General features: G+C 40.2%; 6 protein-coding genes across 8 annotated transcripts in view; 3 read left to right on the top strand and 3 right to left on the bottom strand.

Moving 5' to 3' along the window:
* The window catches only part of rimkla (ribosomal modification protein rimK-like family member A), a 17,543-nt gene extending 17,511 nt beyond the window's left edge, over positions 1 to 32 (top strand). The window contains exon 5 of the mRNA XM_073470667.1: positions 1 to 32. This exon is cut by the window's left edge and continues 2,791 nt beyond it. The gene's annotated coding sequence lies outside the window, so the exon portion shown is untranslated.
* Positions 33 to 1,789: 1,757 nt separating this feature from the next.
* Positions 1,790 to 7,554, bottom strand: zmynd12 (zinc finger, MYND-type containing 12). The gene is made up of 8 exons (XM_073469419.1): positions 7,415 to 7,554; positions 5,705 to 5,834; positions 4,974 to 5,145; positions 4,694 to 4,863; positions 4,392 to 4,514; positions 4,197 to 4,290; positions 3,414 to 3,559; positions 1,790 to 1,921 (listed from the first exon to the last, which is right to left on the bottom strand). Exons 1-8 carry the CDS (start codon positions 7,552 to 7,554, stop codon positions 1,790 to 1,792), a joined length of 1,107 nt encoding a protein of 368 aa, XP_073325520.1.
* Positions 7,555 to 8,658: 1,104 nt separating this feature from the next.
* LOC141000081 (epithelial membrane protein 3-like) lies at positions 8,659 to 11,995 on the bottom strand. The gene is made up of 5 exons (XM_073470708.1): positions 11,922 to 11,995; positions 10,879 to 10,966; positions 10,679 to 10,781; positions 10,451 to 10,591; positions 8,659 to 9,401 (listed from the first exon to the last, which is right to left on the bottom strand). Exons 2-5 carry the CDS (start codon positions 10,954 to 10,956, stop codon positions 9,226 to 9,228), a joined length of 498 nt encoding a protein of 165 aa, XP_073326809.1. The 5' UTR covers positions 10,957 to 10,966; positions 11,922 to 11,995; the 3' UTR covers positions 8,659 to 9,225.
* Positions 11,996 to 15,156: 3,161 nt separating this feature from the next.
* On the top strand, positions 15,157 to 28,598 carry ccdc30 (coiled-coil domain containing 30). The gene is made up of 26 exons (XM_073470783.1): positions 15,157 to 15,228; positions 15,480 to 15,600; positions 15,832 to 16,022; positions 16,868 to 16,948; positions 17,113 to 17,190; positions 17,655 to 17,811; positions 18,231 to 18,302; positions 19,144 to 19,259; positions 19,347 to 19,453; positions 19,551 to 19,743; positions 19,973 to 20,071; positions 20,524 to 20,652; positions 20,740 to 20,877; positions 21,173 to 21,351; positions 21,524 to 21,791; positions 22,101 to 22,223; positions 23,152 to 23,322; positions 23,544 to 23,753; positions 24,240 to 24,397; positions 24,514 to 24,679; positions 25,319 to 25,440; positions 25,524 to 25,665; positions 25,777 to 25,913; positions 26,464 to 26,581; positions 26,838 to 26,902; positions 26,992 to 28,598. Exons 1-26 carry the CDS (start codon positions 15,220 to 15,222, stop codon positions 27,197 to 27,199), a joined length of 3,558 nt encoding a protein of 1,185 aa, XP_073326884.1. The 5' UTR covers positions 15,157 to 15,219; the 3' UTR covers positions 27,200 to 28,598.
* A 19-nt stretch (positions 28,599 to 28,617) lies between these two features.
* Positions 28,618 to 39,815, bottom strand: znf362b (zinc finger protein 362b). Of its 3 annotated transcripts, none has more exons than XM_073470784.1 (9): positions 39,751 to 39,815; positions 37,120 to 37,183; positions 36,589 to 36,838; positions 36,363 to 36,467; positions 34,390 to 34,747; positions 33,540 to 33,764; positions 32,882 to 32,960; positions 32,632 to 32,790; positions 28,618 to 30,843 (listed from the first exon to the last, which is right to left on the bottom strand). In XM_073470784.1, exons 2-9 carry the CDS (start codon positions 37,180 to 37,182, stop codon positions 30,727 to 30,729), a joined length of 1,356 nt encoding a protein of 451 aa, XP_073326885.1. In that variant the 5' UTR covers position 37,183; positions 39,751 to 39,815; the 3' UTR covers positions 28,618 to 30,726. The 3 variants fall into 3 exon arrangements, with proteins under 3 accessions (XP_073326885.1, XP_073326888.1, XP_073326887.1); XM_073470787.1 differs by having other exon boundaries at positions 34,390 to 34,708; XM_073470786.1 differs by having other exon boundaries at positions 36,589 to 36,811.
* A 4,947-nt stretch (positions 39,816 to 44,762) lies between these two features.
* Positions 44,763 to 55,359, top strand: LOC140999415 (tumor necrosis factor receptor superfamily member 1A). Its single transcript, XM_073469785.1, has 9 exons — positions 44,763 to 44,771; positions 44,880 to 44,973; positions 46,388 to 46,525; positions 46,665 to 46,695; positions 47,340 to 47,512; positions 47,780 to 47,932; positions 48,646 to 48,683; positions 48,963 to 49,071; positions 53,258 to 55,359. Exons 1-9 carry the CDS (start codon positions 44,763 to 44,765, stop codon positions 53,560 to 53,562), a joined length of 1,050 nt encoding a protein of 349 aa, XP_073325886.1. The 3' UTR covers positions 53,563 to 55,359.
* Positions 55,360 to 61,626: the final 6,267 nt, after the last annotated feature.

Genomic DNA, 61,626 nt, shown 5'->3' with positions numbered 1-61,626 from the left:
GTGAAACCGCTGTGAAGCTTGATTTTATTTCCCTTTCTTGTGGGCCGAAGTTACTGTCTGGAATCCGAGGGGCCTGCTCGAGGGTGCCAAACCTAAACCCACCAGACAACAGGAAAGGCAGCTTTTGTTTAAAGTCTGCTGTCAAGTGATCACAGTGGCTCCACTGAGAGGACAACAACATTTACACTGCTGTGATGTTGTCCGGTATCTATATAATGAAAGTATCCGACAAACAAACTGTGAAATCCGCTGATGTCCGCTCTCCTGACATGCAAGGGCCGGTGGGCTTCATCATTAACAAGTCACATCCCAGTCCCAACTATCTCTAGTTGTCGTTGTCCCCTTTTTGTCTTTGTATTGAAGCCTGTGTCATTCTACATTGTGTACATCAGTGTAAATCAAAGATCACATATCCTTTCAAGACATCAAAAAGCCAGCCATAAGAAAGAGTGAAATGTTCATTTCTCTCTTACAGCCCGTTATTTAAATCTGTATTTTATACATATGCAGACAGCGCACATCTAGCCATTGAAGGTTAATTTAACTGTGCCCTAACAACTCTGAAAATGCCTTCTCATTGTCTGGTTTCCTTTGGGAGAACTGATTTGAGTCAAGGTTCCAGTTCAGGTGGGTTTAATTTAGCTTGGTCTTTATAGATCAAAACAGATAAAAGGTATGGGAGCTACTGAAAGAAATGGATACAACATGCTAGTGACGCAAGGAAGGAAGAAAGATGTGTGTGTAAATCATGAAATGATGGAAAGTGTATTGGTCCGTGTGGTGCTCGGCAGGCCTGGAACAAACATGTAGGGACCTCTGGACTAGTCACTGTGTACACAACAGAGCACAAGGTTACTATTTAAATCCAAACTGCTGCTAATGTATATTTGGCTCAAAAATTTAAAAAAGGGAATATACGGAAATCCAAGTGTTTCCATGTTTTGCTGCCTCTCAACACATGAAAATGAATCTGAATGCCAAAAAACAAACTCTTTGTTGTACAGTATAATTCAGTACTAATAACACTAGTAGTGAGATGATTTTAAAAGTGATTCTTTGTTTTGATATAATGAATAAATGTTTCAGAATTGTATATAATATGTAGGATTTCACTGCAACCGTCGGGTTCATTTTATGTCGATGTGTTTTAAAACGAGCCTGAGGTTTGCATAAAGGTTTACAACATACTGGATCTGCAGGAGGAAAATGCAATGTTTATGCTTCAGTGGAATAATGCAGCTCTCTGTTGATGATGCATAGACATTAGAAATCTTTAATTCTATCTGCGTATGGTGGATTGATGAAGAGGTTCTGGACTGCTAGAAATGAAATAAGCAGAAACATTGCATAAAATGAAAAAAAGGTTTTTAGCAAAAGCCCTCACCATGATTCTGTTCTGTATCATTATGACAGTGTTCCAAACTGAATCCCCAAATCATGTAATTCACAAATGTGCAAAATGATGTAAATATATATCCCTCTCTTTTTTTTAGATTAAAATAAAGATGAGTCATTATTCAAAACAATGAAAATGTATCCTTCTTCTTTTACTGCTTTTATTAAACATTTCCATATTAACATTTGTTTTATGTGCTCAGAGTACAGATGTCACTTTACGGTCCCCAGTATTTTGTCATTATCTGGTTATATCAGTTCACAACATCTCTAAACGACATCATAAACTGCACCCGTAAAAATTTTATTTGTTCCCAGTTCAGTGGTTTCTACACTGACACCGGGTGAACCAATCAGCGGTCCTGATGGAGCAGGTCTGGAACAGGTAAGGCGACTAGTCCGAACCGGGATGTGGTTCTGTCTGCAGACTCTGCACCAGCTGCAGCAGGCCCTGGATGGGCTCTGTCAGGTCATGGTTTGGTATCAGCTGGCTGGCCTGCAGGGCCGTGCTGCAAAATCCCAGTGCCTGGCACACAAACACAAACGGAAACAAACACAGCAGCTGCAGCTGTTAGACTCTCCCAAGAGAGTAAAGCTGACTTATATAATAATATCAGTGAAAATTGGACTGCAACCTGGTCAGCTTAGCTTAACCCACTTTACCCTTCCGACCACCTGATCTGCTAGGCTGTAATGATTGTCCTTTATCATTTAGAATTGAGGGGAAATAAGCACAAAACCGTGAATGCTAACCCAGTGATGGAAACATGCTAAACTCAATGTGGATTTCATTGAAGTTTGCAGTGGCGTCCATGGAATTCCTTCGGTTTCTTTGGATTTGTACACAGCTGGGAATGTGCCGTGTATGTGTGTTACTCAAGCGTTTTGGTGTGTTATCTACCCACAGCTATCTGCAGTGATTACAAGGCGGATACACTAAGCTGTGGGCCTTTTGGTCGATCCATGCAACAACACCTTGAATCACAGACTAAAAAAAGTGAAGTAATTTAACCACAATTCCCTCAAAGTAACCTCCTAATGATAACAACTGTACATACTTAAAATTATGTACTTCGCAAAATACAGCTGTGGCACTGCAACCCACAATAGATCCATGACGTGGACAAGAACATGGGCAACTTCAACCATAACAAGAGGAAGTGGTCATCAAAACTCCACGTATATTTTTTTTCTAATACTTTGCAGTTCAATAAATATAAGAGAAAAGAGACAGTTGGTCTGAACAGTAGGCTTGTGGTTGGGTGGCACAGTGTGAGTAAATCATCCTTCAACCAGAGCGAGCTGACCCACACACACGCCCATGTCAGGCAGCCTCCACCCAGCAGAAAGAATCCCTCTAACTTAGAGGACACAGAGCTTCTTTCAGAACTGACCCTACACACATATGTCCATGTGGAAGAGGGCAAACAAAAACTCAGTTTCACTGTGGAGATCAAAGTACTCTTCAATCATCTGGAACAGCTTTCAGGCTAGTTAAATTAGGCAGACTTCTGACGTCTGATGCAGCTGTTGGTTAAGTTGTCTTTCATCCAGAAACCAGTATTGTGAAATGTATTTGTGTGACTGTTTGGCTCTTGTTATGTGTTTACTGTTTGCTAGGATGAGGCCATGCGTGGTTAGCCAGAAGATCTCATCAAACCCACTGAACTTAGACCCTGACAAGGTGTTGAGTCTGCGGTAGTCATCTCTCTGGTGCATGACTTCCTGTACAGTCAGTGGAACAGACAAATTCACTACATCATTACTGTCTCATCCCCTCAGCTGGCTTGACATACTGTAGAGATCTGCTCATCCGACCTCCAGTGGTATTAAAGAGAGACTGGAAACTGGAAGTCAGACAGCCGAGACGGTCGCGTGAACTCCAGCTAATTCAAACCTCATCTTTGCGGCTTTTCCAATTAGAGATAATCCCGTGTTGAGACGGCCTTCTAAAGGGGGTAATGGGGAAATGTGTCACTGTGTCGAACTGAACCTTTAATGCCTGGTGGTCACCTCACCTTGAGATAGTCTCCTCCCAGGAAACACAGCATGGCCAGGCAGTGGGCCACCAGTGCAATCTGAGCGGAGTCTTTTCCTGAACGATTCTGCTCAAACTCCAACATGGTTCTTAACATCTCATCCACTTCGACTTGCTGTGCTTTGTCTGATTGAAAGTCATGGATAGAGACAAATGTGCAAATGTCATTTAGCTTTAACGGTATATTACCATGGGCATAAATACACTTAAAAATTGAAGAAAACAAAACAAAACACAGTACTTATGCATTTGATATAGACCAACACAAAACAGATCTTCTGTCTAGTTGGTGTAAGCTTCCTTCCCTTCCACACCCACTTCCGGTAAACATCCCAGAAAGCCTGGAGAAATTGCATTGCGGCTAACAGGCTTAGCATCATATGTAGGCCAGCAGCTGCGATAGGGGATAGTGGTGCGGATGTTGCACAGCCAGAGATGTGTCAGCACTGGTCTCTAGTCAGCCCTAAGCATGGTCGTGTAAATCTGGGCTTTAGCCTTCGGATTGCACAGCAATGCAGCCCAGCTAAATATAGTAGTGTTGACCTTATTCCTTCAGTGATACAACAACGGATCCCTCTACTGTTTAGCGGGAAGAGCAAATGATGGATCTGTGATGTCATTGTCTGATTCTGCACTGTTTGAATAGTATGGTAGAATTGGATAGTTGGATGAAGCCTAAATGTATGGATTTATATTGTTTATTGTGGTTTATACGGTTCTATATTACACTTAAACTGTGCATATTTAATGTAATAACACATACCATAAGAGGGCTCAAACAACATGTCAGGATTCTGCATATTTTGTATGTGGGTCTCAAGGAGTTTGGTCAGATGATAGTGCCAAGTACGTGCCACCTACGAATGAGCAACAGAGGATATACCATGAAATGCATAAACCAAAATAGAATTGGTCAAATTCTCATAACATTATCTGATCTCATCTTTTTTATTTTTACCTCAGAGTACAAGGAACAAGCAACGGGCATCTTCCCCTGTTTGGCAAACACATCAGCCATGAGATAGTAGCCACCACAGGTGACAGTGCTATCCAGACCATACTCCTCGCTGGCAAAGTATATCTACAAAAACATCAGAGAAAAGGTATACTCAATCCATACTTAAAAAATATACTTAATTATACTTAAAAATATTTAAGTGTAAAGTGCAGAAACAGAGTCATGGCTTTCCTCATAATAACAATAAAGATACTTCATGTACTGGCACCATTTCTGGTGCGTGTACTAATAATGACACACACATCATTTGCAAAGTTAAGCAAAGCTGCCTCCAGGTTTCCAGTTGCCGTGTGGAGGCGGCCCAGACTCCTGTGCAGCCGGTGGTGGACTGCGTGACCACATTCTGGGCTCTTCAACACCACCCACTCTGCTTGGGATAGGAGCTCTGCCACCATGGTTAGATTACCCAAACCTGGAAAACACAAGTGCAAATACACACACTTAAACAGTGGTACATTAAACATCTAGGAAAGAGAAAGGGGACGATTTGGGCTGAGAAACCATTTTTTACTCCTTGCTCACCCATGTTGGCCTCAGCCAACAGCAGGTAGGCAGGGACCAGATGGACAGTACGAGGACCGTGGATGTCTATGGAGCAGCGCAGGCAAAACTGGGCGGCAGGCAGAGCCTCCTGGTGTTTCCCCTCAGACAGCTTGCTCTGAGCCACAAGCCTGCAAATCTCAATCAGCTCTGCCTAGGTGAGAAACCAAACCCATTGAACAAGTCAGACTGCTTTTACCCTATATTAATTCATCAAACTCCTCTTCCAGTGATATTGCATAACAATTCAGAGGAATAAACCCCTCTTATTTATTGACAATACTCAGTCATAGCCTCTGTATCACTGGAGTAACATCCATGTAAAGAAATACCTTCTCTCTACTTCTTCTGAAACATCAGACCAGTTGTTCCTCTTCCTCCATCTATTCTTAAAGTGCTTCGTTTTTAGACATTGCATCAACCACTTTATTGTGTGCTCCAGGTTTGGATTTGGCAACTTAAGTCGTGTGAAATTAGGATAGCTAAATCCAAAAACCTGCAAGCGAAACACTAGACCATTTGAAAAGACATGATATATAGATAACTGAGAAGAAAATTCAAAACCTTTCACAGCCTAGAGATCTGGTTTATGTAAAATTCATGTTCATCTTTGCATTGCCTTGACAGTGAGAGATGTAAACTATACTCAAAGTCAAAACAAGACGTCGAAACTGTGCTCCCGTGTGGTCCTAATGCATCACACACATCCTCACCTTTTTGAGCTGCATTTCAATGCGACCCACCTCCTGGAGACTAGAGAGTGTTGGGGTGCGTATGGAAACAAGCAACGGACAGATTCTCTCGTGGATCCCCACCCAGTCAGCCTGCTGGTGCTCTGCATGACTGAGGAATAAAAAAAAAGGGATTGTTATATTGCTAAACTGACTCCCTATCTCAGTTTCCTCTCACCCTTCGGCCACCTTAGATCCACAGATTCCTCATGACTTTGTGTGAAACTTCCTGTTTTCATGCATATGAGATCTCCCCTCTGGCTACAATGTGGCTGATTTTGGCTCAGGAATCAGGCTGTTGATCAAAAACTTTTTTCCCTGCTCTGATCTGCAACTCATACTGTAAGTGTAGAGCTGCAGCAGCTCTGTAGAAATGTGTTAAAAGTGTGAATCAGACTGACTTCAAATTGTGAAACGTTTCTTCACAGCATATCAGCTGTTTTGAACCAAGAGCTAACATTTCTAAAGCAGAGCTCCTATCCCATTTAGAAAATATCATCTGAGTGCACAGAGGGCATACTAAATTGTATGCCATTACATAACTGGACTGTAATTTAGTTCCTCTGGCTCTCCTATCCTGCACACTTCTGTGGAAACTGTCTTCGTTTTTCCTTGCGTTATTTTTTTTCTACTGAGGAGCATGTGTCTTCCCTCCAGCATACTTGTGCTTCTTGAGACAGAAGCAGCGAGCAGGCAGTGATCTGGCCACGTCGCATCAGTAGCACTGACATAGCTTGTATGTGTATGTGTGTGTGTATAATAGACACACACAAATCATGGGGTCTTGTCAGGACACTGGGCCACTGCACATTCTTGTCTCTGCAGAGCTTTCTTTACGTAATGCTCCTCAATCTGCCTGATAATAAGCAGTAAGTGATATGGCTCATTATACCTTCAACAAACCACTCCACCCTTAATGTGACAGATTTATAGGGCTTGTTTCCAGACAAAGAAACCTGTTCCAAAGTCATTTAAATTATGTTGCTGTGATAAATAACAAAAGCTATCTCAACTCTGAACTGCAAACATGTTTAATCTACTGTATCTGCTTCTCTTTCCCCTCTATCCTTTCTTCTGGGGTATAGTTGAATGACATGTAGGCTGCAATTCTTCATCTAATTCAAGAAATGTGCTTGACTTGTGTTTCATTTTGCAGGCTGAGAGGGAAGCAAGCACAATAAGCTCCCTTTAAGAGACTGGTTTTAGTGGCTCATCCCTGTAAATCCCTGCAGGGAGGGATGTCACCACATGCTCCTCTTCACTCCCCATACTGTGCCAAGGAGGATTTCACCCAGCAGCACCATCTTATGATCTGTTACTGAATCTTTGTAATGTCCAACAACGCCAGGGGGTAATGTTGGCTCACATAAAAAGCTGATGTTGGCCTGCTAAAATGCTCAAACCGACAAAAAGCACAAAAGTCACATGAACAAAAATAATCGTTGTGGTAATTTCATTTCCAGCTGTTCCTTTCCCCCCCAAACGACACGGTCACATGAGCGCTCCTCATGCCGACGTGTTCTGTGATTTATTGCTGTGAAAAAATGTCAAACACTGCCACCTACCGTCCAAACTGTGCACGTGGTTTGAGTGGGTACACACACAATAAACACAAGACTACCATGTGGCATTAGGAGAGTGTGCTTTCAAGAATAATTAAATAGCTAACAAGTGAAGCTAACTCAGTCTTACCAGTAAAAGGTGACCCGACACTCGGTGCACTGCAGGTGGGCTTCTCTCTGACAAAGTTCACACAACTTTCCCGATCCTTTGGGAAAGGCAAGAGGAACTACCTTGGATGTTGTGCCCAGAACTCGAGGTTTAGCCTCCATTATAACAAGAAAGTCCGTTTGGGATGGGTAAACACACGACAATAAGGTAGTTTTTCCAACGTAGAATTTGCTAATGAAGCTAACAGGCGCTGATGAGAAACTATAAGTTTACAGTCACTATGGCAACGACCTCAGTAGTTCAACTTCCTGCTGGTAAAGCACGACACGACCGTACTGAAGGCTTAAAGCACATAAATACTACTACTACTACTACTACTACTGCTGCTGCTTCTACTACTACTGCCACTACTACTGTTACTGCTAATAAAGTACTACTACCTCTACAACTACTACTACTGCTACTACCACTAATAATAATAATAAAATACTACTTCTACTACTACTACTGCTGCTACTAATAAAGTACTACTACTTCTACAATTACTGCTGCTGTGACTATTCTACTGCTACTACTACTACTAATAATAAAATACTACTACTACTACTTCTACAGCTACTTCTACAACTACTACTACTACTGCTACTACTACTAATAATAATAGAAAAGTACTGGTACTACTAAAACTGCTAGTACTACTGCTACTGCTACTACCACTACTACTACTAATAAAATACTACTTCTACTACTACTACTACTGCTGCTACTAATAAAGTACTACTACTTCTACAACTACTGCTGCTGCTACTACTACTTCTACTAATAATAATAATAAAGTACTGCTACTACTACTTCTACAACCACTACGACTGCTACTACTGCTACTACTACTGCTGCTACTCCTACTACTACTACTACTACTACTACTGCTACTACTAATAATAATAATAGAAAAGTACTGGTACTACTAAAACTGCTAGTACTACTGCTACTGCTACTACCACTACTACTACTAATAAAATACTACTTCTACTACTACTACTACTGCTGCTACTAATAAAGTACTACTACTTCTACAACTACTGCTGCTGCTGCTACTACTTCTACTACAACTAATAATAAAGTACTGCTACTACTACTTCTACAACCACTACGACTGCTACTACTGCTACTACTACTGCTGCTGCTACTACTACTACTACTAATAATAATAATAATAATTATAATTATAATAAAGACAAACTTATTTGGTTTCAAATGTGACATTTATTATCAAAAATGACAAACAAAATCTATGATAGCAATAATGGACTTGCCAACAATGCACGCATTTTGTTTCTTTGTGTGATATTTGTGAAAAGCAGCTACTACATATATTTGCTGATATCAGCTTTAGGTACAAAAATATACATATTTCCAGTTTGCTCTCGGGAAAATTAACAGCAATTCAAATACCTCATAAGGCCTACAGAACGAATAAAAAAAATACATAACACTGCTTTGGTATTTTCCATCCATGGTCAACACAGGTCACTACTGGACAACAATCTTATAGAAGACATGTCCTAAAACAGAAGGTGAGCATTATATATTGAATCGGTATTGAGGATTCATTGGTTGCTGCAGAGCTAGCCCATTATTTTTTGGTAATTCTTCCACTAACCATGTATCCACCATTCAAAAACACAATCACATTATCTGAAGCAAAGCAAATGTAACTCTGAGACTCAAGCAAAAATCTTTTTGTAATGACTGATTAACAAAACGTCAAATCACTTTATTACTTTTTTTTTTTTTCAATTCTGCTATTGACATTGTTTTCCTTTTTCTGGTCACTCTTTCTTACGCAAGTGGATGTATATGATCCCACTGCACAGCAACAAGGGGACACAGACCCAGGCCAGGATGAAGCAGTAGCCAAAGTGTCCTGAAGTCAGCTCTCTGGAGTCCTGGAGGATTTCCTTATTGTGTAAGGTGTAGATGAGAGCTGCAGAGAAGGCGGTCAGCCCTGCAAAAAAAGAAAAAAACAACATTTGTTTGTTTTAGGAAACTGAGATAGGGAGTCAGTTTAGCAATATAACAATCCCTTTCCAGTGTTTGTAACCCGGTACATTTATCTGACAGCTTTAATTACTAGTTACTTTTCAGATTCCAATTTTCAGTAACTTCCTTTCCAGTGAAAAACATGTATTTTCAATGTGTTGATTTTGAATGTTGATGATAACCTGAAGGAGTAGGCGTTCCTTTGTGGATTGAGGAAATTCTCCTACTTCTCAAGCTAAAGAACCTATTTAAAAAACCCTCTTAGATCAGCTTGAAAATAGCATTGTCGCAATGCTGAAAACAGGCTGTTTTTCAAGTTGACTTTTTAGAGACACATGGTTCTGACAGGATAGTGATGCTACAGACATTTGGTGAAGCTGCCAAAATATATAAAATAGTTAAAATGAGCTGAACCTTAAAAACAAAAACGCTGTAAAATTCATCAGAAACATCAGTGCAGCAGTAATATTAATCCAGAAAGATCCGATATAATAGTAAAACACAAACAGGGATAATTTATCTGCAGAGTCAGTACTTAGATTTTGCTGATTATACTAAGATACTTTTTAAGAAGGGTTTTAAATGCAGGTCTTTTACTTATAGTGGAGTTTTTCCCAGTGTGGTATTAGTACTTTAAATAAAAGATCTGAATAGCAACCCACTGCAAATATGTACCAAGTTAGCCATTACTAAGAGTTAACTAAATGTTTAGCAATTGAACTCAATGATTATTAGAAGTGTGTATAACAGTATGTTTTGGTGGCTTGCATTACCAAGTTATATTACAGTATAAATGATCAGGGTACAGAAATGTATCAAGTATCAGGTTCTACAAATTCTTGTACTTGAAAAGTAGAATTCTCTAGTTCTGCTGTATCTAAAACACAGCGGGCCCAGTTTCTAAACAAGTAGCTTGTTTGCAACCATGGACGTTTGACATGTGGGTTCTAAGAGCAAGCGTCACCCTTTTCAAATGGTCTCATCGCGCAGCACATTGTTTCACTCCACTGTTACCTGCAAAGATCTGACACAGCCCAGTGAAGTAGAAGAGTCCGCCCTTGGACATGGTGAACAGTTGACCCAGGAACACCAAGAATGAGACGGAGGAGAAGACCACCGAGAGAACCATCAGGACCTGCACTGCCTGGAGCCACTCTGAGGAAGGATAACATTCCCACATACATCTAAACACCAGCCTTAGTTATTTTTGTGGATGTAAACCAGAATATAATAGTTGCTTACCAGTCTCTTTGGAGGATGCGCACAACCAGCTTCCTGTGAAGTTGTCAAACCTACAGTTGTACCACAGGTCTGAGTTCTCCAGGCCTTCCCACTCCCACCAGGACTTTAAAGAGAGATTAGACATGATGCACACAGCTGGATATGTTGAATTTATGAAATAATAGTTTAGAACAAACATTGTGTCTAAATCCGACTACTACCTTCTCCATGGTCGCAATGAACAGCATTGCCAGTGTGATGAGATGCAGCAGGGTCACAAACATGAGCAGGTACGCCATTTTCAACTCCCTGCCCAAAACAAACAACACAATTTTTAATTTAGGCTTCCCGTATCCAACGTTGCAGCTACTAAGGAAATAGTGTGTGACCAACTTAACAAGCTGGTTGGTTCCACAGTAAAATTCAGCGTTGGGAATGTTCCTGCTTTTCCCTGAAACATAAAGTGGAAAATCTGAGTGTCTGAACAGAGTATACTCTGTGTTGCGTAAGACTTCAAAACAGAGAGGAATGAGTTATTTCTAAAGCTTCTCTTAGACTGGCCTGTGCGTTGCCATCAGAGGCTACAACAAACCTGTTGAGAACCTGGGCGGGCCGACTGAAATCTAAATGAGCCCAAAATATTTACCCAATTAACCTGTCTGCCCTTCTGAATGGCTGTTTTTTTTTCCAGGGTAAACAGTCTGCAGTTCAACTTGGGTTTGGATATCATTAAAGCTGCTCTCCTTGTAACTTAAGAGGAAATTAAAGTCTGAGGAGAAGCCTGTGATTTGACAGAGCTGTTTGACATCGTAGAGCACAGGCGGACACGTCAGTTCACAACAAGGAGACGTGCAGAGAGACAAGACTAGGAAGCAAATACAAGACAGGATGAAATTGTCTGCAGATCTTTATCTGTAGGAGAGGTCCATTTGGGTGGGCGGTGGAGTTATAATTCCTGTCAAATTATGTCATTATGTCTAATCCATCATACGAAAGTGAGTGAAAGGTAAAAAATCTAAAAAAAACATTTTTTTGTAAGGAATTTTATAGAATAAACACACAATATAAGAAAGATATAATCTGTAAAATGCTGTATGTCATCATTTTTCTTTATTTTCCTGATGCCATGATGTTTGCTACCCACTGAGAGATGTGATGCAGAAACCACTATAATAACATCTTTGTTTACAAATGAACTGGAACTGAGGATTTTACAAGGTATTTATTTTAAATCTAATGAAAAGTCAAGGAAATACATACTCACCCCAGGTTTTGCTCGTTGCTGTGGATGAAATCTCAGGAGCAGTCCAGGAGCAGCTTCACCACCCTACAACATTGTGTGCCCCTCTTGGTGGTCCTCTCCTTCCTAGCAATGCCACACCCCCTTTATTTTTTCAGTCACTATCCAAACTTTCCAAGGAGTCCGCCCATTTCCTCTGCGCAGAACAGAGGTCCCTTCTGCTCTGCCTCGTGGAAACACAGCACAACACCACCGTCCAAAAAAGACTCAAAACGAGACCCACCCATGGGCAGTGCAGGCACATAAAACCACATGAAAAGGCCTCCTCTGTAAACAGTCCCACTTGGGAAACGCTCGTGCATAATGAGCATTCTGCCATACTTTGAGCCATTCATGATCCATGAGTACTGTTAGGGGCAGATATGAAAAATAAACACACAGCTGCAACATAGCTACACCAGCACATAATGAGTATACAGAGTGCACTGGTCACACAGAAAACATCTGGGCGGGACACACCATGCAAACATGCCTCAGCTCATTTACTCTAGTGGGTGCAGTGGAACTGACAGGAAAACAACAAATTATGAAGTTTCTAAACACTAATTACACATTTACATCCATGTTTCTTTTTGTTTGTTTTTTTAAGAAATAGCCTACAAAGTAAGTATTTATGTGTTATATTAATGCCTGTGATTCTTTTTTTAAAAAAAAAAAATAGATTATTTAATATATATATAATAGGATGATTGAGCTAAATGTTAAAATATTAATGCTGATTTTTCACCTTCCAGGAGGAGAAACACTAGTGTTGTGTTTGGCGCCCCCTGGTGTTCACATACATGGACTAACGGTAAGAGGAAGAGCTTAATTAAAAGCAATGTCTATTAACTACCGGTGAGAACAGTGCAGTTTAATAGTTTAAAATATAATATTAATAGAGACTACATGTACACATATAAACAGATGATTTTTTGTTATTAAACTACCTGTAAAATTAAAACCACCAGGTGGTTGGTTCCAATTTTCCTGATCGATTGTTCCCTGCATCCTTTCAATGGTACGGTCCGTTGCCTAGGTGCTAGTAGAAGCCAATTCGCTCCGCCACGCCTGTCCTCAGCGCTTTGCTTTCTTTATCGCCTTTACCTTTTTTTTTTAAAGGTGAGTGAAACTTTTACCGAGCACCGCACACTCGGCCTCGTTATGTGTAATAAGTTAGCATTTAAGCAGGAGTCCTCACTAGTTGCTTTCAAGCAGCCGCTGCAGAAAGCTATGGCTAACGTTAGCGAGCTAGCATTAGCTGAATGTGAAGTATACCATGGTAACTTTGGAACTAACTTTGCTAACAGCTAGCTCACGCTGCAGGTAGTCTCAGGTGCCAGTGTTAGTTATTTACCATCTTATTAAAGCGGAGCGTTTGCAGCAAATCTGCGATTATTAGCTAACCACATATTTCTGACTAGTGAGCTTGCGTGGCCAAAAGGAATGCAAGTGGCTGTTGTCCGACAAAACTCGTTTGCTCCTCCTCGTCAGACATTTTGGGAAGAATAGTTAGCCTGAAAACAAAGATTTTGTTTAACCCTAAAGTCGTTACTAATTGGGAATAACAATGTAACATAGCAGGGTATGTGTATAGAATGTGTTACTCAATGCAACGCTCTCAAGTGTTGTGCAGGACAACGCCTGATCCGATGATAGAGATGTCACCCACGTTGCAGTCCATGTTAAATTCCTCATGATAACATGGTAGCAGAAAGCATAGCTGCAGATGAAACATAGCTAATCAGCCTGAAGATTTGCATAGCCTCAGGTGATGCCATATAACTCAGATGTGTGCCTGCGCCTGTCTCAACTGAGGTAGCTAGTCTAATCTCTAAGCAGGTGACAGCAGGTCCTAATATGACTTGACAGCATTGTTCTTAAGTATCTCATCTCTTACAGGGGGACTCAAGGACAAGAGACGTTTCCATGGATGAACTGCAACAACAGTGGGGAGTGATGAAGTCTGAGGATCTGCTGATCTGTGCCACACCATTGCAAAATTGAGTTGTGTTCTGTGCAGTACCATGTAGGCTAAAATTGTGCTTTGGGATCATCACTTTCACCACTGAGGAAAAAGTTCATCGTTTCACAGATGCAGCTTCAACGAACTTAATGTATGACCATGGATGAGGAGGTAATATTCATAGCTGTGAATTTGCTTAGAGATAACATTGTCACTGTTTAGATGCTTTGTTCCAGTGTTCAACACCAGGATTATTTAATGGAAGTTGTGTGAACTACAAACTATACAAATGTGACATTGTTTTCTTGTTCTCAGCGGCTTTTTTTGCCCACTGGGGAAAGTGTCTTCTGGCAATTTTTACTTGGCTGTCAGCTCGTATAAGTTACCATAAAAATGAATGATTTACACGAGAAAGCAGCTGTTGGAGTTTACAAATCCATCACTATTAAGATCGTGATTGTAGTTAATGTCTGATCTTTTAGCGATTTCTTCCACAATGGCAAGAGCAAAGACCAGTTGCTGGGATGTTTAAGTACAACAGGCATGTGAGACTTGATACCCAGCCTGTGACAATATGGTGCATGTTGTTGGAGCACCGGCCGCTCTTGGAGTAGTTTAAATGCTGCATGGGGGGGCTGCTCATGTTACACACCCTACAATGTACAGTATTGAATTCAGCAACAGGTGTTTAGTGCTGGCATGCCGCTCTGATGCTTTGGCCCTCTCCCGTGTGTCACACAAATGGATCCGTTTTCAGTGAGACAGACAACCTTGAAGTTGAAAACTTTTGCTTATGCTGTAGTTTGCAGGATGTTTTGCTTGATCATTCTTTGACATACTTATTATGTTACAACTTTTTAAGTATGTCACATTCAAAGAAGCAGTATACAGCAGTAAGGCATATAAGGTTGAGGTAATTTGAGCGTATCTAGTTTTGGAATTGTTGAATATGCTCTATGCTATAACAGGCAAAGCTTAATAATAATGACAAGCAGTATGCTCAAGGCTACTCTGTCATGGGAAAGTTTAATTTGATGCTGCATGATTCACCACAGTACTGAGAGGTATTTCACTTAATAACATCTGACATGCTGCAGCTTAACGAAACAGTTTACTTCATTCGGCTCCTTCTCTGGTTCTTAGGTGCAGACAGAGCTGGACCAGATTTCCTCGCGGCTTCAGGAGGATGGCTTGCCTCCTGGGGCCAGTGTCGAGGAGCGGCAGCGCCACCTGTGGCGGCAGCTGCTCGAAAGTGAGGCAAAGCTTCGGTCGTCCAACCAGGAGCTGCAGACCATACGCACCCAGCAGGCCAATGAGATGGAGGAGGTGAACACTTTATTTGGAGTTTTAGGTCACAACAATGTCATAGACACCTTGACCTGATTGTGTGTGATTGAGGGCTCCCAAGCTTCCAGACCAATATATTGCCCTTATCCTTTTCAAGCTAATACCTCCCGTACATGAAATAGCACTCACATACGTTTTTGAAACGGGTACAGGATATTGCCAATAAACTCAAAATGGCATGTCAGTCGCAGCTGAATGACTTTTGGATTTTTGTCCTTTTTGTCTGTCAGGTGGAGAGCTATGTTGCACATATTCGTGGGCTGTTGGAAGAGCGTGAGGGACTCACTGCAGAATATGAGAGAGACAATGAACACTTGCGACATGAGCTTCACCTTATCAGACAACAACAAGGTGAATTTAATTCAAATGTGATGCAATGTTGGCATTATGTCTTTTGGCTTGTAAGCTAGCGTGGCTCCCCCGAGCTCCTGAGCACAATATTTCAAAAAGCTGACATTTTTTGTCTGCCATTAATCCTCTGGAATAAGTCTATAAATATCTCAGCCCATACATTCACTGAGTTAGATATTTACTTGTGTTTATTTTAATCCTGCTGCTAGTGAAAACTCCCCTTTCTTCCAGAGAGTCAGAGCAAGGAGCTGGCAGAGATGTTGGCTCAGGAGGACCTTGGGGAGATGGGCTTGAGTAGCCCCAGTGAGCAGGTGGCTTACTTGTTGGTGGAGAGGGCCACACTGCTGGAAAGGCTGGAGGCTGCTGAGAGGAGACTGGAAAGTCAGAGCCTCACTGACAACTCGAAGGAAGTCCAGCAGCAGGTAAAGGACTCACCTGTGTACATCGGAGGTTGTGTGGTGTTACTGTGGTGTAGTTCATTTTCACCATTTGAACTGTAAATGTAGGGATCGACCAATTATGTTTTTTCAGGACCAATACAGATACACGTCAGAGGTAATCAAGGAGATCAATAACAGATAATTGGAACCGACATTTCCCATGAAAATAAAAACCTTGTGTGAAAATTTGGAATGTAAATAAGTACAATTTCTTCAAGTACTGTCCTTAAAGCAACATTATGTAGAAATTGGTATTCTATGCTCCACTACATTTATTTGATAACTTTAGTTACTAGTTACTTTGGAGATTCAGATTATTGATGATGTTGTTTTTCTATATGTTGTTAATGTGTTGGTTTCCTTTTTTAATATAATTTGGTAAAGTGTCTTTGAGTATCATGTAAAGCACTATATAAATAAAATGTATTTTTATACATTCAGTGTTGGCAGGCACTCCTGATGTGCAACTAATCAGATATTGTTGTCGGCGGTACATTGAGTTAGACCACAGAGTGGTGACTACAGAGAGAGGCAGCTGTAGCAGAGACACAGTTGTGCGTTTCTAAACTAATATATTTTATCTGTAATTAGACAAAAGAAAAAGAAAATTACAAAAAACACTGATTCCAATAATTAGAAAAATGCTGAATACCGGATCCGATAATCTGTCTATCCCTAGTCTCTACCATCCTTAACAATTCATGTGCAGTCTTCAGTCATTTTAAGTTTTCAAACTGATATGTCTTAATGTAATGTTTAACTACCAGAGGCAAATGCAGAGACCATTTAAATGTGGTTAAGTAAGTCTCTTTCTCTCAATTACACAGGAGCATATCTGCCTCGCGTTGGGGGAAGAGCTAACGCAGCAGAGGGAGGATATGCAGAAAACCATAGATAACGTGACAAAGGTGAGGTGACTGCCATTAAGGCTTAGATGAGTTATAGATCTGGTTATCTTCAGGTTGAATGAAGTTTGTAGAGCACAGAAAAACTTTTTTCAAGGTACACCAACACCATGTGATGGTTTTGTAGTGTCATTAGTGATTCTAGACACATGGGTCTTTCTTCTCAGCAGTGTTCATCCCAGAGTCCACTGAAGAAGCTGTTTGGGCTGCGCAGGTCTGGTCAGAGCAAACACAATATTACCCCTGTAGGTTTCCACCTCGCGGCTCGTACTAACTAAGTAACTAACACTGGTGTTGTGATAAAGAGCATCGCTGGCTTGTTTCACACTGGTACTACTTCTTGACGCACATTCCACGCTGACGATGTGCCTCAATATCCGCATGACCACTATGATGCATATGACATTGCTTGTCTCAGCAAGTGTAATTTTTCTAACACCTGGTGAGTGCTTGATGGGTGGAAATGTAATAACACATCACAGGTAACAGCATGTGTACGTTTTGTCCCACTATGCAGGTGAATGCTGACATATAAGATTACACCTCACTGCCCTCAATCCTTTCCAGGCCCGCTATGATGATGTATCTCACCATCAGAATGCATGTCTCTTGCATCAGCGTGTTGGCCCACTTGCATCTCCAGCCTTGCCTACCGATCTTCTGTCCTGCTACACTCCTCTCACTCTAACCAGTCATTTTTTTACATCAGGCCCACAGTGAGGAGATTTCACGTGAGCGAAATGAGCGCCAGAGGCTGGAGCGGGACCTGGATGAGGCGTCTAGGAGGCTGGCAATGGCTCATCAGGATATCCGCAGACTCACCAATGAACTGGATGCTGCCAAGAACAACAACCTAGACCTAAGTGGTATGTTGTAAAGACTTGCATGTATCCCTCAAAGAATTGTGAGTGTACGTTGGACTTTGATGTGAAGTTTCAGAAGACTTTATATGTATGTTTATTTCAATTAAGTGGTTGTAAGAAAGGTACTCATGATGGCAGGAAGTACCCAGTAATGCCCAGATTTACACATGTCGCCCCAGTCTCTTTTCTACCCAGCTGGTTGTTGTTTTAAGGCCCACATACAATAGCTTAAATGTCTTACCCTGTTGAAATGTCAATATTACTTGTTGTCAGGCTACAGATTTGATTAATATATCAACTTTATGTAAACTGGTTTGTTATTATAGCAAACTGCAGGAAGTATAAAACGTATAAAAACGCATGAAAGAGCAGAAAGCAAGTATTCAGCTTTATAGAATTAAAAAATGTGCTTATTATCTCAGGGTTTGAGCTTCAGGGAACGCTCCAGGAAGTAGAGAACCTGAGGAAGGAAGTGGAGAAACTGAAACACTGTGGTGAGACAGACTTTGGTGTGAACTTAGGAAAAAAAACGTGCCACTCAGTGTGCGACATTAACACCAGCCACATTGTTTGGAGATTTCATTTTACTGATCTACAATTCTGGATGAATGGAGAGTTGTTAAAAATGGTGGGTCATATTATGGTTGAGACTTGCCTGTAGGGTTGGATATTTTTTTGATATTACTGATTACTGACTGAAAAATCAGATGATCAATTATTCTTTTGAATTCTTTTTGAAATATTTTAAAGAAGTTATTACTAGAGACACTACCCAACTAGAAAGTTAATTTACTTGCTATTAATTTCAGACATTCCTATCAAAGGATCCTCTATTATTCCCCTTATAAAATAATATCAGACTGGAGCAAAATGTTTGACTATGTTGGTGTTCTCCCAGTTTCTCCATACTGGTTGTATTTTGGCTGAATCTTTAACTTTTCTGAGGAGGCTCAATCAAATCTCCTGCCATATGCATTTATAATTTGGCAAGACATTCAGTTAGTAAACACTGTTACATAACCAGACAGATGGACAAAGTCACTAATGCAACATTAGTCCTGACAGAAAGTCCCTTGAGTTTGTTAAGATGTTTCATGTGGTTCGCTTTATAAGCACATTCAAACATGCAAATGTTTCAAGAAAAAACATTCACTACCTTCGCCTTCATTAATCCGTCATTCTGGACGAATTGATCATCATAATTACTGCGTGCAGTAAGTGTGTAATATTGTAATAAGGTTTTAAAATACAAAACAAGACAGAAACAAAAATACAATTTGATGTCTAGTTGAATTGTTCATAGATATTCATGGTCATGGTTTTGTCTCTTCACAGATATGATGAAGCTGCAGCGAGCCAAAGAGCAAAATGACAGACTAGATGTCGAGAACAGAGCTCTGAGGGAGAGAGTCCGCACTTTAGAGTCTGAGAAAAAAAATCTCTTGGACCAGGTTGGTATTTTACAAATTTTCTTCATTAAAATAAAAAATAAATGTTGTTGCAGCAGCCTGGCATTGTTTGGTCTTGTGTTTGTCCAGTCAGCAGACCAAGATGTTGTTGCCAAAGAGGATCAAAAAGACCAGAGCATTAACAGTGATCCACAAAACAGTCAGTCCGGCAATGAAAAGGATTACATTCACAAACGGTAGATACTTTAATTCCCCAACAACTGCCCCCGGTTAATAATGTGATAAAGTTCCCACCTACTCTTTCTGAATTCAATCACCATCATTCCCTGTCAGGTGTCGTGAAGCGATGGAAGACGGGCTTGTACAGGTGAGGGAGCTGCAACGGCAACTCCAGAGGCTACGCAAGGGCCAGGAAGAGCTGGAGGAGAGGAACGAGGAGCTGGAGGCACTGCTGGGGGAGGCTCAGAATGCCAGCAAGGAGGAGAGGCATCGCCACGAGGGAGAACTGGAGGGACTCCACAGAAGAGTAATTAGTTGCACTAAATTCCTGCTCAAAATCTCTGTTCATTTTCTACACTGGATGAAAGAGCGATGGATCATTTGTGTGGTTTAGAAGCATTTCACCTGGGAAGTGGAAGGCAGTTAGTTTCACAAATGTTCGTTAATGCTAGTCCTTAAATAATTTAGTCTCTGACCTGACTTTGAAACAGTTGTCTCTCTAATTCCTGAAAAATAATCTTAACCTGTCAATGCAGATCAAAGGCCTGGAGGCAGAGCTGAAGAAGCAGGATGCCCAAGAGAAAGTGCTGAAGAATGGAGAAGACGTCAAATCCACTGAGTCCTACTTACAGCTGGTGAGAAATGACTCCCTTTTGAATATATCATTAATGTCCTCATATTAAAAAAGATATATACGATTTAGATTCTTCAAGTAGAAAGAGGTGTAATCCTTGTGCTTAAAATGCATAAAATAAAGTTTTAATTGTTCACAGGACAGGAAAGAGACAAGTATGGCCATTTACCTGTGCTGCATAAAATCAGAGGAAACTGTTACCGTATCCCAAGTTTGACCAAAATGATCTCATTTGGACACAAATAGAAATACAAAAGTGAAATCCTTACAATTCAGATCTCCTGATATTTCCATAAATAGAAAGTGAAATGTGTCAAAGAGGAATAAATCTTGAACTCCAGACCTCAGCCTGCAGGGATTAAATAATGATACATCAAGAGGTCAAATACTTTAAATTCCATGACTCAGTGCAGCCTAGAAATGCTATGTATTTTCCTGTCACCATGTATGAAGCACCTGAGGGACAGCAGCCAGGAGAGGTTGGCTCTGCTAGAGGCTCGTCTGACCGAGGAGAAGGACTGGAGGAAACAGCTGGAGGTAGACCTCAGTGCTGCCCAGGCTGCCCTCAAAAAGGACAAAGAGGTAAAAACCATACATACGAGAGAAAGAACTGTTTCTTATTAACTTATTATTAACTGTAACTTATTTCCACCTTTCTCTGCACCAAAGGCTTTGCAGATCGGTGAAAGAGAGCGGAAGAAGCTGAGACTTGAGGTCAACAGTCTTCAGACAGAATGCCAACAAGGGAAAACACTCATCAAGAGCCTCACCCAAGTCAAAGGGGAGAAAGCAGTTCTGGAGGAAAAGGTTTGTTAATTCTACGTATAAGTCTGCTTTCCAACTCTGACACCTTGCATTAGTCAGAAATGCAAACAAACAGTATACCCTTAGATAAAATAAACAGGTGAAGCATAATGTTAATACGCAAACATATTTCCACTGCAATTATTGACAAAGAATTAGTGTTTGCATACAAAAGGGTGCATTAAAACAGATGAACATAAAAAGAACATTGTGTATATTCAGTGTCAACAATTTTGACATGTATACCTCTAAAATTAATCTCTCTTCACCTTTCTGTCTTTGCCCTTCTGCCTTACAGGTGGCCCAGATGGAGCGTGCCCACAGCCGCCTCCAGAGCGAGCTGGAACGCTTCAAGGATGGTAACCGGACCCAGGAAGACCTCAGGGAAAACAGGCTTCAGGTGGACCAGCTCCAGGTGCAGGCTGACGGGCTAATTGCTGAACTCAACAGCCTCCAGACAGCACACGACGCCTTGAGGTTGTTATCAGCCCAGAGTTTATAGTGCAAAATGTATTGGCTCATAAAGTAGTGTTTTAGTAAGTGGTAGTACTGCTGCAACTAGCGCTTCTATCTTGTTTCATGGCCGGTCACAATACAGGACCGGAGCACCAGATCTTGTACGTTTTGCATAAGTGTGCATATTTCACAGGTCTGAGATGGATGCTGAGCGACGGCAGACTGCTGAGCTCCGGGCCAAGCTGAGCTCCAGCGTCCAGGAGAAGCTGACAGCTGAGGGGGAAAGAGAGAGACTGGAGCTCGAGATACAGCGCCTCAAAGAGCAGCTCAAGTGGCATCAAGAGCAGCTCTCCTCTACAATGAAAGCACCTATTAGAAGCCAGACACCTGAACTGCACACAGCTCACGTAGAAACTAGGCTTAATCCAGTGGAGAGGAGCAAGGATGAGTACATGGAACAGGTAACTTGATTACATGTTCTTTGATCAGGTCATTTGATTTGTAAAAAGGTTCATATGTGAAATCATCTTGTGTTGACTGTTATTAAGATGTCAGAAATTGGGGTAACAGGGTGGAGAAGAATGTCCTCTAACATTACAGTTCAAAGTGCTGCTGTCCATGAGTAAGGCACTGGATCCAGCTCAAAGACTGAAGCTGTTCCCGACCTTTGACCTGCTTGTAGAGGGAGACAAGCACAAAGGGGATTTCCTGTGCCAAAATCACATATGATTCATATGTGTGTGTGGTGTGTGTGTGTTGTGTGTTCGTAGGTCTCATGTCTGAAGCAGGAGCTGAATCATCTGCAGACCAAACTGGGGGAGGAGCGGAAGCTGGCCTCCCAGCACCAACTGGCCCTACAGGCTCAGGTCAGTGAAGCTCAGGCACACGTCAAGGTACGTATGATCACAGCACATCCTGTTGCTGTTCGTGTAGTCCAGTTTTAGTTTGTGAGTTTTAGTTTCCAGTGTTGGGTCAGATCACTTTGAAATGTGTTTGTTTACTGAGTACAATTTACATGGCAATTTTTGTAGATAGTAACGTAATCCATTGGATACTTTGGGATCACATCAAAATCAAAATTTGAAAATATTGCACCCTAATGTATTCACCCACAAAAATTAGAATTTCTCAAATATTCTTTTCTCTCTTCATATGGGACACTTTTCTTGCTGCTTCTTTTTTTAAGAAGGAAAGGCAATACAGTATGCTGGGTGCATACTGTCAGAAATCAGCCATTTGTATTTTTTTTCCCCACACACCGGCAGCTACCAAGACTGTTGATCAGTGACAAAACACAGATATCACATGATTCCAGTGGCATTATACTATCAGCTCAAACCTTGTTAGAATCTCAAACAAACTTTCAGAATTCTTACACAGAGATAAACAAAGCAATAATTTTGGACCCAACAAACCTTTTAAAATGATTAATCCACAATCGTAATAATGTTTTAAGGAAAAGAGATACTTTAGTTATGTACCTTTCTACAAGCTCTGTAGATGTATTATTTAAAAAAAAGATTTGTCTCCATAAAAATGTTATCAGTATGATCTTTAAAAATGTTCATATTTTGAAGAAAGTCATAGAAAATGTAATCAAGTAATCTTTGACAAAGTAACTATAGTGTAGTTACATATTTGTCCATCTGTAATCTGGACTGATGATAATTAACACAAAAGCTACAGGTTTCCCGATTCCAGCAGTATATTATTCTTTTTATGGAATTTGACTCTTAATTAAAATGATCACATGTGGAATTTGGCTTGATTCATAACAGCCCAAATAAATTTTAATCTAATAAGTTCTGCTGCCCTCTTCAGTCCCAGGACTTAGTGCTGAGCCAGAAGGCAGAGGAGGCTAAACAGATGAAGCAGGACCTCCAGAGGGCCCAGAGCCTGTTCACCTCAGCAGAGAGAGAGCTGCGCTACGAGAAGGAGAAGAGCATGGACCTGAAGAGACACAACACCCTGCTGGACCAGGAAAAACTCAAGGTCGGAACCCAATTACATAACTGTACATCTGGAATTTCCTGAATGCCTCTGACCTTTCTCATTTAACCAACATCCTTCTCACTCTCTTAGTCACCCAGTCACATCACTGTGACATGAATTACTGTGAGCAAATGTGAAACTGCAACCTCAACATAACAGTAAACAAAAAGTTCTGATTGTCAGAATAGTTGTTAACCATATGTCCCTGTTTTTTCCTTCAGCTTTGTGCAGAGCTGAAGCAGGTCCAGACCAAGCTGGTCCAGGTGGAGCAGAGCGTCCATACTCAGGCGGCCGAGTGTGAACGTCAGCAGCAGAAAATCAGGGAATTGGAGCTGGAGCTGGCACGGAACTGTACAAACCGCAGTGCCACCACCACTCTGCAGGAGGACCTGCAGGCTGAGAGGGCGCGGCTCATAGCTGCTGACAAGATGGTCAGGGCTGCTGCAAATCCTCCGCAGGGGTCAACAACTTCATCTAATCTGAAATCAAATCTGTTGCTCCTTTATGTTGCAATTTGTCATTGGCTTAAGATGTGATATTGCAATTGGCTAATTATTATGATCTATCTTTATACATAACAATACATTCTAATACTTACACTTCATTTATTGTGGTATGATTTCTGTGACCTAGTTTGCCCATGAGGTTTAATAAAGATGATCCTCATGAGTATGCAGAAGAAACAGTTGCCCCTCAGCTTATGAAGAAAACGTTGGGATGTGATTCTTGTTTCTGTAGCGATGTCGTAAAACATATTCTACTTTACTTGCCGTAACTCTTATTCAGGGTTATTTGTGAATAATATAGACACCTTCAGGAAATCCTGGGATACTCTTGAAGTGAGTGGGAGGTCAGGGGCTTCATTTTGTCATGTCTTGTGTCACTGAGTGAAGCCTGTGGCTCTGTTGTGATGGCAGGTGTTAGAGCTTCAGCAGCAGCTAAAGAGTGCCCAGCACCAGCTGCGCGTGGAAGAAGCCCGGGCCGGGGAGAGCAGCCGCCTCGAGAGAGACAGCAGGGATCTGTCTGACACCCTGTCAGCCCTGAGAGCCAAGCAGCAGGAGGAGCACATCACCAGGTCACACAAACTGCGGTGTAGCTCACGCTACCCAAGCCTGTAGTAGTTGCAGGTTTTACGGCACAGTTTTTGTTGATCATCCCTTTATCCATCCCCTCTTCCATTTACTATTTCAGGAGGCTGTTGGAGCAGCGTGAGGAGGAGCTTCAGCAGCAGGTGCGCTCCCTGAGGCTAAAGGAGGCCTCCATGACCAGGACCAATGCAGAGCTCAGCCACCGTGTCCAGCAGCTGGAGACCCGACTGGCAATCCTGGAGGCTGAGATTAGCAAGGCCAGAGAGGAGGTAAACGACAGCAGCTGACACCTCAGTCACCTTTCATGCTCCCAATTTATCTGTTTCACATACCTTCCAAAATTCTGATCAAACATGATTCACAGCTTATATCCATTGACAAGTTCTCAGCATGTGCTTTTCCATGTAACTTGTGCTGCTCATTATCTTTTGGATGTTTCTTTCTGACCAGTATTGAAAACTTTTCTGTATTTTCCAAGTACAAGTTCTCGTCAGTTATTCATAGTAGTAGTGTGACACAAAGTGACACCTTGTTTTTTCAGTGGTGTTGTGCTGACATCCAAAACAATGTGTGTAAAGTCTGTGAGCTCTATCACTTAATCTCTACTTCTAATCTTGAGCTGTTTTTAGGTTTCAGTCTGTGGCTCCACTCAGTAAATTTCCACAAGCAGGGTGATACAAAGTTTTTTTTCACTGTAGTCAATATGTTGTCATCCTTTTTCAAAAACTGTGATCATTTAGTACTGTTTGACTTTTGGCCATCATTTTTACAAGGTCATTGTACACAGTCTTCACATTAAAACGCTGGCCATATGTATTGTTTATATTTTCATGTTTATAAATTCCTCAAAATGTGTTAAATCCTGTTTGAATTTAGAGTAAAGTGCATGTTTCACTTGTGTCCTGCAGGTGAGAGACGGTCAGAAGTCGAGCCACAGACTGCAGGAGGACTTGGTGGCCAGTCAGCAGGACTGTGACAGACTGCAGGGGGAGCTGCAGCAGGTTCTTCTCCAACTGGACACACACGTCAGGTGAGACAAATATTATTAAATGAACTCTGGGACACTGGCTAACGTTCCTTTCTGTGATTAACTTCCTCTTCTCCTCTAACCAGGAAGTACAACGAAAAGCAGAGTCAGCACAAGACCAAGCTGCGCCAGGCCAAGCAGGTCTTCCTCAAGGTGACTGCACAGAGGGACCGTGTCATCCAGAAACTGGAGAACGACCTGCTGTTGGCCTCCAGCCTTTCACACAAGGTCACAAACACGATGCACAACCGAACATCACCTGAGTCCCCTTACTGCCAACTATGAGATGTTTGTGCCAGATAAATATGTCTGTTTTTGAATCTTCCTTCCATTTTTCAGGAGAAGGAGAGGATCCACACAGTGACGGAGGAAAATGAGAAGCTTTTGGAGGAGAAGAGGGAGCTACTGCGGAAGATAAGTGAGGCAGAGGAAATGGGCAGCCAAGGCATGAGGACGGCCTCCACGGTCCAACACAGGTATCTCAATGAATCACGAGTGAATTACTTTTTACACACACACCTGCTGCTAAGGTATTATGATTGGATATCAAATCTTCATATACAAGTTGACTGAAGTGTCTCATTACTGCTGTCAGACCAGTGACTCATGGGGTTTATTCTATGTTTCTCCCCTAGTTTGTTTAGATGCCTTGTGAACTATATCACAAGAAAATAACAATTTTCATCGTCAACTTAAACTTATCATTAATCTGCATGTATGTCTGAGGTCTTAAAGGACAATTTGTCAATTATTTTCATGATTTATTATTTAGTCTGTGAAATGTCAAGAAAATGTCATCACAATTTCCCAGAGCCCAAAGTGACATCTTCAAATAGCCTCTTGTGTCCAACCAACAGCCCAAAACCAAAAGAGTCTTCATTTACTGTCATAAATGACAAAGGAAAGCAGCAAATTCTCACATTTAAGAAGCTGGAACCAGCAAATATTTGAAAAAAAAACAAACTTAAATGATTAAGAGACTATCAAAACAGTTGGCAAACAATTTTCTTTCAATCTGTGCTCTAGGGTCAATGTCTTAGAAGTGGAAAACAGACAACTTCAGGATCGAACGCTGAAGCTCTCCAATCAAGTCAGTTCCTTAGAGCGAGCCTTGAGAAACGTCCAGTCGTACTACAGCCTGGAGGTAACATCATACTCTTATGCCTCAATGGGACATGCCACTCATACAGCATTAATATTACGGGATAAGGAATTTCTAATTGAAGTGTTTACCGTTTGCTTGAAAATGGTGCAAGGAGGAATATATCACGGCTCAGGCTTTATGGTTTCAAGGTAAGAGAAATGGCTTGACCTTATGAAAAATGGGTGACATGTCCCTTTTTTTACTGTAATGAAAACACTGATGTGTTTTGATCATGAATGGTTTACACACTCAACAGAACACCAAGAAGGTGCTCCCCTCTGAGAGTCTGTGTGATGGCATCCTGCACACATCCACGTTAAGGTAAGGCAGTCAGAGAAGTGTTCTCTTCATTTTCTCGTTACGTAGGTTTACATATCAGCTGATGCTTATGTGTGCGCTTGTGTTACCAGCCTGACGTCAGGTCCGTGTGACCCACTGGACATCCTGGACGCAATCTGTCGTGTGAAGGTGGGCGAGCGCATGGTAGTGGATGGCAACCGGGCGTCCGTCTCAGCACATCACCCGTCAGAGCAGGGCTACCTGAACCTCACCTCCCCATTGGTTCCTCCAGACACCAAAGGCACAGAGGAGAGCTCTAATAACAGCGAGCAGGTATGAGTTGGGAGGTTGTAGCCTGTGTTTGCAAGAGCAGCGAGGAAGAGTGTCGTCCTACAGAATCCGCCCACTTCCACTAGAGACAAAAATCTGAATAAAGGAGTGATAAAATATGTAGAATGCAAATAATCCTCATTAAAAGGCAGTAATAATGAAAGGGAGCTTCCACTGCAGTTGTGCTCAGGGTGATTTCTCTTTTGTATTGCAAAACAGATTCTCGTTTGGCTTGAAAGTACTGTTTTTTGATCCAGGTTCAGAATGAGGGTGAACATTTGGGCAAATTTGTAAAAGCCAGTGCAAGTGTCAATCAATTTTTTTATGACATATTTTAAAGGAAACAGGATGCAGGGGGAGAATTGATTTAGAACTTGTGGCACAATCTTGCATACGTCTGGAGTTGGTCAGTTGTTTGCGTCAGCACACCAAAACTAATCAGAATGCTTGAAAGTTTTGAGTTTGTTTATGGGAAAGATTATAATAATTTTTGAAAAAAAGTAATGTATGAGACAATGTGAATGTCAAAAAGACATTTCATGAGGGTGATTTGAATGAGAGTACTTTAAACTGAGCACTTTATGACAACTTTTACATGTGTTTACATTTTGGGAAAATGTAGCAGTGGAATATGACAGTGGGTGTAACAGTATATCAAAGGGACATATTTTCCTTTGGTTAAATTTAATCTCTCCAGTGTTTTCAATGAAAAATCACCTTTATAGTTTTACTGTGTCAAAAAAATCTTAGAACACATCAGCATTTTTACAAGGTTACAAAATCATACTTGCAGTATATAAAACATTGATAATACTGTGGACCCACTTTATGTTTAATAACTAAATACTGGGGTCCTGTCTGAGATCTGTCACTCCAATTGCTCATCAGCTGTAGTCGCTCCAGTATTTACAACGTACAGCTTTGCTTGTAGTTTAAAAACAGCCAAAATAAAAAGCCACAGAATTCCAGGAGCTGTTTTTGTCTATTTTAAGCATTCTGAGCTGTTTTTGTGACATTGGTCAACCTCAGCGGTTTCCTCCAGGGAGGCTCAATCAGAAGTACTTGTGCTCTTGTACAAAGAGCTGTGTGTGACACGGGAGTAAAATACACATTAACCATTTCATACCACTATTATTATCATTTGTGTCAATAATAGGAGCTGTACACTGTGGAAACGTACGTCTGTTTGTCTTCAATGTGCCTGAAATGATGAAGTGTTTAACTTTATCTTGCTGCTGCGTGAATAACAAAAGCCTGTTTGTGACAGACATGTAAACTGAGATCGAATGGACAAGAAACTTTTGTTGTATCTGTGTAAATACATTTTTAAACATAAAAATATTTTCATAAATAAAAGTGAATAAAAACAAACTTAATCCTTGATTTTTTCCCTTCATTTTGCCCTTTAAAAAATGGTTTATCAGTGATGAATTTATAACAGTCTGTTTATTAAACAAGGTAAAGATACAAAGCTTTTTTTTCCTTTTTTAAACATTGATAACCTTAGTTTAACTTCTCAGTCTTGGCTGTGCATATTTAGTTGTCTAGAAACTGTATATGAAACCACAATGCAAGACAGGAAAAAGTGTAATAAATCTACGCAATATCTTTTCATAGAGAACATGGGTTAAACAGTTATCATACAGATTACAGCTCAGGAACTCCATGCGGAAGAAAAGAAATTAAATGTTTACACGACTGAATACTGCAGAACACAATACAGAGTAATGGAAATGGGATGATAAAACAGTTAAGGCTTACATGTAAAATAACTGATATAAAACATGAATATTAATAACATACGGGTAGACTAAAATAATTACAGTAAGTTCATACATAAACTTTTACAAAAACCCAAACAGAACGTGTTTATGAAAACTTAAAGTTAGGTACTATAAATGAGTAACATGTTTTACAGTACAGCAACATGTACATTTTCCCATTATCTCGAAAGAGAGAGAGTAAGTTGAAGAGGCAGGGTCTGTTGTTGGCGTAAATGTCTGTTTTTCAGGCCAGTGGCTTGAGTAATAAGCTTTTATTCTTTTGAAAACATACTATATACTGTATATGTATTTTACATTATTCTCAGTTCCGTCTCCAACGTTAACGTCTAGCCGTAGCACCTTTTCTCAAGTGCCCTGAAGAATACAGGGTACCCTATTAGTACCATCCGGAGGTTAAAGTTACAGTAAAAATACAACAAACAATACTGTGTACAATAAAAAGAATACTAAGAAGAAAAAAATAAAATAAAAAGGGAGAAGCATCATCTCCACATAAACTCATAATATAGACCTGTGGAATATGACTTATACTGCAGTTTATTCCAAATGGGTAAAGCTTATTAAGGATTTAAAAAAATACTTAACTGGGTCAGAGTAGCTGTACAGTAACTTCACATTTTGGTCCAATGTTTAGGCTTAAAAATTTACCTCTCGAGTAAAATTTACTTTCAGCTGAGGTGTGTTTTAAAAGTAGGGCTGAGCAGAGTAGAGCTGGCACTGACACATGTGCAACGTATTCAAACTCTAATACTTTCGAAAACAAGATTCAAAGCCTAGCTGAGTCGAGAAACCAGACACACACGATAATAATAACAAGATTTGCTTTCTCTTTAAACCCCGACAAGGTTCATACATATGGCACTAGAAAATGGGACGTGAGGAGAATGTAAAAAGCAGTGTTTCTTTGATCATACGCCATGATCATCAAGGTGCCATTAAAAGGTGAACATCAAATATGGAGTGAAAGATTTTGGAAATTAAAAAAAACATTCATCTTTCTTCCCTTACATGTAGCTCGATTTTTTTTTTTTTTTTGCCTCCCAAAGTCAATAATACAACTTCTTTAATACAATCATTAAATGTTTCAATTGTCATCTACCGATTGCCTTTCTTCAAATTTAGATGACCCTGTAAATGTGAGTAAAAACAAAATAACAAACAAAGACTGGTATTTATACACAGTCAGTACTCTTAGCTGCCACAAGTAATGCCCTTTGGCATTTTCCATCTGACGAGATTGAAACAATTTGAGCCAAAACCACGCGGCCTAAAAGTGCTTGAAGATTATCTTTGGATGTCTCCAGAATACACCCAGCAAACATTTCCTTTTTTTTTTATCTACTTTCTCAATTCTTTATAAGGGCAAATATCATCTGGCACATTTTGGAAACCCATTACATGGAAGAGGAAAAAAAAAAAAAAAACTAAACTAAAACATTTCTGATGGCCAATGCATCCGCCAGTTTTACATGACGCTTACGAAAGTGCTTATTAAATCTGACGCAAGACATTCTTTGCCACTCGATCCTCCGGACAACATCTAGCTGTGTTGTTACATTCACAAAATAACGCTGTGCTCGTTTCTGACAGACGGCCTGTGTCGAGATGGATGGAGGCAGCCTGTTTACTGAATGCTTATGTCAGCTGTCATAATGCTAATGTAAGCCTTATGTAGATGGCTGTGGGTGCACGGCCTCGTAAGCTCCAGCTCCTAGACTCTGAATCTGACCTGCTGCTGAGCGCCTGGGGAGCTCAGATTAGGGAGATGCGGATGGGGATGCTTGGGGACTCGGTCCTCTGAGGCGACTGGTGGCTCACTAGGTGCTCCACCACCGTGTGTTTGGACATGTGCTTCATAAGGTAGGTCTCCTACAAAGAAGGAAAAACAAACCAGATGGTCCAAAATTTAATCAGTGCCATTAAAACAACAGATTGAACAACAGCCAGTTTTTTGTTTTTTATCCGTATCAGCGATCCGTTGAATGACCTCTTACTGACTTTTTATCGTTTAAAGGAAATTTGAGCCTTTTCTTTACTCACATTGAGTTTCTTGTAAAAAATAAGACAGATTTTGGATAAATGCTTGAGAAATCAGTGGATCAAGCAAGATTTTATCAAAAGCCTTTAAAACTGAAAATTCCCCAAAGAAGACACTTGGTGACACAGATAAACAAAGTCAAAACAAAACACATGTTTTTGGACTGTCACACTACAGCAAAACAGGAAAGCAGCCTATTTCACAGTTGAATTGCCTTTCTTTCCGTTGTGTAAACTCTTTCACCTCAGTGGCACAAAGTTAAGAAGCACTAATCTAATCTTTTAAGGAGCACTTATTAAAGAAAACACTAAGCTCATCTTAAGGAGACAGATATTATCTTGAGAAAAACATTAAAATATGTGGAGAAATTAAGGGGCTCTGTGGAACTCCTGTTGTGCTGGAAGCCGGTCGCTAGTTTATGTTAACAGAGTCCATTTCTAAACTAACGTTAGCTACTGTTGCTCTCTGTTAGCAGAGCATAGAGAGACACTGAGACAAAGCACTCGAGAACGTTGCATCCTTTGGACTGTTATGGAAAATCCGACCCAAGTCCTTCACACAGAAATCCACAGTCCAGCAGTATTAAACAACCTAAACAAATCTTCCACAGTCTTGTATAGGCAACAGAGAGAGACGAAGGTTTCATCATCTCAGGTTACAATCCGCTCACATATAGCCAATGAAAAATGTTATTAATACATGTAAATTGCTACATTTAGCCCATTTAAGGGCTGCAACAAACAATTTTTTTTTGGTTAATATGCTAAGTATTTTTTTGATTAATTGTCAAGTGTTTAAAAAAATAAATGATAAATAATATCAAATCACAATTTCCCAGAGCTCACCTGACGCATTAAAATTAGATGTAATTGATAGTTTATTATCATAGAAGAAAAAACAGAAAATATAAACATTTGAGTTGGAGTGGCATTTTTGCTTAAAGGATCAAAACAATACTTACTGATTAATTTTCTGATGATTAAGTAATCAATTAATCGTTTCAGCTCTAGGGAGAAATCTGTTGGGCTTCGGTGGAAATAAATGTTTTAACGTGTTGCTATGTACCTTGACGTAGATCTGTGTATGTCAAAGTGAGAAGAACTTTGAACCACAAGGAACTTTTAAGTGGTTATGAAAGAGTCTCAGCTTCATATGATGCCTCTAAATGACCTACATTAGCAAACGAGACCATTAGTATGAAGATTGGCTATTTCTTCATAATTATTAAAGTTTTTCTTAATTAATAGATTACGACTTATCCGGGTCAGATAAGTCATCACAGCCTCAGTCTCGCAGTCTCACAGCCTGAGGAAAGAAGCTGCTCTGTAGTCAGGTGGTACGGTACTGCAGTAAAACAAAGTTTACTTTCTTTCACAGCATCCACAGGGACAACCAGAATTGACAAAAATCAAATTCCTTATAGTTGTTTTAGTCACTTTTTTTATGTCTGTCTGAACAACATTGAACATTGTTAAGTATTACAAACAGGAAACCTGGTGAGCCTGCCTGTCATCAAAGGCCATCATCTTATCAACAGTACCATCAGTGCAAAACGTCTGTCTGGAGGCACACTGGGAAAATCTGAAACTCATCACACAGATAACCTGCGGTTTACTCACTGAGGTGTATGCCCGGCCACACATGCTACAGCAGTAGGCCTTAGCGTTTTTGATGGCGTGCGCTGACAAGTGGATCTGCAACGATGCAGAGTCTGAGTAGGCACGGTAGCAGTTAGGACATTTATACGGCTTGTCTTTATTGTGCTGCCTCTGGTGAGACTGTTGGGGGAGAAACACAGACAGAGATTACAGTCAATAAAAACAATGAACCCGTTTATGTCTTTACAACATGTTTCGACGACATACTGACCTGAAGGTTAGACAGCTGGGTAAAAGCCTTTTCACATCCGGGATGAGCACATTTATAAGGCCTATCGCCAGTGTGGATTCTGTGGTAATGGAAGCAGATCAAAAATGTTACAAATTACCTCAAAATTTTTCTTTAGAATGACTTTGACAAGCGAGATGCAGCGAGTCCACAATAGAGTCTGTAACCTCAGCTACTTGAGACATATATTAGCCACAACGTTGATGCATCTATGAAATATACAACAAGACCTAACCAGGAGTATTTAAAGTTTAGGAAAGATTTGGTCAAACTTCAGAAAACAATATGCCTGTGCCTAAGTGTAGAGGGATTTCAGCAGACAAATTCTATGGCAGAAAAAAAAGACAAAACATGACTTTCGAAATGCTGTAAAATCAGTAATCTGAGTGGGACTATATAAAAATTGTCATATATACTGTCTATATATGTGTATTTGCTTCTTTTATTTCTATTTAATTTTCTGTGTCCAATTGTTTCTCTTGTCTTTTTTGTGAGGATATATTATTATACAGTAATGCACGTTGGCATGGGTGTATTTGTGCTTGTATTTAATAAAAAAAATGGTGTGTAATCTGTGTGTTAGCGCCTCAGTGGCTCCTCAGATTTTCCCTGCTTCACAGCTGTTCACAGCTGGACCAACCTGGTGTGCTGCTGCAGGTGTGACAGCTGACGGAACGAGTTCTCGCAGTAGGAGCAGTGGTAGGGTTTGATCCCCAGGTGGATGCGCAGGTGCTGGGACAGGTAGGAGGCGTTGGCGAACGTCTTGGAGCAGTGGGGACACTTGTGTGGTTTGGCCTCCGTGTGGGACTTGGAGTGAATCTGCATCTCTGACTTGGTTAAGAAGGTGAGCGGGCACACTTTACATCTTGGTGACAGAAAAAAGGACACAAAACGGCATAAATGTGATGTGATCAGGCTGTTGCAGTCAACTTAAAACTAGAAATAGAACCTTAAACTGAGTATTTAACCATCGACGTCATTTTCAAGACATTTAAAGCAGGTAATGGTTTAAAATCTCTACACTGCATTGAGCTAATGTCTCAAATTAAGTCTTACGAGCTTCAGTTTTGCTAAGAGGTTTTATTGTGGAAAACAACTACTGAGAATCAATTAGGTCTCACAGCTTGGAGTCGGATCATTTAGATAGCAGTGTGATTCTCTGCCTCTGAAAGCTCCCAATCCTTATAGAAAAACAAAAAAAAAACAAGAATAAGAAAAAAAAAGCCACATTTTTACAGGCAAAGATCAATGAACCATCCACTGAGTGAAGCCTTAATCTAATCAGATGGAAGACGGGTTCATATTGATGTCTCAGCGAGGAGGAGCACATCTCAATCATCTTCAGCCTACTTAAAACCTAACTTGTCTCAGGAAAGTGCTTATTGATCTTTTACAGACCACAATTAAATCTGTGAATCGGCTTTGCAAGACCAGCAGTAAAAGAAAACATCCATTTCTGTGTGCTGCAGTAAGGACTTCCTGTGTCCTACCTGTACGTTTTGCCCTCTTTGGGTGCGATGGTGACGCAGCCTTGGTCAGCTAGGATGGGGTAGGGCACCACCAGCAGAGGCCCAGACTGGTTTTCAGCTTTGATCTTCTTACGTCCCCGGGGTGCCTTGGGTGGGGGGCCCAAGAGTCCAGCCAGGCCACCGGCTTTCATGTGGTCCATGCCAGGACCGCTGGCAAGCCCAGAGATGATGTTCACGGAGGGAGCGCCGCCCAGGCGGTGCTGGCTGCTGGAGGTTGGAGTCGTGGGGGTCAGGGCCTCTGAGGTGCTGTGGCTGTCGGGTCGGGATGACAGAGCCAGACCTGGAGAAGGGAAACCCAGAACTGTTTTTTCCCCACTTACTGCAACACAAATGAAAATTTGGATCACCACATTGTTGTTTTGAAAGGTCTAGCTCCAAACTAAAGATTTACATTTTCATTCAAAAGATTTATTTTTTTCGCGACCATTGATGAATGCATTCTACAAAGTTTATATATTTTTTGTATAATTCTAGCTATTCCAACAGGTGATTGGTAACCATTCATTTCTGTATGATAAAATAAAAAAGTTGACAGGCTTTTAGTTGTGGAAAACATCACAGTGAACATAAAGTCTGTAAAAAGTAAATAAGTCTTGCTCCCTTATTTTTTTTACATTGTACAGAAATTAAAGAAAACCAATGGCTGGCTGGAACAGTGGCAATAATACACTGAAACTCCTAAAAACAAAATAAATGATTTGTAGTAAATGGATTTAAACTTGCAAGACCACTGATATGGTTGTTTAACAGCTTATAAAGCCTCAAGTGTCCTTTTATATCTTGTCGGTTTACCACGTCGGCCTAAAATTTTATGCGTTTCAGTGTACCCTCATCACCAGCCATCTGCCTGAAAACCAACAACTGTGTCTCATTATTTTTCCCTCAGCGTTTATTTCCCTGCTTTAAGCCTCCGAAACCGTTAAATAAAGTCTAATTTGATGTGTTGCACACTTTTCAACCAACTAATGATACAGTGAGCATCTCATCAGTTTCACACGCTGCCTGCCTGAATGCCCACTGAACACTGAATCTTGGTGCTTGGTCATTTTATGATGTCATCACCCAAATTAATAAACAAAAACTCCTCAAACTAAACTTTCTTGAATGATTATTACTATAACAGTGTTCGAGCTTAAATAGATTTTTTGCTGTTGTGGTTATAATAATGTCATTAATGGTGCTGTTAGATTGCTGCTAGACAATGCTGTTAATACAGAAGAGTGCCTCCTTTTGTGTGCAGCAAGCACTGACCTCAGTGAAAATGTTGTTTTTAAAAAGCTGAAACGTCCACAAATATGGATCGAAAGAGAATATTTTTTTATTTACAAATCTTTGTCACAAGTGTTTAATAACCAAAATGTGTGTATATCAGCCGATACATAGATATTGAAATTTTTTTACTCCCTAATATTGGCATGAGCTCTAAAAATTGAGTATCGGTTGGGCCCTAGAAACTATTACATGCATCTTTTTTTAATACATTTTGACTTTTGGACTTAAATGCGCTCTGGAGTTATTGGGAAAGTTTGGATCACATAAGTCTGAAAGAATCCTACGCAGCCACCACTGGAATATAATCCTACAAATAGTAAAAATACCAATAATATTGTGTATCCCTATCTTTATCTGCAACTGGGCAGAAAAACTGGGACTGAACAGAATCAATAGACATGAAAAAGAGGCTGCCCATAATTAAAATGCCAACGTTATGATGAAACTTTCAACCTTCAAACTATTTGGAACAGTCGTAAAATGTACTTGTCAGCTATAGTATTTCCTTCATTGTTGCTTTACTGTCTCCCAGACTTAAGAGACAATTAAACAGTATGACTGATCACACTGCTGCTGACTTAAACAAACACCAGGCTGATGTCCTGGCTGATATTTCCCTGTGTCAACAGACCAGAAAGCAGGTGACTGACTGACTGCAGTACCTGAGCGATGGTTGATCCGGCCAGGCTGCTCACTGAGCTGTCTCATGTGCCAGTCCTCCCACAGTCCTTTGGCCTTCACTGCCGACTTGTCGTCCATGTTTCCATCTGGAAGTTGTCAGATGATGGCATTTGAATCAGTTACGCCCTTATACCGCATTATTGTTATGTTATTTGATGAAAGAAAACACCGATACTCAGGTCTACAAACAATGAAGTGAGACTGTACCTGGTCCAGAGCTGGAGGCAGGACGAGCGTGGAGAGCGATGTCCGGCTGTCCGGAGCCCTGCGGGTGGTGGCCCGGCAACTGCTGCAGCTTTGGCACCGACATGACGTGCTGAGCGCTACCGTCCGGGGACGAGGTGGGCACCAGCAAAGACTGCTGGGAAGGGGTGGAGGTAGGCGGCAGGTGCAGGGGTCGGATCTTCTCAGCCATCAGCTGCTCCTTGATCTTGTTAATGAGCACCAGGTTATCCAGCTGAAAGGGTTAACGGGTCATGCTCAACAGAAAACAGCCACCGTGTGTGAATGTCATTCACGCCCCGAAAACACATCCCAGGACAGAAAACACTTAACAGCACACAGTACAAGATCCATAATTGTTTAATCTACGAGAACAAACTGTGACGGACTCTGTCTCTGAGAGTTTGTTTCACTGACAGACTGGTGCTGAATGGCTGAACAGACATTCACACATGGAAACAAATGGCAATTAAATGTGGAAATGTCACAGTAATTACATGTTACGAATGGACTTACCTGGCCTGGCATGGATGGAGGCGGCGGCCAGAAATACGGGTTGTTAAATCGAGGCTCCGCCATCCTGAAAAGAATAACATTTATTGTAGTCGTATTCAAAAGTCAAGTTATACCTAACAAGCTCTTATCGTACTACAGATTTCTCAAAGTCGGTCAGGGAGGAGGTTATGATGCAAAGCACTGCTTTTCAAACAACACCCAAACTCTGCTGACAGAAATAATGACACTGAAACCACAAGCGACACAGGTTTCCTGTTTAGTAGGGATGTTGAGCACCTTCCTTTGACCCCAACCTTACCGTTAACTTTTCTTTAGTTTCCATCACGTTCACTTTCATCTAGTTTTGCATGCCTTTCAGCGTTTAATCACGTGATTTTTTTTTTAACCAATTATGAACGAACATTTTATTAGACCTTTATTACACAAAAATACATTTAAGTCAGATTTTGGGACACTTGATGCAGGCAAGTTTCTTTACACACGTGACACAATTGGAGCAAATACTAATAACTTCCAAGGACTTCATTATTTATCATATATTTGTTTCGATTTCCAATTTGCTCTTGGACAAATACCAAGGTAATTTAGCTTTTATGACAGGTAAGTACAGTTGCAACCATATATCATGGAATGAAAATGGATGGTTATTATACCATGACCATTAGTTTATCCAAGCTACTGAAAAGAGAAATAATACTCATAAAGCACTAACTCAATCAAGAAAACCTGTTGTTTTCATTCCTTAAAGGGTCATTGCAACTGAATAATAATAATAATTGTTTGCTACTGTACGTGTGTGATATTTTTGTACTGTGAAAATCTCATACTGGTGCAACCAGTGACGAGGAACCTTTAGTTTTTGTTGATTCTAGTGGCCCCTTTTGACAAACACGTTCTGATCTGTTGTAAACATAAAGATTTGTTTTGAAAGCGAGTGAGAGAGAGACCGTGGGATGGATCGCTTTGAGGTAATATATTTATGCTTTATTATATATGTGATCAGATAATATGAAGTTGTTAATAATAACAACTTCATAAAAATAGCAGTCTTTTCGCTGATGGTCTCGTTTGCTGTTACAGGTCATTTATAATCATCAGAGGAATCACAACTGTTTCATGAACACTTAAAAGTTCCTCGTGGTCACTTTTAAGTAAAAAGGTAGTTGAATTAATAAAAAAAAGCAAACGTATGCTTGTAAAAGGTAACACAGAGGTAAATGTTTTGTTGGGTTTGGGTTTTGACTTAAAAAAAACAACAAAAAACATCTAGAATAAGATTTAATACGATAAATTGAGGCTGGTACTTGATAAATGCAGATTTAAGCTTTAACTTTGACCTTGGAGGCATCTAGTTAGACAAACTCAAGGTTCACATACTACATTTTTTGGCTTTCCTCAGCAGAAGCTCGGTTGTCATGGAGATTGTTCAGTTACAAGAGCTAACTGTCAGTCAAGGAGGACCCTGAGATGATGTCGAAAAACCCATCAAATGAAGCTATTTTGTCCCTAAAAACACACTGAATGTGAGATATTTTAGAGATTATTTAAGGACCTGATGTAACATTTTAGATACAGGTAATCATTTAATTTGAATATAATGTCACGTCCTTGGTCAAAGACGTCAAGGCTAATTTTTAACACTGTACCAACTTGCTATGGCACATTTAAGCTAATAAGTCAGAGTGTGAATGAGGCCCACGGTGTCACCTTTTAGTTAACACGGGTCAAACAGCTAAATGTCACCTGGTGATATTGTGTTATTCATTAGACATTAGCCTGGCTCAGGTTTTAGCCGTCTAGCTCGGACGTTTAGCCCCTCTGCTCCTTTCGTCTGTGTGTGAATTCCTGAAAATAAGTGGACGTCGGCTTTAAATTGTCAGATAAACGCAGTGAAAAAAAACTTTCCTTTCTTTGACTTTTCGGACATGTCGGCTGTGTTGGGTCAGCTCCGGACCCGAACCGACAAGAGGCTTTTCACGGATCGACCCTCCCGGTGCGACTCAGACATTCTCAGACAGTTTTCTTTAAACATTTCCAGACAAAAGAGAAACAAAAATGGCAGCCTTATTTTTATAAGGCGGGACGCCATATTCTGCAGACCCCAAAAATTTTAGGAGCATGAACATGTTGCCGTGAGGATGGTGCTGGGGGAGAGAAGCGGCTCGACGCGGACACAAAGGTGTGTTTATCATGTCAAAGGCATGAATGATTGTTTACGGCGAATTGCAGGTTTGAATAGCCCGGCCTCCCCACCTCTTAAAAAAACTGACACTTCCTACAACAACCATGCCCTGCAAGAAAAAAAAAAAAAAAAACAGCACGGAAACGGACAAGATGCAGGCTGGAGCCAAACACCACACCGACTACAAAAAATACCACCGCACCACCGCGTTCAGGTCACAACACGAGCGGCCACACAAAGCTCTGTGTGCCGAGACACGCCGTGCCATCTTCACCAAATTTCACTTTTAGGGCTGCTTTTTTTTCTCTCTCTCTCTCCACATTCTGCAACTTTTGGACGAATCAAAGGGCAGCAGATGCATTTTTGTGCACAACGCACGCATTTAGGAGTGCTATCGTTTACCAGAGACATGCACCGCAGTGAAGACACGAAAAGACATGCACAAATACCTTGTGTCCTGATTGCAGATATTGTCTTGCGAGTACAGCTATAATATAAAAGGTTGATGTTCGCTCTGCCTGCCTCCAGTCGGACCACCGCTTCCGGGTCGCTTTGTTCACTTCTGGGTGCTGCTGCAGGCTCAGTACAGTAACACTCACACAGGGAGACAGACAGACCGATATTCCGCTAAATGTTTGCTGTTTTACACACGGTGACCTATTTAATTCACGTTTAATTCACAGCGCACGAATGGGTGAATTTAATAACGTTGTTCCGGCGCATCTGCAGGGTGTAGCACGGAAATCATGGAGCAGCTACGCCACAGTGTCTCCAAAAATACTCCATTAACAAAGAGAAATACCGCCTTTAAAAATGTCAGTGCAGCCAGATATTAAAAGAAACAGGTTAGATAGGAGAAATGGCTCCTCTCAGTGTTTTAACATCCTCAAAGTGGTGCTGTTTTAATCTGCATCATATTTTATAAGTTCGTCTGCAACATTTAGTTTTATATGCATACAAAATAAACAACTACCAAGTCAGATAAATGTCGTGAAGATAAAACTACGATACATCTAAGAAAAAAAAGAAGAAAGAAAGTGTTTAAAAACTTAAATGCACCTTTATCACAAAAGCATGATGAGAACTCCCTAGTAAATAATGTTAAAAAACATAAAAATAAAACGTTTATTTCTTTATTTAATCAAAATCTTATTTTGATATTACTCTGTACTTTAAAAAGAGAAATCTTGCCAAGAAGGCAGCGTTAAAATATTGTTATAAAAATAAATACAATAGGCTACAGACATCCTAGATAGTTGTTAGTACAACTGTCATATGCTTCAAAAGAGTATAAATCATGGCCAACGTGTGCAACCAGATGCTTCCAGCAACAAAACAAACAAACAAACAAACAAAAAATATATAGAAACATTATTAGATCATTTATATATAATATAAATTCATATATAATATCAATTAAATCACTGTTTATGTTTTGTTTTGTGAGATAACGTGCTCTTTAGATGTGTGGGATCCCAAATTCTAAATTACTCTTTGTTAATAATCTGAGCACGGCAGCAAAGTGACGCTATGTTTTCTTTTTCTCTTTGTTTTGAATTCAGTTGATTAAGGGACCTTGGGATCTATTCGTACCATTTTGCATCCTCACCATTCAATTCAATAGGTTCATGCTTTTTGCTTTTTGTCGATGGCCCACCATTAAGTTTCAGTTTTGGCCCTTGAAGGGAAAAACGTTCGGGCATCCCTGGTATAAATGGGATTAACCTAAGATGCATAAATATCTAAGATATAGTAAAAAAATAATCAATTACAAGCTTACACACTTTCCAAAACGTAAAGCAACGTTATGTAGAAATATGTAGAAGTAAACATGTATGTAAGGCTGTGATCCTACCCTCTCACTGAAGTTATATAGTGCAGAAACAAGTGAAGTTAATGGGGGGCGGAGACAGAGACACCATTCACCCATTACAAGATACTGTGCCATCAGCATGATCTTGAAGCTGTTATTTTAAGGTAAAAAAGTGACATAATGCTGCTTTAAAGTGTGCATTAAAACTACTAAATTTGGTGGAAAAGTGAAAGTTTATAAATATCTAATGTACAGTATTACTATTTTGTCAACACATGGTTGAGACATACAGACGTTTCAACAGCATTTCAATAACCATATTTCCCTGTAAAGTGGAAGTGTCTAAATGTGTAGTAAGGACCCGTTCTTCAATCAAAAAGTGACAGAAACAGTGTTGACAAGATATCTCAACCACATTTAACCCAGTTTTAACTTGTACGTCTAGATGTCCTTTGACCTACAAACTACCAGATCAAGGTTTCCTGCTACTCCCTGAACTTTTGTACACGTGATAAATGAGCACTGACATTCTGCTGCGCGCCATCTTTTTCTCACTAAATTACATCTTGTCTGTACCCCATAACCTACAGTGTCATCATTGCCCAGGTAGATCTGAATCTAAATAACGATTTGACCTGGTTACTTCCCATTTCTTGAGATAATTCCCGCATTTTAAGCAGAACAAACAGTATCAAGTAAACTTGCAGACTTAATTTCTATCAACTTTTGTGGGAAACAGATCAAACTTACCTGTTTTAAGGACTAAATATACCATTAATAATTTATTTAGCCTGCCCAATCCAACATCAAACATCATAGGCCTGTGTCAATCTCTGTTGTATTGAAGAAAAAACGTTGTTTTTTGCATGTTGTGCACCTTTCTAACAATATATGCCTTAAAGAATGACATAAAATCAGTCTCTTTGTATTTTTGAATCAAAATCCAGTCATGTCTCCGTTCTGTCAAACAAAATGTCACTCTGTGCTCCATAAGCTTGAATCAACCAATTTCAGCCAACAATGTCATACCATCCATGACATCAATTTGTGGCACAGAACAAAGATTTCATGTCAGAAAGACGCAGCTGGAGCAGAGTGTCTCACAGATTCTTGGACAGAAACGCACATTTATAACTTTCTTTACTGATTTGGATGAAACTGGATGATATATTTTATGAAGACCATGTTTTCTGGTTTTCCCATGGTCCCAATGTCCTCTGGCTGGTCTACCTAACCCCAATGTGAATTATGCAGTTTCCTGATGAACGTATGGCTTTACTTGTTGCTAAAGTAACCACTATAAAGCATCCAACTGTAGCGGGATCCAAGTGAACACAGCCCGTGTCGGGACCAAAAACAAACTCTGAGACTGCAACCAATTTGACGACAGTGAATCCAATACAGAGGTGATTTATGGAGTTTATCTTCTGTTAGACAGTTACTGCTTTCTCGTAAAGTTAGCAGTCCTATTATCTGCCTAATGTTCAGGATGACAACAGCCAAACCCGGCAAGAAAACCACCTGATACTGTTTTCCCTGTCATCAAATTGGCAGGCATTATGTCCCACTCGGGCTGCTTATGGCCAGCCCTCTCATCATAATCATTTAATTTGCACTTGGCGTTAACTCTGTTGGCTACTTTAAACGCCAATCAGTGTCGTTGACAAGTCTGACCTGACCTGACCGTTTTTACAGGAAAGACATGAATATGCCGAATCAAATAACACTCTCCTTCTGTTTCATGGGGACTTTAAATGAGGAAAGTGAGTGAAAATTCCTTCATCCATTAATCCGGATTGTCACCAAATGTTATTGGGATTATATCCTGGGCTGAGACCCATCCTCCATCCAAGTTGGGTGGAAATCTGTTGAGTAGTTTTTGCGTTATCCTGCTGACAGACCAACAGACAAATGTATGAAGCCACTAATGTACCTACTATATCCAGTGTCCCTGCCTGCCTTCCCCTTAGACACAACCACCAACACTACCACCTACTGTATCCAGCTCATGAATTAGTCCCATTTATGCCACTAGACTGTCTGTCTGAACCACATTATTATCAGAATGGAATGATAGGAAATGATCAGACAGACGGACTCATGCTGACGTTGCCACCAGTAGTTGTGTCACTGTGTGTGTGTGTGTGTGCGCGGGGCGGTGGGTGTGTGATCTCACAGAATTTCCTGTTTCTCGCACCACTTCTCTGAAGACTCCAAATAACTGACAATTCGATCGACAAATACGCAAAAACACACACACACACACACACACAGACAGACTTCCTTAACCTTTTTTTGACTCAGCTTTAAAGGAAATCCACAGATGGCTTGAAGTCAGATTGCCTCATCCTGTTGGTGACTTCAGTGGTGCCTTCGCCTGGCGATATATTTTGATTGCCCGTCATTGTTTTTTCCAATGAATGAAATTAACACTCACCTTAAGTTGGGTGATTAACTGCATGGCTGTCAAATCTTCCAACATGGACTTTCTCTTGGTGAGTTTCATTTAAGATGTCGCGTTTGTTTCAGGGATGCTTTCACTTAGTTTCTGTGTGTGGTTTCTTTAATATCATCTCTCATGTGGTAACAGAATCTCTGTCATAGTAAGTAACCAAACAAACATACAGTATGTCTCATTTCTCATCTCTCATTTACGAGACAAGGTTGGATTGTTTTCATTTTAGATGCTTAATATTTTTTAGAAACTTGTTCTCTGTATGTTTCATGGGTGACTGGATCACATTGAGCATCGGCCACTCTAGAGGCTGAAATGCCACCAACTATGTTGAGTACTGTGCGAGAGACATACAGTTTGTAAATACAATCTCAATGTTGTGGTTTCAGTTTTAAGAGTTAGGATTAAGACATAACTTGTTGGTTCTTATTTTCTTCTAATAAATTTGATTGAACGTCTACTTATGATCATTTATGTTATTCTTTAATAAACAGATTATTTTCTCAATTAAACTTGATTTGTAGAATGTCAGTGAGCAGGATTCCCAGAGTCCAGGGTGACATCTTCAGATGTGTTGCTTTGTCCCACAATCTTTTGTTGCTGGCTAACAGATTTAACTCTGTAAAAAAGGTGATTTTTCCAAAGGTTTTTGTTTCAGTCAATACCAATATGTATACAAATGTCACTGTTCAAAGAGGTAATTAACATTACATATGAAATTAAAAGTTGGTCCAAAGTTGGAACGTTTTTTTGGAAGGCAGAAGGAAGATGGAGGGTCTGCATTATAGGGGCAGCCAACATCTGTGAGCTGGTGTTTTGTGTCCATTGGGGGGGGTGGCTGAAGAAATCAGTATTATGTGCCCTGCTGCCACTGACATTGTCTGTGGGCCTCTTAAGATCTTGGGCCTGTCTAGGATTCATTTGAATTGTGAGCTGCCCTTTGTTAAAGCTAACATTTCTGATTAATCTCTCTTTCCTGGCTCCCTCATTGTCTCAGCTATCCAACTGTGGGTTAGAAAAGGTGTGTGTGACCTGTGTTTTTGAGGCACAGTGTGGCAGAGTTATTGATCCCAACCCTCTGGGCCACATTCAAATTATAACCTACCTAATATTTGAATATACGTACACATATATTTGAAGCTTGATATCAAAGGTGTATGAAAATGATAAAGGAGAAGATGTTGTATTGAACCATGTTTCTGGTACATTTGTACTTTTGTAATGGCAGCTGTGGTGTCAAAGTGTCAGGCCTGTTGATATGTGAGCGTCTTCCTCCATCTCAGATCATCAAACCTCTTCTTTTGTTTCAGGTTTTCCCACTGATACTTGCTGTCCTTTCCACTGGCCAGAGTAACGCTCAGGTGACCAGTTCATTGTGCCAGTCCAGTCCAGTGTGCCCAGCTGGTAAGTTATAACAAGGAACTGTCAGTGTTGGCCTTGTGTTGTGCAGTTACAGAGGGATTATTACATGTTAACTCATTCTCTTTCTCCTTGTCTCTACTGTTTCCCAGGATATCATAGAGTTAAAGATCAAGATAAATGTGCGGATAATCCGTATAGATGTGAAATATGTGAAAATAACACATTCACAGCAGTACCAAACACTGCACTGAAATGCATTAGGTGTGGCTCCTGTGGACGTAAGTATCTTGTTCAAATACAACCCAGTCACCAGAATAAATGTTAGCTTTGATACGTTTCTGCAAACCACAGATATGTTGAAACTTTACGTATCTATTTCATGTTGTGACAACGCTGTTGTTCGAGGTCTGGTTAGGTTTAGGCACATAAAACAGTGGGTTAAGGTTAGGAAAATATTAAGTTTTGGCTCAAAATACCTGGTTTTATTGCCACAAACTTGGCTGGAAAATGTTGTCTCATTAAACATTTTGTTTTGTTTCCACTTGAACACTTAAAGCGAACAGTGGTTTCAAAAGGTCTCTTTCTTGGAAGCTGTCACTCTTAGCTTTCATGCAATCACCATGATACATATAAAATGCACTATTTAAAGTTTTTCCTCACTTGAACTGAGGGTCTAAGGACAGAGGATGTTGTTCACTGTACAGTTTATAAAGCCTACTGAGGCAATGTGGATTTGAGTTTGGGCTATATAAATAAAGTTGATTTGATTTGATTTGAGGATTATTTTGGTGACTGAGCTGTCAATATCATTAATTGGGTGGGATGATAGAAACTGATTACTGTAAGTACATAATTATTACTGTCAGCTTGTAGGATAGCGTGTACTTCTTGACAAGATTAATTATCATCCTGTGTTGCTACTCTGATGAAGACAGTACTTTGTTCCATGAAGGCAACATGTGAATTTAGCAGTGGCAGTGGCATTCACATTTTAACTCCACGTTAACTTCAGCATACCTCCATTGTGACTCCAGGTTAATATCAGGTTAATTGCAGATTAATTCCAGGTTAACTTCAACTTGTCTCCAGGTTAACTTAACTTAACTTCAGGTCAACTTTATCTAAACTCCAGGTTAACTCCATCTTAACTTTAGGTTAACTCCAGAGTAGCTTAATCTGAACCCCAGGTTAACTTAATTTTAATTACAGGTTAACTTTAGTTTAACTTCAGGTTAACTCCATCATAATGCCAGGTTAACTCCAGGTTAATTTCAGGTTAACTTTAGGTTAACTTAATCTGAATTTACTGATGCAATGTGAAAATTTCACATTTTTTTTATCAATTAGTAATTTCATCATTTCCCTTTTTTGTACAGTATGAAATTGTGTAGTCAGTTGAGGACTTTGAGCTAATGCTGTGCTGAAACAGAAACACTGTGTTTTGATTTCCCCTCAGATTATGAGATGGAAAAAGAGCCCTGTTTATATAATAGGGATGTGGAATGTGACTGTAAAAAGGGCTTCTACAGTAAAAGCGGTTACCACCACAGAAAGGATTGCCAGCCGTGCCCCCATGAACATCACAATGGTGGAGGTAAATCAAATCAAGTTCAACATCGAGATTGGTATTTACAACTACCATTTTGGAAAATTTGACAATTTTTGTTAAACACCCACAATAGAAAGCCCCAGAGATCTTGAGTTCTCACCATCACCCTCATGTTTTCTTTTAGGGGCTGGCGATGACTCCGTGAAGTGGCAAAGGTGGGAGATCTTACAATATGAGAGATGGATTTTTTAGTTTTTTTAGAAATCAGAAAAAATACATCTGCATACCGTGGGAAAGTATTACTTTTTGCGCTATGCAATTACGGTATGTTTTGCCTTTTAGTAATTATTTAAGTGTCTGATATTTTATCATCACTATCCCTATATCTTTCTACTTTTCTTAGCTGCTATATTTACCTATTTCTGCGTAACCCTTTAGGTGTTAATTGCCTCCTTTTTGATTAACTTTATGAATTTTATATTGATGTAGAGGTATCGAGAAGTAGATTCGATATGTTTTTCATATAATATTTGTTTCTATTTCTTTTGAAAAGGCTCCTCTATGATCTGACCTCTTTAGCATGGGATCAGCTTGATTTTGAATGACGCAGAGTAATGACTGTGTTTGTGTGAAACGTAGCGGATTAATCTGTTGGTCCATCTGAAAATTAAAATGCAATTATTCAGACAATTGATTCCAGTTAGTATGAACAAGAGGAATGATTACAACGAGCAAAAACTGTTCAATCTTCATATGTGTATCATTGTTTTAAACCTGAACCTGAACCTGCCCTTAAATATATGGATAAATATATTGTCAGATTCCACTGTTGTCAATATTAGCCTCTCCTTTTTTTCAGATGTTTGGAAGAACCTGAATGCCAGAGGAAATGTATTCCTCTATCTTCTACAATTCCAAATCCAACTATAACCTCCTTTGAAACTCCATCTGCAACTACAACGACAGCTTCAGCTATAAGCACTTCAGCTTCAAACAGCACGGATCCTGTCAAAACTCCAGTTCCACCTTCCTGTTAGTTCTAAATATTTACTATAAATATGTAACAAGTAAAATGACTTAATAACTCACTGGTCTCTGGTTTTCTAGTTAATGACTCATATGCCCTTCACACTGATATTTTATTAAGTATAACACCGCCTGATTGTTTCCCTTTGTGCTACTGCACCATGTGTGGTTATCTGGCGGATCACTCATGTTTACAATATCAAACATTTTCAGACAGTTAGAACTGATGATGGTGGTGGGATGACATCAGTGTTTTTTTTTTTCTGTCCACAGCAGCGTACCCATCATTCTGGCTGTTTCTTGCAGTGCTTGTGGCGATATTTCTGGCACTCTCTTTGCTCCTGCTGCTCTTCACCAGGAACCCTTGTCCCTGCTGGCGTGTGAACAAAGCTCTGGAGCCGCCCGTCGAGGATCCCATATTCAGCGGTACACACAACCCAAAGATATTCAGTCTAAAGTCATGGAGACATAAACACAGCTGAAAATATTCACATTGAGATTAAAAGAAGCTGGAATGAGTGAAGTTTGACTTTTTTTGTAAAAAATTACTCAAACTGATTAATCAATTTAATAGTTGAAAACTAATCAATTAATTGTGCAGCTTTACTGTTCTTAAGTACAGTATTTGGGTACTTCAACCCCTACCTCACTATATCTCAGAGGCACATATTGTACTTTTTTACCCTTCCACATTTATTTGACAGCTTCAATTACAGCTTACTGTTATAATGAATATTTTACATACAAAACATACTACCCAAAAGTACATACTACTTTTACTTTAGTAAAGTGACATGGGTGGCTACATACTGGTGCTTAATTGATCAAAACTCCAGTCTTTTCTATATAAATATACTGAATCTATAAAACTAAGTAATCAAATATCTTAAATATTTAAAATCTTGCGTAGTTTCTTTTGTAAATACACATCAGGTGACACAAAACAACCAAAAATAAACCCTCATGTATGATTCCGAATGTGTGTACGAGTTTATTTATTGCCTCAGAAAGTATCTCTATGGTATTAGACAAAAAAATTCCTTTCACAGAAATTTAACCTGAATTTCTCTTTTTAGAATGTGTTTTCTCGGCTGAACAAGCAGGAAGCTGACTGATAATATCTGCTTTCTTCCTAATAGACCAACGCAGTCATCAAGGCAGCAGCCCGACCACACTGGTTTGTATTCAGTTTCATGCATTTTGTGTTTTGTTGGAGATAGAGATCTAGATTGGATCTGTACTGTAGGTGGACGACCAAATGGCCTTGTGAGAAAAAGCCCAAACAAATGCGTAAATGTAAATTGTGATAAAAGCAAAGGTGACACGCTGAGGGCTATTTGTAGTTAAATTGATTTAAATTTAAAGCTTTAATAAATTATTAAGGTGATTTGCTGTCTTTAACAAGTTGGTTGCAACAAAGATTTGTATCTCCTCTTTCTTGTTTGTCCTTTTAAAGATATTAAACATATCAGAGGAAACTCCCATGATGCCTCTCAGTCAGAGTCCAGCCCCATCAGAATATCCAGCCCACATTGGCCCCGTACTGCTGGACACTGAACACAAAGGTAAGAGATGGCAGCTGAGATGCACAGCCTGTATTCACTATATTATGTTTGACATCTTTGTTTCGCTCTACCATTGGTGCAGGAGGCGAATTTCTTTGTTAATATTTTGTCTGATAACACATTTCAGCAGTAGAATACAGGTGAAAGAGGCGGTTGTACTACTTGCATTGTCGTATAAAACAAAGTGAGATATGGCTTGTTAAAAAAGGCCAACAATAGACCGACCTATTTATTATCAAAAGTGCTCACTAACATAATATTGAACCTAAAAAGTATCACTTCACACTTAAAAATGAAGGCCAATCATCATCTCATCATGATATCTACTACTAATAATAATAATAATAATAACACTGTAAACAGCACCACAGCATAATAACAGAGAAAGGAAACTTGTATGAGAGGCAGCTCAGCGGTGTTATGATCTATTCTGAATCGAGCAGTGATGAAATCCCACCCTATAAACAGTTTCGATACTGTGGTAAGATGTGAAGCCACTCACGTGTTTAGTTATCATTTCCTCATGAAAGTAAGAAACTACTTTCTCTGCTTCTGTAAAAAAAAACACAACAAACAAACGTACAAAAAAAATGTGTGAAATAGGTCCACAGGATTGTCATGAGTGTGAAACTGGTTTTTAATGTGGGCTGAATCTGCACCAGAGCTACAGACAAACTAGTCATCTGAGGGACGGAGGGAAGAACTGTCTCAAACGCCTATTTGATAAAAAGAAGTAAGAGGGGGAGTTACAATATAAATTTAGCTACGGCAAGAAAAAAGTGGGCAGCATGTCACCGTTAGTAACCGCTAACTGCTGCTAACTGTAGCTGCCGTTAGTTAGTAAGCTCAGTTAACCATGCAGCTAGTGGTCGTATTAGTTGACTAATTAGCAAACTTGGAGCTCAGAGCAGAGTTGCTGTTGTTACTATCAGACTGTCACCTCTTGAGGTATAAAGTGGCAAATCTTTGAAAGATCAGATACATCCGTTTAAGGGAATAGTGCATTCAAATGTCTGGGGTCATATCTTACGCGGAATTAGTCACAAACATCTTGTGATTTTTATCAGCCCTTTGTATGACGCTGGTGTTGTCACCGGCTCAAAAACACAAGAACAAATCTTTTACCATAATAACTTTGTTTCCTTCTGCACCACAGAAATATTTTTCTTTATTGCCCAAAGTCACGCAGTCACTGCGGCAAAGCTTTGAGACTCCCTGCATATTTTATTTAGAAATTAAATAAAGGTGCTTTAAGGAGCAGTGTGTTTAATTTTTTGAAAGGTGTATAATTGTTTAACTACTAACTACATATTGTATGAAGCTAAATGAAGTTATGATAAATAATATACACATTATTAAGCTTTTTTATGTTAGAATTTGGATTATTTAAAATTAATTGTCAGAAGGTAGGTCTAATAGGAAAATAGGTCTAAGCACCACACATTGACCTTTAGAGCTCCCATTATCGACATGTCATCATACTTGGGAACAATGTGAAGCAGAAGCTCTGACACTTCTTTGATAAAACCTGGAGAAAAGGAGGGGCTGAGTTGGGAAATCAGGAACTTATTTGTATGTATGCTTGCACGCACAAAGTCTATCTGGTTTTCTGGTCGCTAGTCATCATGCCACTCATGCCAAATGTCTTGTGAAGAAGAGAAACAAAAAAATGTCATGGTGACACTTCACCGCCATCTGATTACTGTTGTGGTATACTGTCTTCAGCTGCAGCGTCTTCACACTCAGAGCAGCAGCCTTTTCATCTACACTTGTTCAGCACGCTTACTTATCACTGATCAGCCATTTGGACCACAGTGTGGAGGTGGAAACTGGGAAACAGGACGCCCTCACTCTTTCGCATCAGTCAGCAATTCAACATGAGGGGAAATGGCAAATCAGATAATGAGTGCATGTCGACTAAACTGCGAACTATTTGCATCCTAGTACACCATGTTTGAACTGGAGTTCACAAAGATTTTCCACTGTCTTTTTAACCTTTCACTTGCTCATTCTGAGAATCCATTTGACTTGATTAGTTTCCCATATTGTTAAAAAGAAATTACAGTAGATCAATGCTTCACTATCAGGCAACTAGTGAATTCAATCATTCACTAGTTGCCTGATACTGCCCTGTGTTGCCAGGCTTATGTCTGAAGCCTAAAATATAACTGCTCTTCCTGGTGTTTGTGATGTCATGTTGTAGTGTCTGCCATGTGTGGCTGAGCTGAAAACCCCCTTGTGGTCGTAGTGTTCCAAGCACTGTGGTTGTCTTGTTCTTGTCTGTAAGGTAAAGGTTGGTAGTTGTCTGCTTGACTTGTACTGCACATTGTGTGCCGAGGATTTTTATCAGGTGGACGCATCATAACAAACCTGCATCCAAGTGACGTAATACTTGTGTTATCGACTGTCATGTTCCTTGTGTTGTTCCGGCTCATATTGAGTGTAGAGGTGCAATGATTCATCAATTAATTAATTAGTTGTCGACTATTATATAATCACCAACTATTTTGATGACTAATTAATTGGTTTGAGTATTTGTAGTATACAAAATTCTCCTCTTTGACAGTAAACTAAATATATTTGGGTTGTGGACAAATCAGTACATTTGAGGACGTCATCTTGGGCTGAAAACACTGATCGACATTTTCCTCTATTTTATAGACCAAACAAGTCGTAATAAGAAAATAAAATAGGATAAGAGAAAACAGTACTAAAGAAGATAGCAGAAAATAGTGTTACTAAAAAAGGCATCAAAAGGCTTATCAACACTTACATTTTCACAAAATGCAATAGAAAACACAACTAAATAAATATAAAAATAGTCTGCATGCATTTACACATACAGTTATCCGGAACAGATGTAGCTCAATGTCCAGGTTGAAAGTGAAGTCACTGAGTAGAAATCTTGAGTCTTCCCACAGGTAGTAGTAGAGCAGCTGTTATTTTCCACATGTGATTCAGACTTAATTCTCCTCTTTAAAAAAATCCCCACCGAAAATCATCTCAGGATGACGCTGCTGTTATTCTGTATTTCCTTGATGTCAACCTATCCCCTGGAAAGACCAAAACCAGCAATGTGTCAGTCCTTTTCTCAGTTCTTTCCTCCTTGGTAGTGTTGGGTTCCTACCCACTCAGATCCAGTGGTTGCTCCTGAAAATGTTAACCTCAAAAATCAAATTGGCACAAATATTTAGTTTTACTTTTAATAGTTTTAAAAGACTATTTCCCTATAACAGCTGGGCACAGTAATTCTCAAGAAATGTTGCGCAAACCGTCGGATGAATAAGTGAACAATGACTAATTGAGGAACATGTCAGCAAATTCTTCAGTGTGGCTCTTTTGTGTGTTTTCTGGATAACAATGGAACTCTATGATGATAAGAAAAACAAAGATGGACGTCATACTTGTCCTTTAATTGAATACTTGGTGTTACCCCTCAACCTAATAACCAGAATAGATGTTAACTAAGAACGTTTCTGCAAAACTACAGATAGGTTAAAAGCCTTGTTGAGTGTAATAACACCACCTCCATCCCCTCCACCTCCTGACGTGAATGTCAACTAATAAGCATTTAATGCTGACGTGATATGCCACATTTGCAACAAATGTCAACCATGGGCGTATATTTGGTTTGCAGATATGTTTACTGCTAACAATATATCCTGGCAACTGGACTGTACCTCTAGAAGTTAAAGCAACTAGAGGGAAGATGAAACCTTTGACAGGTGACCAAATGAAACACACGGCTACCTTGTGTAAAATTACAGATTTCTCTGGTTTTGAACATTGTTGGTAACATTTGTGATAGTACAGAAATCAACAAAATAACAAAGGTCTAGTTATTCTTAGACATTTTAATGCGGATATGTTATATATTATGCCTTCAAGAGCACCTGAATCTTTTCACATTGAATCTCGTAATGAATCTCACATGATTTGCCTAAGTGCCTCTGCACTATTTCTGTATCTTGCTTTAGTTTAGCTTGAATCTGGTTTACAGGTGGCCAAAAAACAAGCCAAAAACATAACATTCAACTGTACATTGAATCATAAATGGAAAAATGTGACATTTGAAAGCACAAAACAGTTTAATCTGAATGTGGTTAACATCACTTGATCTTTTCCACCACATAGTTCTGCTTTTACACATCCATTGTCCTCTGACTGCCTGCCTCTCTCCCTCCAGCTGCCAGACAAGGGGAGCCATTGGAGCACTGGCCGGCCATTGTCCTCTATGCGATTATCAAGGAGGTGCCTTTGCGTCGGTGGAAGGAGTTCTTGCGTCTGCTCTCAGTGGCTGACCAGCAGCTGGAGCGGGTGGAGCTGGAGGCCGGTTTGGGTCTGGGCTCCATGGAGAGGCAGTACCAGATGCTGAGGCTGTGGAGCCAACGCTCCACCTCGAGCCTGAACGATGTCTTCTCTGCCTTGCACTACATGGATTTATCTGGCTGTGCTCAGCTGCTGCAGGAGAACCTGGAGAAGCTGCAGTGAAGACCTGAACTGAAGCAAGGTTGCACAGACCATGGGGCAATGCAGGACACCTGAGGCTACACCTGGGGACACAAGTACCACACTATCATACAACGGGAAGCATCTGTGCTTCAGCCTTGGATGCCAGAAACTAAAAGTACCTGGAAAAGATGTCTCTAACTGTAGCTTCTACATGGTGTAGCCGCATACTGCAATTGGGCCACAAATGACTCATAATACAGATGTACATTACCGTAAATGTCATCATGGAGCACTGTGGAGATCCTGATAGGCCCAACTACAATTGGAATATTTCCTTTTATCTTTTAATGGGTCAGTATTGTCAAATACACTCAAGGCAAGTGTATAATATTTCCTCTCTTCAGTTTTTATTGACTTGAACTTTATTTACCTCCAAACTGACACATGAAATGCAGAATGTGCATCTACAAAATACTGAATTTGTTGCAGTGAAGTCAGCTGTGGAACTGGAGCTTGGATTATTGAGTGATTTCCTCAAAAGCATGTGAACACAGCTTGTTTAACAAGGACACTGTGGTCTGTTAACACTCAGGCAGAACTCTAGTAATATATAAAAATATTTTTTTAAATAAGGAAGGGGAATCCCCTTCCATTTGCTTTACTTTCAAAACACCCTTTAGCACACCAGACCTTCTCGTGTGGCATTTCTTAAAGGCCAACAGTTGAGGGTTGTGGTTTTACAGCACAGTGCTGAAATTCAAATGAATGTGTATGTGTGTGAAGAATATGCAGGAAGTGGTGAAGAGGAAGAAAAACTTCCTTGTTTGAATTCTAAAGAAATTGGTGCTCATAAAAAACTATTCTTCTTCTTGAGTATTTAAACTTTGTAAACATGTCAGTGTACAGCTATGATGTGTGAGCAGTGCTGCTGTGGATCATTTCACCACATCTGACATTTGCTTAATTTTTTTGACATGAAAGCCATGTGGTACAACAATTCAGCCACTGGTTCTTAATGCACACCCTCACAAGGGAAACAACTGAAATCCCCCTAGGAGGTCAGGTTGTCAGTTTCTTGCAAAGAAATGGTGTCAGTATTCAGTAGGCTGGGTGTTTCCTCACCACACATATTCCATCCAAACTGATGGTTTCCTGTAGTGAGGCTGAGGTATCTCACTTTGAGAGTTTTATGTGTCACTTCACTTACTGACGGTAAAGAAGTTGGACTTTCCAATTAATGGACTTTATAATGACTTTTTTAATATGAATCTAGGTCTGTTGTTTTGTCTTTGGGCCTTGAGACGTGTGTGTGTGTGTATATAACTTATAATTATTGTTTTTCATTTTCTGAAACTACTTATGGATATTTTCATATTTTAGTGAAATCAATGAGTGAATTTTCATAATCCCACATGGTTTAAAAGGGTGACTGGAGTCACCTATGGAACAATTGTACTGTAACTGTAAGACACTGTACTGTAAGAGCCTTAGAAGTTGTTCAGACCTGGTATCAACATATGTCCTGAGTGATCCAATCACAAGAGGATAGCTGTGTACAGGTGTGAACACAACCCGAAGATACATTGAGAACACTTCAGACAACATTCAGAGATGGTCTGCGACAGTGTGTACACTCATGTGGTCTGGGCCACACTGAAGGACCATCTACTCACCTGATGTCCTCCGACGCAACAAGGAGAAGCCACAACAACAATCATAATGGATTACACACTTTGATGTAGTTCACTGTAATGTAAATGACCTTTTGGGGCTCTCTTTACCTTCCACTGTTAGCCCTGGATGTTTGTGATCACAGTCTGTGTTAACTGATCTATATGTCCCCAGAATCCCTTAATAAATCATGTGATTCTGAAAACTGTTGAGTGATGTGAAACTTCACACAGTATGTCATGAATAACATTCCCTGGCCACCAGGTGGGAGTGTTGGCTGAGTGTTTGAACAGCAGCAGCTGGTGTGCAGTTCTGAGCTCAGGACCCCATACAAAGAAAATGTATGCAGGGTGCTTGAGGAGCTTTTATTCTTGAGGTGGATTAGACCAATCTCATGAATTGCAAATTCTGGTTCAGCACAAAGAACAGCTGTCCTACATTGTCCATATTCCCTGAATAGAAAATAAACAGAACACAGAGGAACATTTTATCATATTCACATTATACACATACAGCAATATTCACCTGATTTTTTTTGTTGCATCGTATAAACACATGTTGGTTGCTGCCAAGAAGCTCTTAGTTTTAATGATATAAGTATTGTTTTTTACAACTGTGCATGAATGCAGCATTTTGACAACATTTCCATATGTACATTTAAAAAACCCCAAAATGTTTTCTTATATTTGTTCTGTCTAATCTATTAATGTGCTTCAATGTTTCTATATTTTAGTTAGCCTCTTTGTAAAAATGTGTATGGGGAAAATAATGAACGCAAGGTAGGTACTTAAATGACCTGTTGTCACTCTCACAACAATTCCTCTCCCTGTCAGCATTCTTGGAAGCAACATCCGTCGAGTTTCATCTGTGTGAACGTAAAGGAACAGATTTAATCAACATTTATGTGACAGGGAACTTTGAGCTTTGAGCTCGCTGTCCCACTCGCCTGTGTTGTGGTCTTCCTATGAGCACGAGCGCGAGTGGTTTCCATTGGCAACCGGACCAGAACAACAGCTCGTGCGTCGGGACCGTCCCGACAGCAGAAGGGACAGAGGAGCGGCTCACTGTGATGAGAAGCTAGCTGCGGTTCATTTGTCCTTATCTTGGTGATATTTCTGTGTCTTTCCCCCTAACTGTTACAGACTTCAAAAAGTTCGCTTTTGTTGTATAAGAGGACACACCGCGTTGCCCCGGAAACGACGAGAGGTGTTAAATTACAAAAATGGGTCGCAGGTTGTCGGTTGTCGGGACGTTCAGTAGCTAACAGAACATGAGCGGACACCGACCGCACCGGTGAGTTGTTTCCTTACTTAGAAAGGTTTTACGTAGGTTTTGTTCAAGTTTTGGTGCTGTTGTTGACAACAAAAGCTGAAGGAGCAGGTGGGTGAACCATGGGCCAGAGAAAGCAAGAAGCCCTCTCCTCACAGGGGGCTGATGTAAGCTTACAGTGTGCAAGAAATAGGCATTAAAGAGGCACTGTGTCGTTTTGGAGAAGAAATTCAAACTCAAAATTTGTATATTTAACATTTGAATGAGGTAATAATACAAACTCAGAAATATTTATTTTTTCCATAACTGAATGAACAAGTGGCTCTCGGAGGAAAATAAGGTCCCCAGAATGCTGTTTGAAGCTAGAAAGGTGGCAGGGTCCACCACATATAAACAAAGTGAAAGATTATGAAATTGTGTTGCGCTTTAAGGTCAGTTCGTTTATTTAGTTTATTCAGTCATGCAAACAAAGAGTTTATTTGGTTTCTTTAGGCATAAAAAATCAGTCAGTGAAGATTTTTTTTGCATCTCCCCAAAACTACTTAGTGCACCTTTAATTTGACTAATTCTAGCAGTAGTAGATCAGAGTATTTTCACTTGTAGTGTTTCTCTGTTATACAGTTAAGTTACAGTGCACTAGAGTTTTTGCTCCTTAAATTTGATAAATATTGGAGTAAGTTGCTTAAAATTTCAGCAATATTTAATGTCAACACTGAACATTGTAAAGAAAAAAAAGCTATATATAAACATAAGGTTAAAGCAATTCCATAAAGGTTAATTTCTTTTTTCTTTTCTTTTTTTACAACACTTATTTAAAGCAGATTGAGACTTTCAAACATGCTTGACAGCTTGTAATTAACACTTAATTAGCCTACTTTTAGTATTAGTATTAACAAAAGACCATACAACTGCTGCTAAATAGGTAGACCCAGTTGTATCAGTATCTTACTTACAGTATAGTACATTACAGTATTGCATTTGTACTGTATATGTAACTTTATTGTATTTGTTCTTTTCTTTTTTCTTTTCTTTTCTTTTCTTTCCTATCTTTTCTTTTTTAGCATTAACTTTTGAAAAGCCTCCCATGGACAGGTGTTTTAAAATAGCATCTTGCTGTAAACACTAAGTGCGGTGCCCCTTGGGCTTGTGTATGGTTGTATGTTGCAGCATGCATGTCACTGTTATGTCCATGTAAAATAAATAAACTAAACTAAACTACAGTAAAAAAGTGTCACAAAACACCAGTTCCACAATGGGCCAAATATCAGCCCAAAAAGTGATATTGAACAAGATAATAATCACACAAAATATGGCTGAATTATAATTAGCTGCCTTGGTTAAATGTTGTTAAAGATTGTCATGGCTTCGTAGGATACTGGAATATAACAGTGATTGTTTATGTTATTAGTAACACCTGTGTTTTTCCAATTATGATCAGTTTAAATGTTTGCTATGACAAATGTTTGGATACAATATACTGAATATTGATAATTCTGCCAAAAAAAACCCAAACATTTTTTATCCTCATTATCTGTTCTTTCATTACCAGGCAAAATTTGTGAACAGGTGAAGAGAAAACAGAGAGGCCTGCTGCCTGATCATGACTGCTGTGGTCCGACCTGGACACAATGTTTCAGAGCTTTGTGAGGAAGGAGACAAGTTCCTTGAGGCTGGAGAGCTCAGCAGGGCTACCTCTCTCTACATGTCAGCCTTCAGGACTCACGCCGCCTCCACCGTGTCCCACATGCGAAAATTAAAGTCCCGCCTGAGTGGGGTGATCTCTACTCTAGAAGGTTGGCTTGACGGTCAAGGGGAGAACCAGCCACCTGAGGGTTTTAATAAAGGTCTTGCGGCTGTGTTTCTGTCCACACTCTGCCCCAACAATCTGTCAGCCACCATTTTCAAAATGGAGTCTCTCCTTCAGAGTGGTGGGCATGGCTGTGAGGAGATTTTTGCTCGCTGCACTGCTCTGCTTGATGGGAAGCAAAACCCTCACCCACAAGGTGCGACTGGCATTGTGTTAGAGATAACTCGTGCCCTGGCCTGCCTGTTCGCAGAGCCTCACAGTATCAAGGGGCTGAAGCTTTACCTCAAAGCTTACCAGAGCAACAAATCTGAAACCATCACACTGGTTAGAAGCAGACAAGCTCAGCATGTACCCAAAATAGTGAGGGCTATTACAGACCAATTACTGCACATGCATCCTTGTCTAATGTCTGACAGCGAGTGTGCAGTGACAGCAAAGGAGAATGATAAACCAGATGAAAAAGCTTTAACAATTATTGAGTTTTTGTTGGATATCTCACCTGGTAATAAAGAAGTTCAGGAACTTCAAGCAGTATATTTGTTTTTGACAGGCAGGTTTGGGGACAGTGCAGATGTGTACTCTGCTCTTCTGCATCATGGTCATTGTCAGAAAACGTCTGAGAGTAGTACAGACAAGTCATTCCAAGACACTCCTGAGAAGAGAGCTGGACTCTTAACCGGTCGAGCAGCTGCCTGCTTGTCAGCAGGTGGACGGACTGCGGAGGCGTGCAGGGATCTGGGGGAAGCATTTGAGATCCACCCTGCCACTGCCCGAGTTTATTTCCAAAAGCTTTTCACAGATCAGGGTACAGGGCTGGCTGCTCGCAACCATCTCCGTCAGCAGGCAGAGAGGGGCCTGTCTGGTTACAAAGAAAGGGTCCTAATCCGTCCAGATCTGCGCTCCACTGAAGGAGTTGAACTCCTGGACCCTGTGATCACTCAATTACGGACTCTTTGCCGTTTAGAGCCTGATGGGGGAGGCAGAGAGCTGCGGGTACGCCTGGCTGACTGTCTTCTCCTCAGAGGGGAACACAAGGAGGCCCTCTCTATCTGTAGCCAGCTAGCTGCTGCCCAAGGTCAGCAGAGCTATCAAAACACAGTACAGGTTCTTCGTGGATATGCACGACTTCTCTCAGATGACCACAAGGGGTCGTTAGAAGACTTCCAGGCTGTGATTGAACACAACGCCCCCCACCCATCCAGTTGTGTGCGGGCGTTGTGTGGCAGGGGGCTCCTGCGCATGATGGGTGGCTTAAACTACCTCACAGCTCTTGACTATGTGACAGCCAGCAGGCTGCAGCCTCAGGAAACAGCACTGACTGTTCGCTGCTTGGTGCCGTGGAACTATCGGGGGCTGTTGTTCACTGTTCTACTGGAGCAGGGACGAGTCATGCTGGAAGGGACTGGAGAGCAAGAATCCAAGTCCTGTCCCAGTGAAGATTCCCAGCAGCCTCAGCAAGGGAATCAGCTGCAGGCCAAGTCAAAAAGAGACAACCACAGATCAGGGTTAGGGTATGATCTTTGTCTCACATACAGTTCACTCAATAGGCCTTTTTTGGAGACAAAAATGTCCATAAAAAGTGCATGTGTAAATGATAAAATTAGTAATTAGTTGAATTCCATTTAGCTGCTTTAGTTTCAGGCTCCTTGTATTGGCCATGCTGGCTTATTGTCACACTCATGGCTTTCTGGGACACTTGAAAGAATGAGCCACTGTTGATGTTATCAGTAACAACTGTGTTTTCCTGTTATGATAAGTCAAAAATATTTGCTTTGAAAAGGCTATTGATTTATTTAATTTTTGATTCAAGTTCATCTGAATACAACTACGAATTTCAGTTAAATGCATTTCCTTGGTATGTTGCACTTTTTCCCTCTCTATGCATTAGGACTCCTGCTGGTGTCCAGTCCCTGGCTGTGCTGCTGATGGAGCTCCAGCCTAGTGCTGATGGGTCTCAGATCCTGGCAGCAGATGCCTTGTACCAGCTTGGCCGGGTGGAGGAGGCCTACCGATTACTACTTTCTGTTGGGCCCACCAGTCCTCGGGCACCCATACTGGCTCGACTCGCCCTGCTGCAGCTGCACAGAGGCTTTCTTTATGACACCAATCAGGTACGTAGGTTTGGAGCAGTGGGTCCACAAGTAAGGTCCAGGGGCACCAGCATGATAAATAATAATGATTTCATGATTCATGCCATGTGATTTCACAATCCTAATCGGAATTTTCGCACACATAGCAGACGCAGGTAAACATTTATGACTTCTGTGTGACAAGATCTTGAAATTTCTGCTCTTTTCCCAGTATTTGTGTGCCACACAGGGCTGCATTTGAACAAAATGTTGCAATGTAGCAGTTTCAGTAGTTTGAGCTGAAGTGGTCAGACCTTGATTAAAAATAGACAGGGGAGCTGAGCGGAAACAAGAAAAACCCCAACAAAATCCCTGATCGGGTTAGGGGGAGAACAGCCTGTGCTAATCTCATTCATCAAAATGGCCCTCTGGACACAGCTTCAGAGTACATTCAATAAAACTGGAACCACAAGGACTCATTTACACCCACTCTAATTTGATTTCTTAATTTGTATATGAGATGATGTTGCATTTGTTAAACCTGGCGCCACACTAAATCAATACAGCAAATCTATTCTTGTCTAACCACAACCACCACAGGCACACAAATACAAATGTGCTATTAAAATGTGTACTACAACATGATGAACTAAAGTACTGACCATGCTGCAGTATCTAACAAAGCGCCTTCACATTAAAAAATCGAGGAAACCGATTACCTCAAAATGATCAAGTAGAGTAGACTAATAATTTTAAGTTGTTAAAACATTTCAGCTCGTATAACTTGAATTTAAAAGTCTGCTTTACTTAGTAATTCTGAGGTAATCGGAAACATTAAAAACTAATGACTGGTAGAATCGCCAGCATGTTCAGCTTAATGTTATTAATGAATTTTCTTTAATTTAAATATCAAACACATCCCTCCAAGGTAAAAATGACATTTTATTTTGGGGGTGTACTGGAGATTGGATGGGTCTGGTTTACATTTTGTCACTATTTGAGAACATACAATGAGCCATTAGGTCATTTTTTATGAACAGCTAAGAACTTAGTATCTACATAATAAAAAGCACTTAACTATTATTTTTATTTATTGCTCTACAGTAGAAGTCGACAAGTGTAACCTCAGACGATCTCAAATGATCAAAAACTGAGCTGAATACCATGTTTTTAGTGGCCATAATACTAATTTAACAGCTTTTACAGAAAAAGTGATAAAGATTTCATGTCTATTCATTTCCCCTGCAGCTGCTGAAAAAGCTCATTCAGTGTGGTGATACAAGCTGC

The sequence above is a fragment of the Pagrus major genome, chromosome 7 (genome assembly GCF_040436345.1).
Source record: "Pagrus major chromosome 7, Pma_NU_1.0".
NCBI lineage: Eukaryota > Metazoa > Chordata > Actinopteri > Spariformes > Sparidae > Pagrus > Pagrus major.
Note: the sequence above shows the minus strand (reverse complement) of the source record. Positions and strands in the feature narration are given on the sequence as shown.

Bases quoted from the DNA above. Each gene is read 5' to 3' on its own strand.
- zmynd12 (XM_073469419.1), bottom strand. From the start codon at position 7,554: ATGGAGGCTAAACCTCGAGTTCTGGGCACAACATCCAAGGTAGTTCCT. The intron at 5,146-5,704 runs GTGAGGATGTGT...TTTCTCACCTAG, and splicing joins TTGAAATGCAGCTCAAAAAG to GCAGAGCTGATTGAGATTTG. The intron at 4,291-4,391 runs GTAAAAATAAAA...GCTCATTCGTAG, and splicing joins CTTGTTCCTTGTACTCTGAG to GTGGCACGTACTTGGCACTA.
- LOC141000081 (XM_073470708.1), bottom strand. From the start codon at position 10,956: ATGGCGTACCTGCTCATGTTTGTGACCCTGCTGCATCTCATCACACTG. The intron at 10,592-10,678 runs GTAAGCAACTAT...ATCCTTCCTCAG, and splicing joins CGCATCCTCCAAAGAGACTG to AGTGGCTCCAGGCAGTGCAG. The intron at 9,402-10,450 runs GTAACAGTGGAG...CTTTTTTTGCAG, and splicing joins GCTGTGTCAGATCTTTGCAG to GGCTGACCGCCTTCTCTGCA.
- znf362b (XM_073470784.1), bottom strand. From the start codon at position 37,182: ATGGCGGAGCCTCGATTTAACAACCCGTATTTCTGGCCGCCGCCTCCA. The intron at 34,748-36,362 runs GTACTGCAGTCA...TTTGTGTTGCAG, and splicing joins CCGGATCAACCATCGCTCAG to TAAGTGGGGAAAAAACAGTT. The intron at 30,844-32,631 runs GTGAGTAAACCG...CCTTCTTTGTAG, and splicing joins GTGGCCGGGCATACACCTCA to GAGACCTACCTTATGAAGCA.
- LOC140999415 (XM_073469785.1), top strand. The intron at 46,526-46,664 runs GTAAATCAAATC...GTTTTCTTTTAG, and splicing joins TGAACATCACAATGGTGGAG to GGGCTGGCGATGACTCCGTG. The intron at 46,696-47,339 runs GTGGGAGATCTT...CCTTTTTTTCAG, and splicing joins GACTCCGTGAAGTGGCAAAG to ATGTTTGGAAGAACCTGAAT.
- ccdc30 (XM_073470783.1), top strand. The intron at 17,191-17,654 runs GTAGGTTTCCAC...TTTTTACATCAG, and splicing joins GCAAACACAATATTACCCCT to GCCCACAGTGAGGAGATTTC. The intron at 25,441-25,523 runs GTGAGACAAATA...TCCTCTAACCAG, and splicing joins CAACTGGACACACACGTCAG to GAAGTACAACGAAAAGCAGA.